Source organism: Pinus tabuliformis, chromosome Q, assembly GCF_031772625.1.
Source record: "Pinus tabuliformis cultivar Carrire ecotype Pingquan chromosome Q, CPIR1, whole genome shotgun sequence".
Classification (NCBI taxonomy): domain Eukaryota; kingdom Viridiplantae; phylum Streptophyta; class Pinopsida; order Pinales; family Pinaceae; genus Pinus; species Pinus tabuliformis.
Genome location: NC_142296.1, coordinates 405,644,787 through 405,716,875, shown reverse-complemented (window position 1 = coordinate 405,716,875; position 72,089 = coordinate 405,644,787). Strand labels below are relative to the sequence as shown.

Sequence of the window (72,089 nt, the reverse complement as noted above, 5' to 3'; positions counted from 1 at the left end):
TAATGATTCCTTTATTCAACCACCTCCCAAGGTCGTCCTTTGGAAATCATCTTACAATATGAATGCGTAAGCTGCCCAAAATTACAATATTGTCGAAGATTTAGCTCAAGCGCCTTCAGCGATGTCTGCCTTGGAAGTTTTCCAGACTTGTCCAATGCAGTAGAAAGAATTACTATGCACTATAGGAGGAAATGACCCTACAGATTCAAGTTTTATTACTTTTTACCTGGAAAATCATGTTCCTCGTCTTCCCCATCATTTTGCATTTTTAATCCAAGTCATTATAAAAGGGAAGACAATTCATCAGACTATGATTAATGAGGGTGCTTCCACCTGCATCATGTATGTTTCATGTTGGAAAGTTATAGGCTCTCCATTTCTCAACTAGTCTCCGAACACCTTAGAAGCCTTTGATGGCAGAGGATCTCCCCCTTACAGTATTCTCACAAGTTTAACCATCATGTTGGAAGGGAAAATTGTTGAATTAGAAGTATAAGTCGTTGATGCAAATTTGAATTATAACTTTCTACTTTGACAAAGTTGGACTCATGTTATGTTTTGTGTGGTTTCTTCTTTGTTCTGCGTGCTTTGTTTTCCTTGTGAAGGTAAAATAGTCACCGTTGATCAGTTAGCCTTTTTCTCTTCTAGTTCTTCGAATGGAAATGTCCCATATGTGGGAAATACCGACATTCCTTATGAGAGCATTAGGGCGAATATTTTTAAATACTCTTCTCTTATGGGAACTTTTTCCCTCCCGCCTCCACACGTCGCTTCTATCAAAATGATCTCTAATTATTTCAATCCTTGGATTGTTCCTTCCCTCGATTAGGTTGATTCGTTTGGTGATGTCATGCCACTAAGCCCAGTAAAACAATATTATTAATATACCTTTCTAGCTTCAGCGGCCAATTCTGAAAGTCATACCACTCTTAGTATGCATCTAGAAGCGTATTCACAATCCCCTTGGCTTGGTTCTTGGGATTATTCGGATCCCTTGAATGAGACATTTCCCACTAACAAGAGTATCATTGAGGCTATGTCTCTTGAGGAAACTCCCTAGAATGATGCTCACATCATTCCTCGTTTTTCTTGAGTCTTGGAGAGATTTCATCGCGTCTAGATACCTTTGTTTCCCGTACACTCACCCATCCACTTCAAATGCCCATTTTGGAACATTACTGCTACCATGCCTATCGAGATTTTTGTTAAACCAGGAATTGTCGAGAACATCCAGGTCGGGGTTTCTTGTTCTCCTGATGAGATCAAGGTTTACACTACCCTTTTTAAGGACTTCCATGATGTATTTGCCTGGTCATATGAAGAAATGTTTGACATAGATCCGAGTATATTTGTGCACGAAATTCCTACCTATCCAAATGCGAAGCCTATTCGTCAGTGACTTCATCCAGTGCACCCTAGAAAGGAAACCGCTATAAAGGGAGAGGTTGAAAAACTTCTAAAGGCTGGTTTTATTTACCCCATTCCATTGACATATTGGGTTTCGAACATTGTCCCTATAACTAAAAAACAAGGGACAATCTGTGTTTGTGTTAATTACTGTGATGTCAATCGAGTGTGTCCCAAAGACAATTTACCAACTCTTTTATCAATCAAATCATTGATGAGTGTGCTAGGAGTGAGATTTTTTCTTTTATGGACAGTTTTTCTGGCTACAACCAGATTAACATTCTTCCCACCGATCAACACAAAACTTCTTTTATCTATCCATGGGGAACCTTTGCCTACAAGAAACTCCCTTTCGGTCTGAAAAATGCTGGTGTTACCTTCCAATGAGCGATGTCTTAATATTTTCTTGACATCAAACACATCATTCAATCGTATCTTGATGACTTACCAACTCATTCTGCTAAGCGCCATGATCATCCTGACCACCTACGAGCAATTTGTTGTCATTGCAGACACTACAATATTCATTGAAATCTACATAAGTGTGTTTTCTGCATTGAATTTGGTCGTCTCTTGGGGTTTGTGGTATCTAAAGAATGAATCCAGATTGAACCCATCAAAGTTGAGACCAATATAAATTTACCCCCTCCGTCATCTTTACATTAGTTGCAGATCTTGCAAGGGAAAGCTAATTTCCTTCGTCATTTTGTACCCAATTATTCTAAAATTGCCAAGGGATTTACTCGTTTACTAAAAAAGGGGATCCCATTTATTTGGGATGAAATGGCTCAAAATTTATTTGATGCATTAAATAACACCCTCATTAGTGCTCCTTTACTGCATCCTCCCAACTATCATTGTGATTACTTCTTGTACTTGGTCACAACCGATAGTACTATTGCCATGGTACTAGTGCAAGGCGACAATGATGGAAACAAACACATGATCTACTATTTAAGCCAAAATATTATCCAATCCGAAACAAGATATGCCCATTTTGAGAAACTTGCTTTAGCAACTATTCACGATGTTCAACGCTTTTGACACTATATTCTTTTGCGGAAAACCACTGTGATATCCAATTGCAACCCCATGACCTACATCTTGACTCGTTAGTTGCTTGGGGAAAATATTCTAAGTTGATAATTATCCTTCAAGAATTTGATTTGGAATTTTCTAGAGCCAAATCAAAGAAATCGTTGGTTTTCATTGAATTAATTTGTGACCTTCCCTTCGCAACCACATCTACGGATTTTGATGAGCTCATTCTTGATGAGACTCTCTTTCTCATCAAAATCCTTGACCCATGGTATGGGGATATTATTGTCTATCTCCAGACCCAAACTTTTCGATCAGAGTTGTCCAATTCTGAACGTCATCACATTCGACATCAGTCCCAACCATATCAAATCATTGGCGATACTTTGTACTATGTTGGTGTCGATTCTATCCTTCGTAGATGTTTGACACTCGAAGAAGCTGAGAGAGTCCTCAATGACTGCCACTCTGGGGCTTGTGGTGGTCATATGTCAAGGTATGCTACTACTCAGAAAATCCTTCGTGCCAATTATTTCTAGCCTTCCATCTTTAAATATTTCATTTTAGCAGTCCAAAAATGTCACGCTTGCCAGATTTACAACCGTAAATAGCGTGCCCCACCCACACCCCTACACCCAGTTGTTACCGTCAGCCCCTTTTCTAAATGGGGTATTGATTTCATGACATGTAACCCTCACTCGGCCGGGGGCATGGTTACATCATCGTCGCCATTGAATATTTCACTAAATGGGCCGAGGCGATGCCAACACGTGATGCTGACGGTAAAAATGTTGTTAGAAAACTTATATATTACAGAGCAATGGAACACATAAAATATGTTGCAGAAATATAAACACAGAAAGCACATAAAAAAAGAGAGACACAGATATACCTGACTCACCCAATTTGGGCTACGTCCACGGAGAAACAACCAGTCCTTAATTTTATATTATTCAACAAAATGAAGAGATACAACCTACAGTAGATCTGTTGTAATTCCCTCTTCGCTCTCACACAATCTCCTCTCTCTTTCTCGCTCAGACTACAGATCTACATAGACGCAATACAATTCCCTCATATATAGTGAGGGTTTGCCTTCTAGGTCAAAAAACCCTAAATTATACATAACTTCTACAATCAGATCTCTGCCTAATGAATGACCCCTAGACCCCCCTTGCAGCGTACATTTTACGAGTAGCATTGCCACCACATTACGAACTAGGGTCTAATGTGGAGATACATCTAAATAAATAAGATAATCAAGCTCCACACCAAACAACTGCTACTCAATTTGTTTTCAACTGTGTCATAGCTTGATTTGGTGTCCCTCAAGCCATTGTTACTAATCATGGATCTCATTTCCGAAATTACATGATGGCAGAGCTTACTGCTTGGTTGGGTTTGCATCACGACAACTCAACTCCTTATTATCCACAGGCCAATGGCCAAGTTGAGGCAGTCAACAAAGTCCTGGTTACTATGCTTCAACGCACCATTGGGATGCATAAATCAAATTGGCATCTTATTCTATTTTCAACTATTTGGGCTTACCAAACTACAGCTAAGACTATGACTAGATTTACACCCTTTCAGTTGGTGTATGGTCTGGAGGCAACTCTTCCAATTGAGTGTGAAATTCCTTCATTGAAACTAGTCGTCAAATTACTCCCTGATACCTCACCTGAAGAGGAACGCTCACTTTATCTCGAAAGGCTCGATGAAACTCACCACTTTGCAACATTAGTAATTGAAGCCCAAAAAAACGAGTTAAAGCTCAATATGAAAGAACTGTTTCTCCTCACGTTTTTGTTGAGGGTGACTTGATCTTGCTTTATGATCAAGCCAATGACAAATTGGGAGCTCAGAAATTCGATCCAATGTGGCATGGGCCTTACATTGTCAAACTAGTTTTAGAAAAAGTGCCTATGAGTTAGTATACTATGAAGGAAATTCTTTGGCTGAGCCCCAAAACAGGCTTTACCTAAAGAAGTATTGCGGGTGATTATCCGTGTAAATATTTATGTACATTAGTGTGCCATATGATTTTGGCATGTTAGTTTTCTTTTGCAAACCTTTTCCTCTGCTTATTGCGTGCTCTACTTGGTTTGCAGATGTCATCCAACCATTACGTCAGTTTCACTAATGGTGCTTGTCATAGTACATGGAATCTATCTTGTGCTGCATGGGTAACCTATGACCCTAATGGTGAGTTAGTGAATTTACAAGGTATATGTTTAGGTCATATGACTAATAACATTGCCGAATACAGTGCGGTCATCGAGATTTTTTCATAAGCTATTTCTCTTGGCATTAGATAGTTAATCATAAAACTTGATTCACAACTCATTGTGCTACAGATTAATGGACAATATTCAGTTAGAAAGCATAAAATTTTGAGAATGTATTTGTGAGTTCTTTTATTGGAATGAGAATTTGATTTTATTACTTATCATCACATTCCAAGACGCATGAACACATTAACAGATGCATTGGCTAACTATGTGTTAGATAGACATTTACGAAACTTGTAAATCATAAAGCATCACATATCAAACATGGTAAATAGGAAAACATGTATATATATATATATATCTATATATATATATATATATATATATATATATATATATAGTGAGTGTTTGAAAAAGAGTTTTCTACGTCAAAATAACAAAATTTGTGTTCCGAGACACATGGATTTATAAGTCTACAATAGTGCAGAAAGTAAATTGGAAATTGGCTATTCACCCACATGGTGCTCATGATAACACGAGACAACCCAAATGATTCGGCCTAGCAACTGACAGAGTCTGGCAGAAACTCCTACTGTGTGCCTCTGGTAGCGTAATGGCACCTCATTGACCGAGGCATATTCTAGAATCCCCCTGGTTAAAACTTCCAGGTTACGCTCTACCTCAATGATAGGATCTGCTCCCTCCATGTATGGAGGAGCCTCCTCAATTCGGGTGCCACTCGATTGAATATTGGAGAAACCCTTGGAGGTGTCTCCAGTACAACATCTGCACAACATTATAAGTTAAATATTAGTACACATATATAAAAAACATATAAAAACTTCCAAAACTTTAAAAACAGTTTTTTACCTGAATCGGTCCACTGTGCCCCTGGAGGGAGTGGAAGATTTGGATCTCCTCGGAAATCTATGCCCACATATGCCCAATCATTGACTATGATTAGCTCCTAATGCAACCATCCAAAAAATGCTAGACGAAATAACATCTGTTGACCACCTCCATGTCGAGGCATCAACTCTCCCCATCTAAGTAATCGTGGATCTCTGTGTGCTTGTGGATCCACTTGCAACCACTGATAGTGCAAAAATGGTACACCTTTTATGATGAACATCACCAGAATAGATCTGAAACCAAATTGATTCAGGTTCTCTGACTTGAACTTGGTAAGTTAGTGCTTCATGCACACCAACAAACCTTCACACCAATTAAAAATCGTGGGATTTAGGCGCTCGATCGCATACTGGAAATGAGACTTTGTTGCGTCATTCAACGCTTGTGCCCCAGCTATTCAGGCCATAGTGTGTAGAACTGTTTGCAGTGGAAGGTTAGTAATGGTTTTTATGTCATTTTTTCCGCTGTGAGTCTTCTTGGCCCCCGGATAATGACTCGCAATGAGCATATTCATGATCTCTCCTCCAAGGCATGATCTTGACAATTGTACCCATTGTCCCTTTCTGGACAACCCAGTGATAAAATAAATGTCGTCAACCTCTATTTCAAGCTCTTGATCCCTGAACATGAGAAATTGCAATCAACATCCCACCAACTGATTAGATGTTGCAATTACTAAGGTTGTGATTTGATCCCGGGAATTATGAAGAACTTGAGCAATTCACATGCTCGTAGGGCATCAATATAATCTGGATCCTGCATAGCCTAATGGTCTTCGGCTTCATGACCCCTCTCTTTCCATTCAATCACCATTTTGGACTGGTTATCTTGCAAAAAATCAACAAACCAACATTTCATGAGCATCGATGGAGAAAAAATCCAAGATTAACTATTTTACATGGAATATTTCACTTTAAATTTTTTACCTCGGCACCAGCACGAGGGCCTAACTGATCTTAGGGTGAGCAACGCGAGTCTAATGGGTGAAACTCGCACTGGTCACCCACAATATAATTTTTTTGTAAATATTCCTTGTTGCCCACCCACTAGTACAGAATGGCTAATTAGTTACTAAAACAACGACTAAAATTTGCATATAAATGATTATTTTTCACTCAGTGACCAGTAGTATCTAATTTACAATATCTTATAATGCAACCAACTTTTAGTCGTTTTTAGCTTAGTCATTAATTGATTGTCTCAATTTTATCATCTAGAAGTATATTTAGTCATAAATTTGGCCATTAATTTAGTTATTGATTTAGTCATTAATTGCCACAATTAATGACCAAATATACAACAAAATATATTACTATATGATCATCTGAGAAAAACAATTAATGACTAAAGAAATATGACCAAAATGTTGGTCGTGTTATAAGATACTGTAAATTAGCTACTAATAGTCATATATATGCAAATTTTAGTCGTCATTTGAAACCAACTAATGACCAAAGAAATATGACTAAATGTTTGTTGTGTTATAAGATATTGTAGGTTAGCTACTAATAGTTGTATATATGCAAAAATTAGTTGTCATTTGTAATGAAAAATTAATCATTTGCAGTAGTCATTTATACTTTTTTGGTAGTTTCATATTCATTATATAAACGACTAATTTAGTAGTTTATATTCATTTCATTTATTTTCATTAATAATCATTATAAACAATGAATTTAGTTGTATATTCAATTTATTTGTGTTCATCATTAATCAATATAACCTATTAATTTAGTAGTTTCAGATTGATTTTATGTGTTCATTATTAATCAACATAGATTAATTAGTATGATTTTACGACTAAATTAAAAAAACATCATACAATGTGAATTGGTTCATCTAATATGAAAATTCAAAATTACATATGTTAGTTAAAATACTAAACAATATCAAGTACAACTATAAATAATTTCAACCGCAGAAATTATATTATATGAAATATCGAGTATTACAATATGAATTTCCAACTTAACATTGGTTGGACTACAATTTACACATGAAATGTTGCTTCATCACTATAAAACATTATCATTGTGTTGTTAAGTCATTGCAGGTGAATTCACCAACTATGAAGACTTGAACATTAGTCTCTATGTGTGTGTCTTATGCGGGATATTGGCTTTAAGGGTACCACTAGACCGGTTCTCTTCTCTCTCTTTTTGCATTTGTTGCTCTAGTGTTAGTGTTCTCCTCTTTCTTCAAATCCTGCTTCTTACCACAAATACTGAGTTCCTTTTTTGAAAACAAAATAACCTAGAATGCAAAGTGTAAGACATGAAAGACAATGAACACTATAATATAAATGAAAGTAGACTATAAAGGATTTATATTACATATACCTCAACATCAACAATGTTAAAGCCATTCTTCCCCATAAGAGCAAGAAACTCAAACAAGTTTTCTTCAGTTGAGCAATAATGGCCACTATGTGGCCAGATGACCTGTATAAACAAATTAAAGTCACCATAGAAAATAACACCTTAACTGTAACTTAATATTCAACCTTCAGGGAAAGCTTAGGCACAATCATGCCAACTAAGTTACATGCTAAAAAGCTCAAGATGTAAATAACTTGTTAAAACAAATAATCTGAGGTGTGATGTCTAATCCTTGTCATTTTATTCACAACAACAATTGGTTGTCTAATGCATGAACTTGGTCAAGTATATAAACAACATGTTCTCAGAGAACAACATGAAATTAAACTTTTCTAATAATCATTAAAATATTTCAATACAAAACAGTTAAAAGGATTTCAATCAATATCATGTAATATTAATTTCATCTTCAATCTTTGGTTGTTGTTTAAACAGAGATAATACCAAGTACTTTCAATTTCATATTTAAAATACAAAGAAAAATTGAAATAAACGTTCAAAATACAATCAAACAATAAAGAGAGGATATCATGGAATGTACATTACAATTATAAAAAAATTGTTTCCTTATCCATTGATATCTTATCACACATTCCTAAAACATTTTCTTGCCCAAAATAACCATGAGGTGAAGGAATCACAACATTAAAAACCATAGGAATCCTTACTAGAAACATTTCCAAAGTCGATGGCTAAAGTGCCTGAAGGATCCCTAACAACAAATGAATCATATCCAAGACATGATCTCTATATTGTATCCCCATCCTTTTTCCAATCACATTTCATGTAACCTGCCCACACTAGAGTCAAGTAACAATCAAATGAAGAAATTGACATTTGTTTTTATCTTTTATATGTATAAACTTTGAATATAATTTGTTTTGGTAACATATTAATTCGTATTTAAAGCATTCCTGTCATGATAATGTATCAATCAAGTAGAACATCAGAAAAATTGTCCTCAATGAGGTCCTCTAAAAATTTCTACAGTATCAATATTTGTCTTGCTGTGATATCTTGGATAGAAAAAACAACACATCTGCAAAGGAAAAAGCCATATATTACTTATGTTCAAACTATGTATATGGTGTATTCTTAGGTAAATTTTTAAGATGTCCCTCTACCTTTACCAAAGTGGATTGTAGATTGGTTAAACTCTTTATCCTTCATTCAAAATCAATTTCTGCAAGATAAATGTCACACATTATTCTTTCCCATTTCTCAACATGCTAGATATGATAAATTGAAAGTCACATAAAAGAAAGAGAAAACCATTTTCTAACCAAAACAAATAAAAAAACAATGCCTCTAATAAAACTTCACACCTCAGAAATTACTCTGCCACGTGCTCAGACTAAAGGTGATATTCTTTGAATCGTCTTTAGGTCATATTGAATGGGATATTCGTATTTTTACCATGATTCCAATTTGGTGCTAAAAGAAATATATAAATCCAGGTTATTATCAGTGAACTTCAAGTATAATTCAAAAAAATAATGTCATTATAAGGTATGGAGAGAGAAACATCTTCATAACGAAGATTCTCTATTTTAGTTTTGTTTGAGTTGAGTTGGTATTTGAATATATAGTTTTCTATAAAGAAGTAAAATAGAAATATGAGAATCGAAATAACCCTGTGAATTTTTAATTAATTCATATTATATATCTCTAAAACAGCCAGGTCATCCTTCTCTGCTATTCAGAATAATAATGAATTAACTATCAAACACAACGATGCAATATATTAACCAAGGAAAGAAAAATGACATGGCTTTGGTATTTGTGTGCTCGAAGGAAATCCAACAATGGTTGTGTTCTTTCTTTATCATGAAATAGTATTGAAGACAAATGTTGGTTCAGAAATTAAACTCCGTTACCAATAGGATATGGTTGTGTTGGGTAAGGAAAGGATGAAATGAAGGGCTCAAGGTCTAGTTCCAATACATAGTTATCCTTGTCACTATAAAATACAAAGTTGTCATCATTTTCTTATCCAGGTAAAAAGAAAAGTGAGTTTGTATTTGTGCACTTGTGATAGTATATGAAAAAGTGAGCACTAGTGGAAATCAAAGTGTGTTTTCCCATCATTCAACGTAACAAAAAACTTATATATTCAGTTGTTGACTATAATGGAAATCAAATGTAAAACCCACTCAACTTGATCTTTACATGACATAGTTGTAATGTACAATAGAAGCATGCTAACTCATAAACAAGAGATGATAAAAAAGAATAATGGAACATTATTTTCCGCCACATAATTGGCATGAATAAACTATCCATAGAATTCATCCAAAAAATGAGAAGAACTTATGGCAAAAGAACATATCATTAGTGTTTTGTACCCTCTTTAACACATGTAGCCTAGGGAAGTAGAGGAGGCCAAATGTAGCAGGATTCCAATTGTGTGGGATATAAAAATAGAAATGTGGAAAAACACGCATGCCAATTCACAAAATCTCACTCTAAATAATAGAATGCGTTGAGCATAGTAATGATGAAAATAGATCATGTATTAAGATCAAGCCCCTTATTGGTCATCAATTAGCAAGGCGGCTGGTAATTTTTACTTGTATAAAAAAAATATCATAATTAGTGTAATGACTGTGTGGATCTTTTTGTGAATTTTTTTACATTTATATTATGGCGTCCTTGCAGGAGAGAGTGATGAAAGTTCTCCAGGTTTGGTCAGACTGGTTTCTCTTTTCATATGCTTATGTGAATGGATGGAGAGCTACCTTTATTCGGTTTGGAAATTCAGGTGTCCCTCCCTTTCATTCAATATGTGGAGATGCCCCACCATTGAAGGACCTTGATAGTTCTGAATCCAATCTTACGGATATAACAGATGGATCTGGTCCAAATCAAGATGTTTCTATGGTGATTGGAGAGGGAGAAACAACTCGAGAATTGTTTAGTATTCCTCTTGTGGAGCTTGAAATATAATGTAGGAAAAATGGTTTATCTATTTGTGGTGGTAGGGACGTAATGTTTTTCCGATTGCTTAGCTTAGAAGAAGAAGAAAAGCATAAGAACCAAGATCAAGACAAGGATTTCAGGTATGGGTATAAATTTACAATCAGAGGGAAGCATGCAAGAGAAACTGATGCTTATATACAATTGGGAGGGGGAAGGTGGAGCACGGGTGAAGAAAGAAAATCCATACTTTATGATGATAAGGACTATATATCATTATCATCATCTAGGAAAAATGTTGAGGAAGAATCATCTTTACGGTCACGGGTTGAGGAACGTGAATCAATGGATGCCTCTTGCAGTGGAACTTTACCAAAAAAATTTGGTGTTGTGATGGTAGTGTCACATGATGTGCCCCCAAAAGTTCAAAATATTCTAGGCAATGTCAAGGAAAATTTCTTTCTCTACTCCTTAACTCATATTTCGCCCCATCCATGTTTTGATAGACCAATTATCAAGATCATAGAATGATCTTTTCTTTAATGAAGGAGTCCAAGGGCTAACAATTTAAGGATATGATCATTTTTTTTTTTTTTAAATGGACAGTCTTGTCTGACTTGCAAGGACTTGGGTGTCAAACTTGCTGTCGAGCCAATGTTATTCACATGTCAAAATTTTGAGTATGACTTGGGGTTGAGTTTGAATGAGAGGATTTTTCTTAATATTGTTTAGTTAAGGAAAAGAACCAAATTCAGAGTCCATTTGAATTATGATTCATGAAGCATAGTAACAAAGTTGGTGAGCTTAATAGGGCTCATCCTTGTCGTGATGTGTTACATTCGAATGACATGAATGCATGAATTTCAAAAGGCTGAGATATGATATAAATCTTGGGAAATTTTGACCAAATAAATAACCCAAACCTGACACTTGAGATATGATATAAATCTTGGGAAATTTTAACCAAATACATAAGCCAAACCTTAAACCTAGTAGTGGGAAACCCATTGTTTGAAGTGTGGCTACTGAAAACAAATTTCTTGAATACTTTTAAAAATTAACATACAAATAATTTATAAAAGCATAGAATTTCATTGTTAATCAAATGTCAAACCATATAACAATTAAAGTGATAACCCGCAATGACAATCCAAAATCGACAAGGCATATTGGACAAATGTTCAAAACTTTTTGGGAACATCCTAATCCTACATTCTGCACATCTAAAGCAACCGAAGATGTTACCTTGCATGGGAAACATGGAATGTTAATGATATAAATGACAAAAAGATAAATAATTAAAACTGACTATTAGAACTAGTGCAAATAACGAATGATAAACAAAATGAAAATGGGGCAATATGTAGTCAACAAAAAAAGAAAATGGGGCAATATGTCGCATACCCACTCCATGAGACTGCCATCCGCTTCCATACTCAATTTTTCCCAAGACCAAGGAGGTCATTCCACTGGTGTCCACATCCTCGTATCCACATACAACTTGCATTGGTCATACCCTTTCGTAAAGAAAAAAATAAAAGAAACTGAAGCCCGAAAGCCTTTTTACTGGTCAACGATTTAAATATTTTGAAGCATGCATTTAAAAAGAAGATTCTCATACCAATATCCTTGCTTTATTTGAAAATATATTCAAATACATCACTTCCTCCAAAAAATTTACATATCGTGGATCATCATAATTCAAGTCATTAATTAAACGAAGTTCTATCATCTCTAGAGTAGGGGTGCTCTGAAGAAAGTAACCTAATACACTGATTTCCCTATCATGAAATTCAGTTATGTCTACATAAACATGTATATACGGAGATGAGAGAGTGGGGATCTGAGGCGTCGAGGTATGGCATATTTTGAAAGTTCCTGCATTGCATTTCAAAACTAGAATAATCCAACTCTGCACTCATTTATGAGGTAAAAGACATAAATATTCATTATGAACATCATGGAAAAAACCATGGAAGAATTTTATGGTCTTTTCACATCTTATAGCAAGTTAACTTTTTTAATTTAGGTACTGTAGATTTTCATTAATGAATAGATATGAAACAAGGTCGTTACTTGGTTTTGTTTCATTTCTATTGGATATATTGAATCTGCAAACTGGACATAATAATGAACCAAAACATAATAGTCAACCTAAGCTACATCAATATATGCTTTGTATAAATTTTTTTTATGCTATAACTGACAACTAAGTAGCAAATTCAAACATTCTTAAACATTGAAACATGTTGTTCGTTGCACATGTAAAAGAAAAGCAGAAATTTTGTTTTTACCAAGATAAAGTTGTCACCCTGTTACACTAAAATTTGTCACCATGACTATTTGCAGTCAGTATGGCTCCATCAATTGTCATACTGTCCTCCTTGGCAAGTCTTATACCTCTGCTCCTCATGTCAAACTCCAAGAAAGAGAGAAAGTCTTTAAAAAGTCAATATAACTCTGGTTACGTAGTTTCTCTTACCCTTACCTGCGTGTACGCACCTCAAGTTCATAATACCTGCGTACTTGTACGCTCTGTCTGTAAAGGGGTGGGTGCGTACTCCTGTAAAAGTCAAAAGGCGCAAGTTTTACTTCAAAAAAGTTACTTGTGGTCGAATCTAGAGCATTCTAGAAGATGGTTTGACGTGGATTGAGCGCCTCCAGATGGTTCATGCATCCCAATGAAAGAGGAACTTATCCCATGAAGAGGGGAGCTACCCCTTTGAAATAGGAGCTTATCCCATTGATGGTGGACCTGATTAACTTCCTCCAAAGCACTATAAATACAGGCATTGGGCCAGAGGGAGGGGAGGTTGAAAGCTGAACATTCCTAAGGGTAGATGCTGCTGAAATTAGGACTCCCTTATAGAGCTTGAGAGGAGAGATTCCCATCCTTTCTTAGCTTCATTTGGAAGTGGGTGAGCTGATCAAAGTAAAGGAGAACTCTTGCTGGACCCTGGGAGGGACCTGCACAACACCAAGGCACTGGTTGTAATGGTTTCTCTTGTTTCCAATTAATACAATTAAGTTCATTTTTCTCAACAAGTTGTTATATATAATTTGTTTCATAAACTCCTTGGTCTTTATGATGAATATGTTTTATTATATGAGTTATTCAGGTGCTATTTAATCGTTTGCTTGTTAGTGAATGCAGGCTTCAAGGAGAAGGAGGAGCTCATCTGGATCGGAGAGGCTTGGCTGCTACAAAACAGCGTTGGACTAAAGGTATGCCTTAAACACCTGGTTGCTTTTATTTTAAATGCATATTTAGGGAAAGATAGTGCTTGATTGTTTTGTTTGCCACTAGAAAGCCTTAGCTTCTAGGGAGGTCGGTTTTGTCCGCAAAATTGACTCTTTCCGCATGACAAAATGGCGACTCCGCTGGGGAATAATCCATGGATTTGATTGATTGATACTTTGATTTGAGAAAAGTTGATTTCTTTCTGGTTTTTGACTGATTGACTGTGAATTTGGGTGGAATAGCTTAGGATTGAGTTAGTTTTTTATTTTTCTTGTTTTTGAGAGCAGTACGCACCCTCTGCGTTAAGCACAGTGCGTACCTGTACACACTTCTGCTTTGTACACAGAGCGTGGCCGCACCTGTGCAAACAGGCTGCCTGCGTACCCTGTCAAAAGTTTAGAAATTTTCCATTTTTTCCTTTTTACCCTTTAGATTTTGTTTATAGTTTATTTTTTGCTGCCCAGATCCATTGGTTACCTGTCAAAAGTTTTCATCTAAGCTTGTTTCATTAGCATCAAGGGTTTTAGTGAAGTTCATAAAAATTCTAGCCCTAGGTTTGATTTTTGTATTGGTCTTGTAGTGACTTTGGCTTTAGAAGTTGTAAAAACCTTGGATATCCCTGGTCTTTTCAGTCTTCTTAGGAGTCGGACCTTTCGTAAAATCACCTTTGTTTGAGAAACCTACCGTTGTGTTGTCTCTTTGCGAAATTTCGAGAAGGCTTGTTGGTTAAGCTGTGAATTTCATTCTTAAGAAAAAGAACAAAAGATTTTGATTTTTGTTTTTGACTAGTTTATGATTCTGCATGAATTAGCCCTTGGTTGAATTTTAACCGAGTAAAACATCCTGGAATTATATTTTGTAGGCTTTTACCTCATTAGATTTGCTTTTAGGTAAATTTCTCTTAGATTTTCATAGATCTTAAAATTGATTTTTGTTAAAGTAGTTTTACATGCTTTGTTAAAATAGGAAAAATACAAAATCTCTTTTGAAGAAAAGTTTGTTTTAGTAGCATTTGAAGTCTTTGAAAAGAGAAAGGAAGTTTTCGTGAAATAATTAGTGGTCATGTGTTGTGTGCTTTGGAAAAGATAAAGAGATTGTTTCTTTGATTTTCATTGCCAAGAAAGTTGTCTTTATAAATTTTGCATTCTCCAACTCTCTTAGCTAGGGAATTCATTGAAAAGGAAAGATAGTTTAAATCATCTTAGGTGCATCTTTTTAGTGGATTTGAGTCGAGTCTACACATCATCAGTTTCATCTCCGCTACCTTTTGTCCTAAAGAAAAGCCATAAAAATTAACGCTTAAAGTAAAATTCACTTAGTAATTTTTTCTTTACTAGGGCTCTGATACACCAATATAGATCAAGCTAGTGTCTTGGAGTATGAGAGTAATTAACTCTCCAAGACAGTAAAAACAAACCAGTAACTTATCTTGCGGTAGGATAAATCCAACTGTTACATTTATGCTCTGGGAAAGCTCCTCTTAAAGGAGAAGCATGAGATCGTGTCTGAACCAGTGAGGGGATCAATCCTCCTTCATTGGGAACGATGCCAGATATGCACGTACTACAAACGGTAAACCTCGGATTAACCATTGTCAAGGAGCCTGGGGTCACTTGTCGGTAAACCTTGGATTATTGTCAAGGAGCCGGCAAGGGGATTGAGCTTGCTACTCTGCCCTTGCGTGTGTATCGGATCGTAGACTGTTCCCCCAGGTATATTTGTTGCTATTGGTGACCTTAGTGACTATTATCTTTAGGGTTCTACCCAAGGTGACGGTGGAGGGAAGATCCCACTGTACCTGGAGCAGACGTCGGCTAGACTCACTTGGATTTTCTGGGGGGTTCACTTCACTCGAGACGGTTAAAGTGGAGGAACTTGTGCCAGTCTATTCATTAAGCAGGCTGCCGGGGTAACTGTTCCACCCGCCGCTTCTGTACTGAATTCTGCGATGTTGGATTTCATCACCAACTAGTGTTTTCGGTCTGGAAGGTTACTGTTTGTGTGTGGTTTGACGCCCTAGATTCTTTAGGCGTGTGATTCGAATTTGTTTGGTTCTTTAGAGACTTTAGGCGGTTTGCTTTGAGATTTTACTTTGTTTGCGTGTGCAGTAGTTAAAAGTTTTAACTGTGGCTGAATTACCGAGACAATCCCGTAGACTTTGGGGCCAGTCTCCTGAGATTGTAACCGTGGCCGATTTGTTGAGGAAGTCACGTAGACTTCAGGGCCAACCTCTTGAAGACGTCCCGGGTCATTACGAAGGTTTGAAAGTCCTCGTAACTCCTAGTGGCAGTAAAGTAGGGTCACCTGAAGAAGGAGAGTCTTCGTTGGTTGTTCGTCCTGATTACCAAACTCTAGAAACAGGTTATAATCCTGAAGCTATTTCGGTTTCTGAACTTGCTGGTAGTTTTTCATCTACTAGTGATATAGGCGAAGAACCTGAGATATCTGAACCTGTTACTCCAACATCGGGGTTAGTCTCTCCAACTTCTAGTGCTCATAATTCACCTAGGGTAGAAAGAGTCATCACCGAAAATCTTCCTTCTGGCTTGATAGTTATTGAAGAACTTGCTCCAGAAGAAGAAATAGGCATCCCTATCCCTGAAAATCAACCTACTATTGATCTAAGGGAGCGTGAATCCATTTTTTACAGTCCACCTAGAAGTACTACTTGGTATCTTTCTTTAACTAATTATTTGGACAACTCAGGGTTAAGTTTTTCTCCACCTCGTGCTCCTTATCCACCTAGGGGTATTTATACTCCCGTAATGTCAGGTCAGTCATCCATGTTTACTCAATTGCCTGAATCCTTTTTGTACGACGGTCCTTCTGTTCCCTCTGGGTATCAGTCACTTTCTGGTACTTTTGCAGGAGCATCTCCTCAACCCATTGAACATGGGTTATTAACTGGAAACAATGGTAATAAACCGTTGAGCGTAGGAGACATTTTCATGATGTCGGGTTCTATTCCCAGTTCTCAACCTCAAGGTGGCCAGTTACCGCCTGGGGGGCAACCTCAAGGTACACAAATTGTGTCTGGGGGGCAACCTCAAGGACAGTATGTACCCATGGTGCAGTACTTTCCTCAAGGTCAAACCCAGCCTCAATATGTACCCCAAGGTCAACCTCAGTATCAATTTATACCTCAAGTTCAACCCCAGTATCAGTACATGCCTCAAGGGTATCTACCCCAAGGTCAGTACTCGAACCAAGGTTTCCAACCACCCCAAGGTCAATCTTATGTTCAAGGAACGGGAAATGTACCTTTCAATTATCAATCCTACCCTCAATCCGGTTATGGATCTCAATATCCTCAACCTGTTATGGGTCAATACCCTGGAATGAACATAGTGTGGGATCCATCGCAAAATCAACAGGTGTTGCAGCTAAGTGTACAATTGTCATCTCAAACTGGACAACCCTTAGTTTCTGGTTCACCCCAGCAACCAATCCAGTCTAATATTCAAACTTTTGTACCTTCGGTAGTTTCTCAGTCTGGGCCTATTTCGCCTCGTACTCCATCTCAAACGACTGCTGCAACTGCCACAACATCTGTTCAATCTACCCCACTTACTTTTGGAGTATCGACAGCTCTGGTTTCTACTGTTCCTGTATCTACTCCTCAGACATCTTTACCATCGTCTGGATCCACGATTCAAACTACGGTTCAGATGCCTGTAGGACAACCTGGTTTAAGTACGGTTGTCACAAGTCAACCACAATTCACTTATCAACCGTACCAGTGACAGTACCAATTCGGTCCTGCTGTCCAGCAGCCAGTTTATCAGTATCAACCGTATCATGGGTACACTTATCAACAACCTTAACAACCCCAGTACGGTCCGGTTAATCCTGGTTTTCCAGGAGGATACAATATCCCGAACGCGATTCCCATTCCTAGTTATCCCAGATATCCTCCTCCTGGGGCTGGTCTCGTGACCCAGAGTTTTAGGGATCCTAATCGGTAGTTACCGTTTATCGTAACTTTGGATTTACCAGACTTGTCACGCCTAACGAACGATCCAATTAATTATCTTCCGTTTTGGCCGCCAATGCCGAATAAGTTGCCCAGTGACATTCCCAAGTTCGAAGGTAAGTCTGGAGAGGACCCGTCAAATCATGTGATGACTTACCACCTCTGGTGTGCCTCTAATTCCATATCGGATGATTCGATCCGCTTACGTCTTTTCCAGTGTACTCTCATTGGTCTCGCGGCCAAGTGGTATATTGAATTACCACGGGCCTCTTTTTATAATTTTAGTCAGTTAGCTACCTCATTCTAACTCATTTTCAGTTGCCGGTCAGATATGATAATGGCACGAAGTTACTAACTTCGTTAAAGCAATCGACGTCCACTTATATTTCCGATCATATTCATGAATGGAGACGTCGAAGGCGGTTAGTGAAAGTTTTTATCCCAGACCAGATCTTAGCTGAATGGTTTGTTAAATCATTGTTACCGAAGATTACTGAAGATGTAGCTAAGGCCAGAGTAGTTACTAAGGAGCAAGTGATTGCTCAAGCGCAGTACCTTGACTTAGTTTATACTTAGTCAGGTACGTTACACGAAAAGATCCCAGATCTTCCTAAGTCAAATCAAATCGCTGCAGCTCCTTCGGGATCTCATGCCGCTGATGGTATGATTGGTACGGTGAACACTAAAAGCAAGAAGAAATCCTCCAAGAATTCTTCTCCTATCATAACCTTGCCTGATTCCCCGACAGGAGATTCTTCTGCTGAGGTTTCCGCCGATATTCACACTGTAGAGTCATCTACGGCTAAATCAAAATCCGGTGGAAAGAAGAAAGGGAAGAAGAAGAATAAAGCAGACAAAACTCCAAAGGAGAAAACTGAAAAGTCGGAAACCAATGACGAAAAGTGCAAGCCTCGTTATCCATGTCTTATTTGTGAAGAGGAACACTTTACAAGAGACTGCCCTCATCGAGCAGAGATTGCGAAGATCGTCAAAAGTTCCCAAACTCCTGCTGTTTTGAAGGATCCATTTCCAAAGCAGGATAGTAAGATGATAGGTTCTTCCTCGAGTGCCAGTGAAGAACCCATATTGATGATGTCTCATGTAAGGATTGCGACTCGATCGCAAGATTTTGGTAGTAAAAGTCCTGTTGATGGCAAAGAAGCAGAATCTTCTCATTCTAATCCATCAACCTCAGCTCCCGGCTCCGATCCACTACAGATCGAGAAGCCTAACCCAGACTTAGTAATCAAACCGCCCGCCAAGGGTGTACTTCGAAGGTCTGCTTTCAATCCACATGCGAGAGCGGCCCAGAATTACAACATTGTTGAGGACTTAGTTGTTTCACCCTCAGCAATGTCGGCTTTGGAAGTGCTGCAATCATGCCTAGCACAACGCAAATTACTTTTGTCGGCTATAGGAGCTGTTGATGTTCAGGACCCGAACCTAATAATCTTTGATCTAGAAAATAGTACACCGCGTTTACCTCATCAAATGGCTTTCCAGATTCCAGTGATAGTCAAAAACAGGCCTATTCATCGGACTGTAATTGATGAGGGAGCTTCCACGTGTATTATGTCGATACAGTGTTGGAGATCGCTTGGTTCTCCTTCACTAAATCAATCCCCGACAATTCTTAAGGCCTTTGATGGCCGTGGGTTTCATCCTTTTGGCATTCTACAGGATTTGCCTATAGGGGTTGAAGGAAAAACCGTTAGTCTAGATGTGGAGGTGGTTGATGCCCCTCTAGACTACAACCTTCTCTTGGGTCGAAGTTGGTCTTACGCTATGACAGCGGTCGTTTCATCGGTCTTCCAAGTAATAAAGTTTCCACATAATGGAAAGATCGTGACAATAGACCAGCTGGCTTACTTTTCATCCGACCCAGCCTCTTCAGAGAGTATTCAGCATGTCGGTAAAACGACTATCCCATATAAGGATGTTGGAGTAGGATTAGTTAAAGATGTCGGTTTACTGGGAACTTTTCCTTTTCCTCCAATCAATGCATTGTCTTCGTTTGCATCCATTCATATGATTACATCAGACACCATTGTTTATGACGATCCTTGGATCGTTCCTTCTGAATCTGAGATAGACTCATTTGGTGATGCTATGCCTTTGAGTCCATATGAAATTGCCTATGAAGCCGTGCAGTCTTTTACCGACCCGTGTTCAACCAAAATCGACCAAATGAATGTGGTCCGTGAGGAATCACTTTTCACATCAACCTCGGAGTTAATAGCGTTTCCCGAAGTTGTTTCATCTGATGAGAAACTTCGTGAAGTCATGTGTGTAGACGATTTGCCATGGGAAGATCTCCATCACAGATCTTCGTTTTTACCTGAGGATGATCATTTTGAAAATGATTTCTCATCAATCTTTACAGCTGAATATGTAAAAAAAGCTCAGAATCCAATGAAACATCCTGATTCAGAGCTAAATTTGGGAAACATCTCTCGAACTATTCCCATTGACATTTTAGTCAAGCCTGGAATTGTTGAGAACATTCATATAGGTGCCTCGTGTACAGATGACGAAATTCAAACATACAAGGCCCTATTTCAAGAATTCCGCGACGTGTTTGCCTGGTCCTATGAGGAAATGCCAAGAATTGATCCCGCGATTGTTGTTCATGAGATCAAGACTTACCCGGATGCTAAACCCATCTGGCAACATTTGCGTCAGATTCACCCACGAAAAGCGGCTGCAATTAAAGCAAAAGTTGAAAAACTGTTGAAAGCAGGTTTCATTTATCCGATCCCGTTAACGGATTGGGTATCGAATATTGTTCCGGTTAACAAAAAACAGGGAACAATAAGAATATGCATCGATTATAGGGACATTAATCGAGCTTGTCCAAAGGACAACTACCCAACACCCTATATAGATCAAATCATTGATGAATGTGCCGGCAGTGAAATATTTTCCTTTATGGACGGTTTTTCCGGTTACAATCAAATCAATATTCTACCTGCCGATCAACCAAAAACGACTTTCATTTGTCCATGGGGGACATTTGCTTATTGCAAATTACCTTTTGGGCTTAAGAATTCCGGAGCCACTTTTCAAAGGGCGATGTCTTATGCGTTTCATGACATCAAACACATTGTGCAACCGTATTTCGATGATTTTCCTGCTCATTCGTTACATCGAGCTAATCACCTTGTCCATTTACGAGCAATTTTCATGAGGTGTAGGCATTATCATATTCGGTTGAACCCACACAAATGTGTCTTTTGTATAGAAGTGGGTCAATTGCTTGGATTTGTAGTTTCGAAAGCCGGTATTCGCGTCGATCCCTCGAAGGTAGAAGCTATCATCAAATTGCCTCCTCCTTCGAGTCTTCGCCAACTCCAAAGTTTGCAGGGGAAAGCAAACTTTTTACGACGATTCATTCCTAACTACGCCGAGGTTACAAAGGGTTTTACACGGTTGTTGAAACAGAACGCTCAATTCTCTTGGGATGAGATAGCTCAGAAATCTTTTGATGCACTCAAGCACGCGTTGACCCATGCACCGTTGCTGCATCCTCCCAATTACAACCAGGATTACTTTTTGTATCTCGCCGCCTCCCATTCCACCATTGGGATGGTCTTAGTTCAGGAAGACGAATTCGGAATGGAACATGTGATATATTACCTTAGTCGGACGTTAAATCCAACTGAGCTAAAATACTCACATGTGGAGAAATTGGCATTGGCAGCCGTTCAAGCTATCCAACGTTTTCGTCACTACATTTTACTTCGTAAAACTACAGTCATTTCGGATTGCAACCCTATGATCTACATTTTGACCAAACAATTGCTAGGGGGCAAGTACTCCAAATGGATTGTTATCCTGCAGGAGTTCGACTTGGAGTTTGAGAAATCTAAGTCTAAGAAATCTTTAGTTTTTGCAGAGCTAATGTGTGACTTCCCGCGTGCTGAAATGGAAACTGTGGCAGAGGAGCCCATTGCGAACAAATCTTTGTTTCTAATTAGCACTTTAGATCCGTGGTATGGGGATATCATCGTCTATCTCCAGACCCAATCCTTTCGGCCCGAAGTTTCAAAGACGGAACGTCGGAAAATTCGATTCCAGTCCCAACAGTACAAAATTATTGGAGATACTCTTTATCGCCATGGGGCGAACTTGGTTTTTCGACGTTGCTTAACTCACGAAGAAGCTGAAAGGGTTCTGAATGACTGTCACTCTAGAGCGTGTGGCAGTCATATGTCTGGGTATGCCACAACCCAAAAGATATTGTGCGCTGGCTACTTCTGGTCATCCTTGTTTAAAGATTGTATTACTGCGGTCCGAAAATGCCACAACTGTCAAGTGTTTGATCAAAATATGCGCGCTCCACCTGCTCCTCTCCACCCTATAATTTCCGTTGGTCCTTTTGCCAAATGGGGTATCGATTTTATTACATGTAACCCTCACTCGGCCGGGGGGCATGCGTATATCATCCTTGCGGTAGATTATTTTAATAAGTGGGCCGAGGCGATGCCTACATTCGAGGCAGAATGCAAGACAGCTGCAATTTTCGTGTTCAATCACATAATTGCTAGGTTTGGTGTCCCACAAGCAATAATCACTGACCATGGGCGCCATTTTTGAAACATTATGATGACAGAACTTACAGGCCAGCTTGGTTTGCGTCACGATAGCTCAACTCCTTATTATCCACAAGCGAATGGTCTGGTTGAGTCCATCAACAAAGTTTTAGTTATCATGATCCGACGAATCATTGGTATTCATCGGTCGAATTGGCACAACATGTTATTTTCAGCGCTTTGGGCGTACCGAACCTCAGTGAAAACATCAACAGGGTTCACTCCTTTCCAACTAGTTTATGGTTTGGAAGCTGTGCTACCCATTGAATGCGAAATCCCGTCACTACAAATGGCCATCGAGTTACTTCCAGCTACGTCCAAAGAGGAAAAGCGTTTATTATACTTAGCTCAATTAGATGAGAATTGACGTGATGCCGCATTGGCGATCGAGACTCACGCAAAACGTATGAAAGCTCAGTATGATCAAAATGTGACCCCTCGAAATTTTTCGGAAGGAGACCTAGTGTTATTGTATGATCAAGCTAATGATAAATTAGGTGCTGGAAAATTTGTTCCTATGTGGCATGGGCCCTATATTGTCAAGCGAAAGCTAGCAAAAGGGGCCTATGAGCTGGTAGACTTTGATGGGGACTCTTTGGGTAAACCCAGAAATGGACTTTACCTAAAGAGGTATTATGCTTAAAATATGGGTATGGAGATTTTTAGTTAGGTTAGTTTTTCTTTCTAGCTGGTGTGTTTGTTAGTTTAGACAGTGTGCTTAGCCTAGAGAGTGTGTTTTTTCGTCATTATTCTAGCTTATCTTGGTTTTACTCTTGATATTGCAGATGTCGATGCCTCTCGAAACATACATTGGTTTCGCTGATGGTGCTTGTCGTAGTACACGGAATATCTCTTCCGCAGTTTGGGTTATCTATTCGCCCTCTAACGAGTTAGTTTCTATGCATGGGGTGAGCCTCGGTCAAACAACAAACAACATTGCAGAATACAGTGCAGTGATTGAGTTATTGTCTGAATCTATTTCATTTGGGATTCAGAGTTTGATAGTGAGGTTACATTCTGAACTCATTGTATTACAACTTAATAGAGTGTATGCCATTAGAAATCCAGTGTTATTAAGGTTATTTTTGAGAGTGCGTCCCTTGGAACGTGAGTTTGATTACATTGAATATCAGCATATTCCAAGGTCTTTAAATACATTAGCAGATGCAATTGCTTCTCGAATGTTAAATAGACATTTGCAATAATCATACATGTAAATTTAAAAACATTTCATCACACATGTTTAACAAGATAAGCCGGTAATAATGATATATATATAGATAGGAGTGTGTAAAAAAATACATCGTCTTCGATCATAGGTTGAAAAACACCTTATGATCGGCAAAAATGATAAGTACAAAAAACCAAAATGTCACATGTGTCTACAAAGACGACCATCCAATCACTGGTGATGATCTCTATATGACACCACTGCACGGGCCACCCTACACAAGAACCTCCTAAAAAGTCCTGGGACCCCGACTACATAGCGCTGAAGCCTGATAGGAATATCATCTATGGTAGTCTCCAGTATATCTGCTGTAAGACGCTCTAGGTCACTTTCCAACTCAGCTAAAGTCTCTGTGGCCTCGTTCTATGGGGCCGGTGCCGTTGCAACTGGTAGTCTCCTCTCGAAAGGCCGAAGATTGGCTGGACATCGTGGGCCTACATCTGCATTTTGAAAATTATTACTATCAGTTTTGATACGATATAAAAAATAAAAAAATAGATAGTTTAAAAACTTGTGGAAAATGAATTACCTGTATCATCCCATTGTTCTCCCGGTGGAAGAACCATGTCCGGATCTCCACGAAAATCAACTCCGGCATAAGGAAAATCCTGTATAGAAAAGACCTGGTCTTCTAACCAGTGAAAGTACTCCGGAGTAAATCGGACAATCTTCGTTCCCTCATCAGGATGACGGGCCATAACTGCAACCCATCGCATCAATTTGGGCTCTCTGGGAAGCCCATCCTCAACAGTGAGCTGCTGTGGGATCAGCATTGGAACCCTCTCTAAGCCAAAACTCACAACTAAAGGCCCATAACCAAAAGTCTTCAGCTGTCCGTTTTTGGCTCTAGTCAGTTGGCCTTTTACATTGGCCAACACAGCATCACACCAGTTGAAAATGGTACCTCGATAGCAATCAATTGCCATCCGCATCTGGGATCCAGTGGCAATGTGTAAAGCGGCAGCCCCGCAAAGTCTGGTAACTGTAAAGGCAATCACCATAAGCTCAGGACGGGATATAGTTTTGATCTCTATCCCCTTCTCCCGAGTCTGAGTGTTACACCACTCTAGTCGGAGACTAGCGATGGACTGGCCACCCGGCCTAGTCCCGAACAGAGTCAAGTGTTCGCCTCTCTTGGGCAAACCAGTGAGAAAGTATATATCTGCGGACTCCATCTCGAGCTGGTGCCCTCCAATATAAAAACACTGGTCCTGAACATTCCATCTTTCTACCAGCCACTCTAGAAATCTCACTTGGGCCCTCATGCCAGGTATGGCCCAGTATTTATAAAGGCCGCATGCCTTCAAAGCATCAATTAACGGTTGATGATTAATGGCGGCCAAATCAACATCTTTGTGCTCTCTCTCGTGCCAATCAAGCATGGTGAACAATCTACACACCAGAAAACATCCATTAGAGTTCATAAAATCAAAAAAATTTGGTCCATTTTGGAGAATTTGGGGTTTGAAAACTCGTTGCGCGGAGTACGCACCCCGCCTTTAGGAACAGAGCGTGGGTACGCAGGGTCCCTGAAGGTAAGGTGCGTACCCCCGACATTTTTCCAACTGAGAAAATGTCGGGGTACGCAGGTCCCTAGTGTGGTGCCTGCGTACGCCGAGAGGCGGTCTTTGAAACCCCAAAACCTCCAAAAAATGAAATCTAGGGCCTAAAAAAGAATTCTAAACGGATGAAATTGAAGAGGAGGATGTTCAAAATTACCTGGAAGAGACAGCGTTCGGTTTCGACGGTCGGATTCTCCGCAGTGTCCATGAGAAGTTTCTTGCCAAAAGCCCTTTTTCTCTCCTCAACAGTAAAATGGTAAAAATGAATTGGTAAAAGCCCTTTTTATAGGTTTTTTGGGTAAATAAATGGTAAATTTGTTTATTTTTCACCATGAAAAGGTATTTTTCAAAGTATTTTTATCTATCTTCAATAGGTATGAGTAATGTGTTGGTTTTTGTGCAGGATAAAGGATTTTCAGGGAAAATTGTCATTTTTTACAAACAAAAACATCAGAGTCATCTTTAAGCCCTTTTCTGACTCCTAAAACATGAAAAGATTGCCGAGCGTTTCTTTTACACTCGTTAAAACAGAATTAAAAGACGGTCCTCTTACAGCCCTTTTCTGACCGTAAAAACACGAAAAGATTGCCGGATTTTTGTCGTTTCAAATTCGATATTGGAAATAAAACGACGTGTCCTTGATCGCTTTTTACTTTTCAGATCAGAGACACTAATCATGAAAGTACTCCTTGGTCGTAAAGATCAAGTAGTTCTCTCAAGTATTATTTTATACTTTTTCGGGCTTGGGAGACACAAATTTACGAAAAAGGTCAACCCTGGAGTCTTCTTAAGTTTTTCAGACTCTATAAAATTGAAAAACACCGAGTTTCTCCTATACTAGACTCGTTAAAATTTCACAGTAAAGGACCTGTTCGATTACAAACAGGAACGGACCACTCCTTCTTAGGGTTCAAATCTAAACTAAGTTGGACTCATCCGAAGGATGAGCTTATAATCAAGCAAATGTTATCCTCCTCAAGCTTGTAAAAAAAATAAAGAGGTACTTGCCAGAAATGGTGGGGGAAAAGAGAGAAAAATGAGCCTATTTGTTATCCTTTGTCTCAGAAAAACCTTATTACCACTCTTGAACACGACACTTTTCATTCACCTGGGTTGGGAGATCCTTTGCCTAACAGTTGATCAAACAACATTGAAAGTCTTCAGCCGGTTTCTGGGTATTAACTTTGGGTCAATTGTCACCAAGCCATCTATTGTGTCGTTATGTGTTCAAGAGGTCACTGCAAATAAACCATTCATCTGCAAAATATCTGTCATCCATCTTGACCATCCCTGAGTCAGTCCTTACAGCTACATTTCTTCAACTTGATTTATGATTTCGTGTTGTGGGCTTGCCTGCAACGGGTCGCTTTCTATCGACATCAGCACATTATCTAGAAAGATGATCTAGAAATCGTCAGTACCTTGAAATCTGCATGCCTCAATGGCAGGTTTCTCGCCTTTGACGACAGTTTACATCATTGACTTTCGATCGAAGGATTTTGTGACATGTTCGACATCAACACATTCATTCACATCTCACGGATTGTACTGGGTACTTTGAGAACCATTGACATCACTGGTGGTCTCTCTCACACTTGTTAACAGTTTACATCATCGACTGGTAATCAAGTGGTTTCTACCATGTTCGACTTCAACTCATTTATTCGCATGGATAGAATCGTACTATTTCGGGAAGTAGAAATGAAGACCCTGGATCTAGTTTCCGCCATCCAGGCTGCGAGGAGTTTTGTATTCATTATATAGTAGACTAATTATAAACAGATGGTTGCGTCCATACTGTGTCTACATGAGCCTATGATTATGATGTACTGCGAAATCATTCCTATATCAGAGCAGTAGATAGTTTGTTAGTTAAAGTTTTTGATCTGAGTATGGGAATGCCTACCTCAGTGATATGATCTCATATATGTATTTTGTGTTGAATATTTGCAGGTTCCGACTGGGCTCTCCACAAGATAATCCTCGAAATGATAAAGTGCTTCACCCTTCCTAGATGATATAAAACCCTAATCTACTACAGGCTTCGCACTTTAGGGGGAAATCTGTTACACTAAAATTTGTCACCATGACTATTTGCAGTCAGTATGGCTCCATCAATTGTCATACTGTCCTCCTTGGCAAGTCTTATACCTCTGCTCCTCATGTCAAACTCCAAGAAAGAGAGAAAGTCTTTAAAAAGTCAATATAACTCTGGTTACGCAGTTTCTCTTACCCTTACCTGTGTGTACGCACCTCAAGTTCATAATACCTGCGTACTTGTACGCTCTGTCTGTAAAGGGGTGGGTGCGTACTCCTGTAAAGGTCAAAAGGCGAAAGTTTTACTTCAAAAAAGTTACTTGTGGTCGAATCTAGAGCATTCTAGAAGATGGTTTGACGTGGATTGAGCGCCTCCAGATGGTTCATGCATCCCAATGAAAGAGGAACTTATCCCATGAAGAGGGGAGCTACCCCTTTGAAAGAGGAGCTTATCCCATTGATGGTGGACCTGATTAACTTCCTCCAAAGCACTATAAATACAAGCATTGGGCTAGAGGGAGGGGAGGTTGAAAGCTGAACATTCCTAAGGGTAGATGCTGCTGAAATTAGGACTCCCTTATAGAGCTTGAGAGGAGAGATTCCCATCCTTTCTTAGCTTCATTTGGAAGTGGGTGAGCTGATCAAAGTAAAGGAGAACTCTTGCTGGACCCTGGGAGGGACCTGCACAACACCAAGGCACTGGTTGTAATGGTTTCTCTTGTTTCCAATTAATACAATTAAGTTCATTTTTCTCAACAAGTTGTTATATATAATTTGTTTCATAAAATCCTTGGTCTTTATGATGAATATGTTTTATTATATGAGTTATTCAAGTGCTATGTAATCGTTTGCTTGTTAGTGAATGCAGGCTTCAAGGAGAAGGAGGAGCTCATCTGGATCGGAGAGGCTTGGCTGCTACAAACAGCGTTGGACTAAAGGTATGCCTTAAACACCTGGTTGCTTTTATTTTAAATGCATATTTAGGGAAAGATAGTGCTTGATTGTTTTGTTTTTCACTAGAAAGCCTTAGCTTCTAGGGAGGTCGATTTTGTCCGCAAAATTGACTCTTTCCGCATGACACACCCATTAACAAACATTGGAGATTAGGAAGCCTCTCGAACAACAAATTGAGAAGACACATATTTCTTTAAGCAAAGGCACAACACATATGACCAGCTCCTTTAATGATTTAAAGCTCCCCATCATCTCAATCAATATGTCCACAAAGAAATTGTATGCATTATCGGGATATGAGTCCATTTCCAGTATGGTCAAATTACTTTCACTTTGCATATTGAGTCTCAAGATAGAGAATGAAATCTCTTGAAACAGTATCCCATTCACTCTCAAATATTTTATCATGTATGCCCATGCATACACATACAAGACAACCTGTGTTTATAGTGGTTTATATTTTATCCACATACAACCTGCATTTACACTGGTTTCATTGTAAAGCGTTGAAAGTAATAGTAAAATCCAAACTTACATGGTTGTAGTTTGAAGCAATGCGATTGAAGACGTTTTTTCCATATCTAGCAGCTGTTTGACGCAAATTCAATGATTCATCTACTGAGGACCACAAACACAAGGAGTGCACCGAAGGTCGAATACTGACGATCAAATACTCTTTATGGTTTGGCTAGTCGATTGGGGCATCTGAACAAATTGGATGAGTATACAGCTAAGCTTCAAAAGGGATCCTATGCAAGTTCTTTTAAATGATATTGGAAGCTTCAACATAGTAATTAGTATCATCATACAAAGGACCACCCAAAAACAGACCATCTGATCCTATTGATGTTTGAAGAACCAAGTCACCCTTTTTCAGAAGACCATTGCTACTGTCATTTTGAGCAATTATTTTAATGTCAACACCTGGGATTGCTGGAAGCACTGACCCTGAATGTACTTTCCTAGGCACCCCAAAAAAGAAGGAATAGCAGGTTGGCACCCATAAGTTTTAATAGCAACGTGCCGACTTCTTGGATAAAACAAGACCTTTTCAAAACTTTTTTTGCACTAGCATTCCTTTTATCTCTCATAACAAAGACCATTTCATCTTCAAGATTGGCCTAGTGAGTGTACTGATATACAACAATGTTTCTTGGTCCATTAGCACTTGAAACAAGTTTGACATTATTGATCATATCTATAAATGCACCCTCCTTTTTCCATATGTCTACAATAATGCTTCGAGACAACTCATTTGCTTTGGGATAAGAACTTGAATCAACATGTATTTCACCACTCAGTAGATATTTTTCACTAGTCAAATATATAGGCTTATGGTTCAATACATTGAATTCTAATGAAGACATTCCAAAGAAAATGCATGAGTTCAAGAAATGAAGCATGTGCACACAAGAAGCTTCTAAGCAGATTTTCTACCATCCTTTCTTAATCAACAAATTCATTGGTTCTTTGTTTGGTTGTACGATGTAAGAAGCCACATGATGAGTAGACATAATACGAAACCAATAGCCTTTTTGGATAAACACTATCTCTAAATGATCAGAAACACCAACATTGACATTAATAACATTTCTTTCCCAACACCAGTCATCATCCCAATCTAACAAATCAGATAAAGGTCCATGTTTTACCTCAAGATGCAATGCACCAGGTAGGACTTTCTCAAATATGAATTCACTTCTCTCATTTGTTAAACTTAAAGAGTTAATATTCTCTAAACCCAGAGTTCAACAGCCAGAGAAGTAAGTGATATAGAAATCGAAGAGTCACATCCTTCCTTGCATATCACCGATCCACGGATATCAACAAGGGCCTTTATAAATTCAATGCCAAACATTGGTCTAGTTACTGTCACATCAATATGTGATGGTGAAAATTGAAAACCAGAATCATGTTCTTTTGTTGTGGTCAGTGGGGATATTCAATATTACCATGGTTGAACCTCGAAGTAGAAGTTTCCCATATCATCAATCCTCTTTATTTGAGGCTTAACATTGTCTGGCCCATTTGTCAAACCAACTTGACGCTTGCCATAATAGCCATTTGTCATTAATTTTAGGGAACCACAAATATTATAATGTGTTGCTTCTATCTTTGGGATTGAAGCCATGTTTGGCACAACCATGAAATTATCCAAACTGCTAAACTCAAAGTGATCCTTCTCAGCCTTGATTGTATAGCATGTTGATGTTGCATGATCAAGTTTGTAATATCCCTAGACATCTGTTGTAGATCTTTCTCTTCCATCAACTAATATATTAACACCTTCAAAACAGACTCCTTCAAAAGTCACCACAAGTCCTCCAACTGAGAAACCTATGACCTGAAATGGCTGAGATATATTAACATGACTGTGCTCAATAAGAACCTCTATAGATTGAAGTGAAACATCAAATATTGTATTCTCACCCTTGTAGAATAGCAACAACCTTTATTTTCCACATGGAATAAAATTAAAAGTGAATTACCCATATGCATCAGATATTGCATGACAAAGCGCTTGATTTGGCGAAGGAGCTTCTTTGGGGACACTTCACCTCTCGGACATCATCTGAATAAATGTATACATGAACACCTAAAGTAGGGTTACCCTGAGAAACAACTAAGCCATCCATATCATAACTTGGGACATATAATATGTCATCTACTACAAGATTTCCAATGCCCAACTCCATCTCTGGAGACGCTCTTTGGACAATTGTTAAGAGAACATGAGAATCACGTATTTGAAAGAGAATATTATAGAAAATATACTCTATAAACCTCAATCATTGTACCTCATGCATAGCGCCATCCTAGCTAGGATTGACATTAGGTATTACCTTGTATCTTCTTCCTTTGTTTAAAAATTGGCTCACAGAGCCCGCTCTTTCCACTTCTTCACGTTTGATTTCATGGAGGGCTATTGTGTCCTCTGGACACTCATCCTTAGGGAATCTCCAAACCTATTCTACGTATCAAATGAAGGCAAAGTGAGAAAAATATCATGGCCTTTCCTTTTTGAAAAAAAAATGTAGTGGGATTTGATATGACCTGATATTTGTATACTACTCGAGGATTGACGAAGTTTATGTATTCATGATGGGAAGCAACTAGCTTATATTTCCTTGGAGTAATATTTGTAAACATTTAAATGCCTCGCTGAGACGTAAACACATCATTAATGAGATCATTGCTGGTGGAAATGAGTTCAACGTTCACATTGGCACGACCTCCATTTATATCTGGACAACTTTATTCTCCAATAGCCCCCATCACTCTCCCAGAAATAGTGAACCCAGTGAAGTGAAAATTGATGTCGACCATTACAACCATTGTGATCCACTTATACATATTCACCCATTTAATATATATTCACCAATTCGGGGAATATGAATATTTCTGATGTAATTTTTCCACTCCATAATCTTAACATCAAATCTGAAACCGTCTCATTCATCTTCACAGAGCTCTTGAAACAATTTTTCAAAATTGTATCGAATCTACACAAATATATTAAAAAATGTATTAATGCACGTTGCTTGATTACCAATCAAAATGTTTAAAACAATACAACACCAACAAATTTGTATTTCATCTCCATTGCACATAATTCACCTTCCTTCGTAGAATGCATATGGCTCGTATATCTTTTTCAGGTGCTTCAATTGTTGTAACATATATTTTGTAGATGATCTTGATAACCCCGCTATTTGCAATATGACTATTAGTTTGCAATGATTCATTTTATGTTTTCTTTTTTTAATTATGGTGAATCAATAATCCTTTATTAAATAAAGAATCTACTCCTTGAACAAAGATTATATGCAAAATAAAATTTACATGAGTATATTTTTAACTTTTCAATAATTGTTGCCCATAATTCTCCATAGTATTAATGTAGGTCAATTGCTTCAACAATTTTACTAGGCTTCCTTTGCGATCAATGTAGGGATTACATTTAAAATGTTCAAATATTATTTTTAAAATTTTTTGAATTGTTATGGGATTTACCACCGAAGAAGAAACCTGATTAATCTTCATACCATGCTTTCCTACATGTTTGGGCAACCATGTCTGTCGATATCTGCAATTTGAATTCAACCAAAAAAAATAACACATTTAAGAGAAAAAGGATAATGGTTTTTTGGGTCGAAGTTTTGAAGACATATATGGAAGATCTGATCTCCCAAGAGAAATAAATAATGTAGAGAAGCTCCAGAAAAATCAAATAAATATGATTTAAATAATTAAAAATGTCAAATCTAAGTTTGGAACCATCCACTATCATCTTCCAGATATAAATGAAAAATGTAATCTAATAAAATAAAAAAATTAATATGGAAATACTCCAGAAAATATAAAATTAATTACGAAATGTTTTTTCACACTTTGTTAAGAGTTACTCACCAGATCTAGCACAATATCTGGATCGGCCAAGAAGCAAGATAGTTGACCTTTTCCATAGTGCGTAACGATTGGATCAATCATTCTGCAAGCTGAATATTTGATTTAGCTCAACAACAATGTGAGAGTAATCGAGCATCGGATCTAAAGGTTTCCTCAACTTTGTCAAAGACCGACTTTCAATGAAACCTCGACATCCATTGATCCGTCGGCAACAATTTGAACTGCCAGACATGTAACCAACATCTGAAGCACCCACCATGTCTCCATTACAAGGAACTTCAAATCTAAAAACCTACTAGTTTTTTTCCAGATTTCACCGGCTCACTACATCTCTCTTTCTCTAGTTCCCAACTAGTTGTCACTAGTGCCAGACATGTAACCAACATCTGAAGCACCCACCATGTCTCCATTACAAGGAACTTCAAATATAAAAACCTACTAGTGTTTTTCCAGGTTTCACCAGCTCACTGCATCTCTCTTTCTCTAGTTCCCAACTAGTTGTCACTGGTGCTAGACATGTAACCAACATCTGAACCACCCATCATGTCCCCATTACAAGGAAATTCAAATCTAAAAACCTACTAGTTTTTTTCTAGGTTTCACCACCTCACTACATCTCTCTTTCTCTAGTTCCCAACTAGTTGTCACTAGTTCAATACCGATAGAATCTAAAATCACTCTGATGGTTGAGATGTCGATTTTCAAGGTCACCAAACACATGGATCGACTGAAAATCCAGTCGCACAATCTGGATCAGTTTTATCCTCCCAGAGATTTGGATAGGTGTTACCCTGGTAGAAACAGTGCCAGATGTAAAACAATGCCTTTACATTGCCAATTATCAAGGCAAGATGATCTATAACCCCTACAGTTTAGGGAAAAATCATACAAAACCCAAACTTACAACAGTTTAAATTATTAAATTATTAAGTTATTTGTAATTCAAAGTTTAAATAAAATAATTACAAATCTCTTTACTCTCTTTCAAAATAGAAAGCAACTTTTCATTCAAATAATATTATTTTAACTTTCAATTAATTGAAATTTATTTTATTTTAATTAATATAAAATTATTTTTGGTTATTTATATGTATTTTTTAAAGTTATTTGTAATTTCAGATTAAAAATAAAATAATTATTGCACCCATGGGGTAGATATTGCGTAAAAACATAAACATGTAAACTTAAATGTAAATGTAAACATAAACATAAATGTAAAAGTTAATATTTAACATTTAACATTGTTAATCTAATGTCAGCCCTATTTAAAAATCAATCTAATTATTATTATGTATAAACACAACATAAATTTAAAATATAAAGAGGTTTATGAATAGTAAAAAAAAGAGCTATGGTAAATAAATAAAAATATAAATAAACCAGAAGTATGGTAAATAAATAAGACTCTTTTTTTATATATTTACTCCAAAGGTATGGTAAATAAATAAAACCTCTTTTTATCTTTACTCCATTAACCTCTTTATATTTATGAAAACTCAAAAAATAGGTTTTATTTAGGTGGATCCCGCCGGACACATAATTATTAATACCATGGGCCAATTACCATATTTATAAAAGAGGTATGATAAATAAATAAATATAAAAGAGGTATAAAGATGTATGGTAAATAAATAAAAACATATCAAATAAGATTATAAATCAACATCTAATTATATACCAAGCCTATGAGCCAAATACCATTGTAAATAAAAGAAATATGATAAATAAATAAAAATATAAATAAACAAGAGGTATGGTAAATAAATAAAAGCTATTTTTAAATTTTCTCCATAAACCTCTTTACACTTATTAAAACTCAAAAACTAGGTTTTATTTAGGTGAAGCCTATGGGAAAAATACCATGGGCCAAATTATTATTAATACCATGCAAAAGATACTATTAACCAAAATATTATTATTATTATGATTATTAAATCTAATATTCATATTAATATATCATAATATTGATATTATTAAATATAATAACTTTGTTTTAATCCAATATTAAATTTTTTATATTATAATATATATTAATATATCATGATATATATTAACTCTATATATATGGGAGGTAAGAACAAAGACATAAAGTTATAGAGGTGGAGAGATAGGGCGAGTGAAAAGGGAGAGATGGAGGTAAACTAAAGGAGAGGGGAGAGGAGGAATAAAAAGAGAGAGGTAGAGAAGGGTAAAAGAGGGAGAGGGAGACACAAAGATGGAGGGGGAAGAGAGAGGAGAGTGGGAGGGAGATAGTGAGAGGATTGGAGGGTAGAGAGAGAGAGAGAGAGAGAGAGAGAGAGAGATGGGGGAAGAGAGATAAATGTAGGAGAGAAAAGGCGAGAGAGGAAGGATGAGAGAGAGGAGGAGAGAGGGAGGGATAGAGATATGGAGTTGGAGGGGGGGGAGGGAGGGAAGAATAAAGACATAGAGAATGAGAAGTGGAGAGAGAGAGGGACTGGCAAGGGAGAGATGGAGAGAAAGAGTGTATGTTTAGGGGTGAGATAAAGAGATAAATAAGGAGACATGGAGAGAAGGAGACAGAGGGAGAGAGGGAGGGATATAGTAACATGGGTAGAGAGAGAGAGAGAGAGAGATGGAGGAAGAGATAGGATTGGATGGAAAAGAGAGAGAGAGAGAGATGGAGGAAGAGATAGGATTGGAGGGAAAAGAGAGAGAGGGAGAGAGATAGAGAGGGTAGAGAGAGATAGATAGAGTGAGAGAGTGAGAGAGAGGAAGAATGAGACATAATACTTGAGAGAGAGAAGGAAAGTGATGGGGTAAGAGAGAGAGAGAGAGAGAGAGAGAGAGATTCGGGAAGAGAGAGGGAGGTAGAAGAGAAAGGGAGAAAGAGAAAGTATGAGAGAGAAGATTTAAGAGAAAGGAGGAGAGAGGGATGGATAGGGAGATATAGTTGGAGGGTGAGAAGTGGAGAGAGAGAGAGGGAGTAACAATGGAGAGATGGAGAGAGAGTGTGTATGTTTAGGGTTAAGATAAAGACAAAGAAGGAGAGATGGAGAGAATGGGGGAGAGAAGGAGAGAGGGAGGGATATGGTGATAGAGTTGTAGGTTGAAGAGTAAGAGAGAGAGAGAAAGAGAAAGAGAGGAAGGAAGAGAGGGAGGATGTGAGAGAGTGGAGTGAGGGAGGGAAAGAGAGATGGAGTTGGAGGGGGAGAGAGAGAGAGAGAGAGGTAAGAAGAAAGAAATATAGAGAGAAAGGTGGAGAGAGAGAGAGAGGGAGTGATAAAGAGGATTGAGAGAGAGGGAAAGAGGAAATAAGTAGGGAAGAGAGATAGAAGCAGGGAAGAGGGAAAGAAGGGGAAGAGAGAGAGAGAGAGAGAGAGGGAGAAGAGGGAGATATAGGTAGATAGATTGAAGAAATAGAGTGTATGTTTTGGTGGTGATATAGAGAGGCAAATGCAGATAGAGATATAGATGGAAAGTGAAGAGAGGAAAGAATAGAGAGATGGAGAGAGGGAGGGAGGGACAAAGAGATTGATATATATAAAGTGAAATAGCATGTGTTAGGACTCAGAATTGACCTATTTTGACCTCATATTTTTGCCTTAATATTATCCTTTTCAGTCCTAAGTTGTAAGCTTTGATTACATAATGACTTAATCACCCCAAGGTACGAAGTGACTTTCCGCATATCTATATGTTTAATTGTTCATTGCATATTCGTGAGTATCTTTATATTTATCTTGGAAAAGCTGATTAAATTGTCAAGTAATTGTCTTAAGCCTGCAGGAATTATAATTTATAGTTGCTATGACACCAGAAACAGCAACTACGCAGTTGCTGCAACACCAAAAGTAGCAACTACGCAGTTGCTACAGTCAGCAACAACAACCATCTAAAACAGGCTATTTTGCAACAGCTGGAAATAACAACCGGCTACTATCTGAAGAACGCTGACGCGGCACGATCTGCAGCTATCTAAAGTGGGTAGAACACAGTTACCATTGCTTAAATCAGGAACAGCTTGGGGAAACGGCAAAGAAATGTGAAGATCCCAAGAAGATGGTCGAAGACAGTTACCAGTTGTGTAACAGCCAGAACTTAAGAAAAGAATATGTTGTTATACTGTTATAACAGCGGTCTGTAACTCTTATTTTTGATCAAATGGGTTAACTGAATGAACTGTAATAATCTATTGTAATAGATGTCTCCTTTATAAAGAGGAGACATCTACATTAGAAGGGGTTAATGCGTAATCTGTAAAGAGAGATTTTGAGAGACATCAGCAAGTCTGAACTTTATTGTACTTGAATCTTTTGGCAGATGAATAGAAGATTATTCTGAGCACTTAATCTAGCCTTCGTGTTCTGGGGAATCTTGTGAGAGGGACTAGGCCCGCCTTCCTCACAAGATTCACCCATTTACTTTTCTGCTAAAGTGTGCAAGTGTGTGATAGTTTCTTTCCGCTGGTACTCTGTTTTGATTCTGTAGCATTACCTCTGGTATTTCCGCTTTGCTAGTACTCTGTTTCATTCATTGCTTGAAGTTGTGCAAGGATATTTCACCGGTGAATTAGAGTGCAGTGTGTGTTAGCAATCTGGTTACAGAGGCAGGTGCTGAACATCCTCACCTGGAGGATAGGGTCCTGATCCTCTGCCAACAGAGCATCCATCATTTCGCTTTTCAGATTTGTAATCTTAATTAATTACTTTCATTTTATCAGTACAGTGATAACTTAGCGTAAGGATTACGTATACTACAACTTTTTAATGCTTTTAGGAGTAAGTACATACAGTACGTGGTAGCCTTTGCAATAAAAAGACTTTCCCAGGTTGACAATTAATGTGGTACTTGAATGTTTAATCAATAAACAATTCAACTAGCCAACATTTTGGCGCCGTTGCCGGGGAAGGCAACTAGAGATTTCTAAAGGCATTAATGATTTCTTTTTGAGAATAACAGATGCATGAGAGGACGCAAGAAACCTAATTTCACAGGCAGCAAAGGAGGAAGAAAAACTTATATTGACGAAATCATCTCAAAGGCTGAAACATCACAAAGGACAAGTTCCCGGAGACCTCAGATCCAGTATTCCTCACAAACAGACCGTCAAACGGAGGAAGTAATAGGACCTGAAAGGAAGCTGGAAGTACCAGAATACACTGAGGAACCGGTAGAAGAACCTGAAGAAATAGAAGACATAGAAGATAAAGCAAGGGATTCAGGAAAAAGACCAATGGAAGATAACAGAACAGAAGGAAGAGGGGAAAACTCGCTCTCTACCCTGGAATTCCCTATTGGGGAGCTCACAAGAGGAACAACCCCCATGAAAAACATTCCACTCTCGGCATTACCCAACTTTCATGGGTTATCCTCTGAAGACCCGGATGAATTCCTCTTTGAATTCGACATACTATGTAGAAGTTATGATTATATAAGTCCTAATCAGAAGCTAAAACTGTTTCCAGCAACACTAAAAGGGAATGCGTTGAGGTGGTTTATGAGCTTAGGAGCTCAGGCAATCACCACCTGGGACCATATGAAAGAGGGATTTCTGGCCAAGTATCAAGACTACTGCCGGACAAGAGAAAGGAAGGAAGAATTGTTTAAAATGGTTCAGAAAGAGGAAGAGAATTTGGAAGATTTTGTGGAAAGATTACAGTATAATCTGCAGTGGTCTGATCATCCTAATATGAGTAAAGATATTTTGAAAACCATATTGCTGAAAGGAGTAAGAGATGACTGCCTGGACATGTTGAACATGCTTGGAAAAGGGGACGTTTCCAAAGAACCCTTTGATGAAATTATTAATCTCTGCATGAGATGTTCAAGGGGAGCAGCAGGCAGATCAAAAAGTAGAGATAATGTGTATTCAAGAGTTCAGAAGTCAGCCAGCGGAGGAGCAACAAGAGCTGAAATAGGTAACTTATTGGAAGAATTTAAAACTGAGATGCTAAGTTCTTTTGCTTCACAAATTGATGCTCTGCAGGTTAAGAAGAAACAGGCGGAAGCAGAAGCTGCTCTACCTATTTTTTGTTCCAAATGCAGAGAAAAACACCCACTCAGAGAATGCCCACTGGATAAGATACCTATCTGCACAATCTGCGAGAAGGACCATGAAACACAGCAATGCCCCTCTCTGCCTGGAATCAAAGCAGCACTGCAGTCAACCGAAGAAGAGGCTGAAGCAGTGTACCTGATGACACAGAGGAGGCAATGGCCACAAAGACAAGGTATGAGCTCTAACACAACGTTCAATCGTTGGAATAATAACTCTCCTTTTCAAACAAACTACCCACCCATGAACCAAATGCAGTACCCACCCTTTAATACAATGAATTTTCCACTTATGCAGCAACCAAATCTTCCTTTTCCTGATCCTACTATATGGAATCCTTGGGCTCCGCAGCAACCGTACTTTAATCAATGGAATCCAAACTGGGCAGCCCAACAGATACCATTTCCTCAACAACAACAGTCTCTTTCCTTACCATCCAATACTCCTCCGAATAACCAGGCAATGAGACCACAGCTGCCTGTGCAACCTAACCCCAATCCAAATAATAAAGCCCTGCAAGTTATTGACATTCAAAATCAGCCTGTCTCTCCCCTGCAATGTAATGATATTCATCTTCGCTCAGGGAGAATTGTTGAACCCATTATAGATGATATTACTGACTCTGACAAAGAAGAAGCTAGAAAAGAGAAACCAGCTAACAATAATGCTGAAACAGCAGAATCAGCACCTAATAATAATGATCAAACAATAGATCCGCCATTCCCTGAACGGCTGGCTCTCACTAAAACACCTGAACAACCTACCTTTAACCTTTTAGGAGAGCTACAGAACTTGTATGTTAAAATCCCATTATTGCAAGCATTAAGGGATGTTCCTATTTATGCTAGAACTATTAGAGACATTTGTATAAAAAAAGCCTGGAAGTAAGGCTAAGGATCCCCTCACAGTTCATGTGATGGGGGAATTAACTGCTTTAATGACCGAAAAAGATTATCCTGTGAAGTATGGTGACCCTGGTCACCCTACAGTAATAGTCCAGGTCGGAAAAACCTTTATCTCTAAAGTCCTAGTAGATTTAGGAGCTGCAATAAATATTATGACACTCGAAACAGCACAATTGCTCCAGTTAAAAAACTTTATCAGGGAAACTCCAACTATCTTAGAGTTGGCTGACCGTTCTACGATTAAACCTGAAGGGGTCATTGAAGACCTTATAATCTCTGTAGAATCCTGGAATTACCCGGTTGACTTTGTGGTGTTACAAACTAAAACAAAGTTGGGGGGTCATCCGTTGATTCTAGGGAGACCTTGGTTGGCTACAGCAGATGCTTTCATCAGCTGTAGATCTGGATCAATGACCATCTCTAATGGACAGGAAACCAAACAGCTTACCCTCTATCCTCATGCTACACCCATGATTAATAATGACAATTCTGTATGGGTAGACTATGAGGATGAGGAGACCCAACCTATATTAACTATTGGACAAGCTTTGACTTTTAAGGACTCCACCGAAGATGAATTAATCAGCAGCTTTATTTCTGAACCCTCTTCGGTCAGCCCTGAAACATATAATCACTTCACTACAATCTTAGAATCTGAATCCCAGCAGAACATGAAAGATGAAAACTTATTTCAGACAGTAGTAGGCAGCCCTCCCAAAAGTACAACAATTGAAATTGAACCTGGCAAAACATTAAATATAAATCCTGATTTGACTGATAATGAAAAACAGAAATTAATAAAGTTACTCCAAGAAAATAAAGAGGCATTTGCATGGGACTACACAGACATGAAAGGGATCTCCCCTGAACTATGCACTCACCGTATTTATATTAAGGAGGGATCCCGGCCAGTCTGCCAACCCCAGTGAAGAATGAACCCGAACCTTAGAGAAATTGTCAAGGAGGAACTTCAAAAACTCTTGAATGCAGGATTTATATACCCCATATCTGATAGTGAGTGGGTTTCTCCACTTGTAATTGTACCCAAGGAAAATGGGAAATGGAGAGTATGTGTGGATTACAGAGCATTGAATAAAGCCACCCAAAAAGACCATTTCCCTTTACCATTTATCGATCAGGTATTGGATAATTTAGCAGGTAAGAAATTCTTTTCATTCTTGGATGGGTTTAGTGGATATAATCAGATTAAGATTGCACCCCAGGATCAGGACAAAACCACATTTAGTAGCCCATGGGGGACCTTTTCTTACAGAGTACTTCCATTTGGGCTGTGTAACGCTCCAGCAACATTTCAAAGAGCGGTAATAGGGATCTTTTCTGATATGTTAAATGATTCATTGGAAATATTTATGGATGACTTTACTCCCTATGGAGTGACCTTTGAGGATGCACTGCAAAATCTTGAAAAAGTACTTAAGCGGTGTATAGAAGCACACCTTGCTTTAAGCACTGAAAAGTGCCATATGATGATGAATCAAGGTATTGTATTGGGTCACTTTGTTTCATTTTTAGGAATTCAAGTCGATCCAGCTAAAATACAGGTAATTCAAAACCTCCCTATCCCCAAAACACAAACTGATGTAAGAAGCTTTCTAGGACATGCCGGATATTATAGAAGATTCATTAAGGATTTTTCCAAAATAGCTTCTCCTCTATTTGTGTTGTTAATGAAAAATGCTGAATTTAAGTGGACTGATGACTGTGAAAATGCATTCAATAAACTTAAACATCAGTTGTCCGCAACTCCCATTTTGAGAGGACCTGATTGGGCATTACCCTTTCATATCTCCTCTGATGCCTCAGACACGGCAATTGGAGCTGTCCTGGGTCAGGAAGAAAACAGTCTCCCCTATGCCATCTATTTTATCAGCAAGAACATGACACCAGCTGAGCTAAATTACACAGTTACTGAGAAGGAATTTCTAGCAGTTATTTATGCTATCAACAAATTTAGACATTATATTACTGGCTACACTACCTTTGTGCATACTGATCACTCGGCCATTAAGTATTTAATGAATAAATCAGTTACAAATGCCCGAGTCACCAGATGGTTATTACTGTTGCAGGAATTTGACATCACAATTGTAGATAGGCCAGGTAAAGAAAATGTAGTTGCTGATTTCCTTTCTCGTTTAAAAACTGATGAAAATGCTCCAGTAGATGATTCTTTTCCTGATGAGTATCTATTTGCAGTATCTGCTCACTCACCTTGGTATGCAAATATTGCCAATTATCTAGTTGCAGGAAAATTACCATCACACCTATCACACAGGGAAATAAGAAAGATCATCCAGCAAAGTGCTAGGTACAGCTGGATAAGCGGGTGTCTGTTCCACACAGGGATAGATCAAGAAATCCGGAGATGCATTGGGGAAGACGACATTTATGATATACTGAAAGATTGTCACGATGGCCCTTGTGGAGGACATTTTGCAGACAAAAGAACAACACACAAGGTACTTAGAATGGGTTATTATTGGCCATCACTTTTTAAAGATGCTAGAAAATATGTGAAGGCTTGTGACAGCTGTCAAAGAATGGGCCAGCCTAACCATAGGGATGAAATGCCACTTAATCCCCAGGTAACTCTTGAACCTTTTGAGAAATGGGCATTAGATTTCATAGGTCCCATTAATCCTCCATCTAATCAAAGAGTCTATATTTTAGTATGCACAGATTACATGACTAAATGGGTAGAGGCCAAAGCACTCATTAAAGCTAATGAAGAAGCGGTACTAACATTCTTATTTGAAGAAATCTTTGTTAGATTTGGACTACCCAGAGAATTAGTCACTGATGGAGGACCTCCTTTCAATTCTCATGGCTTCAAAGATACGCTCCAAAAATATCATATCAAGCATAAAATGACCACACCATACCACCCCCAAGCAAATGGGCAGGTGGAAAGTACCAACAAGGTCATAGAAGCCATCTTAACAAAAACGATAAAGGAGAATAGAAGGGATTGGTTTCAGAGGTTGCCCGAGGCTCTATGGGCCTATAGAACCACTTGGAGGAATACAACAGGCTTTTCACCCTATGAATTAGTTTTTGGAAAGAATGCTATTTTTCCTGTAGAGTTTGAGATTAAAACCTTAAGAACTGCTTTAGCTGTTAACCTTGATTTAACTGATGCACAGACAGCCAGGTTGCAGCAGCTGCAGGAATTGGATGAGAAAAGACTGGATGCCGTCCATCAAACAACTATGATACAGCAACAAAGAAGCAGATGGCATGACAGAACCATCAAGCAAAAGCAGTTCCAGAAAGGTAACTGGGCTCTACTTTATGATTCACATTTCGAGAATTTTCAAGGGAAGCTAAGAACAAGGTGGTTAGGCCCGTATGAAGTGGATGTTGTTTTTCCAAATGGAACAGTTAGACTTTTAACAATTGATGGAAGCAGATCACCACTGTTAGTGAATGGCTACCGACTTTGGTTATATCAGCGGCCGGTTTCCAAAGAGGATTTTAAAGCCACTTGCATGGCAATAAAACAGTATTCTTTTCCAGGGGAACTTGTTATCCCTCAAAACACTTGAGTTTCTATTATTTATGTAATTTTTTTTAGGTTAGATATTCTTTCTTTTAAGAAACTAATAAATCCTGCCAAGGATTGCGATATTACATTTCAGTATTTTGCAGATTTTGGCCCGGGAAGTAGCTGAGAACAAAAGTTTCAAAGGAATTATTTTGCGGACTCGGAACTCCTGTTGCTGCAACACCATTTCCCTGTTGCTGCAACACCATTTCCCTGTTGCTGCAACACCACTCCCGTTGCTGCAACACCATTCCCTGTTACTGCAATACCATTTCCCGTTGCTGCAACACCATTCCCCGTTGCTGCAACACCACTCCCGTTGCTGCAACACCATTCTCTGTTGCTGCAACACCATTCCTATTGCTCCAGCACAATTCCCGTTTTTACAAACGTCTCACATCATTTCCTGTTGCCACATCAGCAATTTTCCGTGGCTGCAACACCAATCCCGGTGCTACAACATCACTTCCCGATCACGGAATATCTTTCCCAGCAGATTACTTCATGTACGAAAACGCCAGTCTTACCACTTCAGCCCCAAGGAACAAATTTTGATAAAATATACCACTTCTTGTGATGATTACAGCACCCTACTATCACTTCCCGTCATTATCATTACAAATCACCGGTATTCCCATGCTTGTAGATCCGCGGTAATCATTATGATCTAGCACAAGACAAGACAAGACTTTTTGACGCAGCAATCAAAAAGGTAAAATACGAAGGTACGCATGATTATGTATGGACATTAAATAATAGATAATGCGGAGAAGTTGATAGGACTATCAAATCATTGTACTTCCAATCATATCGTTGACACGTAGGGGGGGGGATTACCAAAGCAACTCTCATAATGACATACCACGCCAACTACCGCCACCCTTAACTCTCCCGGTAATATGTAAAAGCCACCCTATCACAGCATGTTACCATTTGCGACGTTCTACTCTGAACTGAAATTGGAAGCTCGACTCTGAACTCTGAAAGTTACTGAAACAACAGCTATGGGAGGAACCCTCATTACACATGAGCCTGGCTCGACATCAGTCCTTGAACTCTTTCCGGAGATTTATCAAATTTTCTTGCAAGCGGGATGGATAGAGTACTTCAGGAGACTTCCGGACTTTGACGAGCAGCAAGTCCTTGAATTCGCATGCAATTTAACAGAAGGATTCTCTGTCATCCAGGGAATTCAAGTTCCAGTCACGGAGGAAATCATAGCCGAAGTTACCGGGTTACCAGCTAATGGCACACGATGGTTCAGCAGGAAGCACCTGATTCTTAATGCGCAGCAGGATTTTCTCTGACCAGGCGAGCACGTAGAGACCAAAGGCAGAGGCATAGCACTTCAGTCGTTACCTCAACCGTGGCCGAAAGTCGCTGAATTTGTCAAGCAATATCTGACATGCGAAGGCCGCTACCAGGTAATTTACTAGCACGATTTCGTCCTGTTAAATCATTTGAGAAATGGTCAGTTAATAAACATGCCATATTATCTATTGGGTTGTCTCCAAAATATGTCACGTTATGCCGTGAAAGCGAAGCATCCACTAGTTTCCTTAAAACACCACCGCTTAGCCTAATTGCTGATTAATAGAGCCCTCGCCCTAAATAACCCTCCACCCCCCATTAATCCCCATCAGGAGGCACAAATTCCACAGCCGGAACATGAAATTCCTCACCAAGAAGAGGAAATTCTTCACCAAGCCGAGGACATACCTCAGCAAGATGAAGAACTTCCTCAGCAAACGGAGGATATGCCTGAACAAATCCCTCTGGAAAACCCTCAGCAAGCAGAGCAAGTTCCTGAACAAATCCAGCAAACACCCCCGCAAGTTGCTGAGAATGCCACAAGGACAACCCCATCTCCCAAAGGAATCAATCCTTCCATTCCCATACTGGGTATTTCTACTGATGACTCCGATGACAATATCCCCATTACCCTGCTTAAACGAAAAAGGCAGCAGGAAAAGAAAACCCCATCGAAAAGAAGGAGAACCAGGTTTCAGCTAAGGCACGTGCTACTCCGGCTACTGTCCCCATCCTAAAGAAAGCTAGCCTAAAGAGAAAAATGCCTGAATTCCCTGCTTCTCTACCAAAGAGAAGAACTCGGACATCAATAGCAGCTAAATCTCCTAATTCCCCCAGTTCACCGCCCATCACTATAAAGATCCGTACTCCCACCAGTCCTCAAAACTCCTCTCCTTCACCCTCGGAAGCAGAGATGCAGAGCGTTCATTGCTTCGTGAAATCATACTTTAAGGCAGCTGAAACACAAGAACCAGCTGCCGACACCCAAGATAATAGTGACCAAGTGGCTGCAACACAAGAAACAGCCACTACCCTAGGTGACACACAAGAACCACCTGTGGGGAATACTGATCAGAATGATGAAACACAACCTCTGCCTCCATTGGAATCTACTGCTCCGCAGGACCAGCCTACCATACCTGCCCTACAGGAAGAAATTGAATTCCTGAAATCTCAGATTTAGGACTATCAGGAGGAAATAATAAGGGTTAAGGAAGCATATCAGAATGAATTCAACCTGCATGTTTTAGCACGAGTAGCATCTGCAGCAAAGAAAAGTAAGGATAATGAATATGTGTGTACCAATTGTGGTGAAATATACACTCAGGCAGGATATAAGGTAGTGGCAGAGCCAATGAAGGAAGCATCTGATGTTGTTGATGAAACGAAAGAGCCTGCTATTACACAGACGGAAATGCCGCAATCCTCTGCTGAAATAAAGGAACCTGTTGTCACACAAGAACCAACAGGTACTCCAGAAGAAGTGCAGACAGAAGAACCTGTTGTCACACAAGAACCAACAGGCTCTTCAGAGAAGATGCAGGACCAAACTGAAGGACTTACTGACACACAAGAACCAGTAAGTTCCCCAGAAACTGCACAAGACCAAGCTGAAGGGCTTACTGACACACAAGAACCAGTAAGTTCCCCAGAAACTGCACAAGACCAAGCTGAAGGGCTTACTGACACACAAGAACCAGTAAGTTCCCCAGAAACTGCACAAGTCCGAACAAAAGAACTTACTGCTACACAAGAACCAGTAAGTTCTCCAGAGATTGCGCAAGAACAAGCAGAAGGGCTTGCTGACACACAAGAACCAGCAAGTTCCCCAGAAACTATGCAGGAAGAAACAAGGAATGAGAAAGAGGAGAATACAGACTCACCCCGGCCTACCCAAATTACTATGGAAGAAGTAGTTGCACAAGAATCAGGAAATGCAGAAGAAAACACAGACTCATCGCGGCCCACTCAAAGTGTCATGGAACGAGAGGAAGAAATAGAAGAAAATCAGGAAAAAGGTATAGACTCACCCCGGCCTACCCAAACTGTTATGGAGGAAAAATAAATAGTTTCAGGAGGAAATGAAGAAAAATTGGACTCACCCAGCTCTATTCAAATTGCCAAGGAAGCAGAAAAAGAAGAAAATCAGGAAAAAGAAGAAGAAGAGGAAAATCAGGAAAAAGAAGAAGAAGAAGAAAATCAGGAAAAAGAAGAAGAAGAAGGAAATGAGGAAAAAGGCACAGACTCACCCCAGCCCACCCAAATCACCATGGAACAAAATGAATCAGTACAACAAGAAGAAGAGACACTAGCCAGAAATGAAGAAAAAGATGTTGGATCATCCCAGACTATTCCTACAGAGCAGGTTATCCTTATGGATGCCTTTACACAGACAAAGCTTCCCTCCGTTACTGATGTATGCACAGAAACAGATAGCTTTGAAGCATTAAAGGGACAGTGGTGGAGGGAATATGAGCAGTCGCAAGGCAAGGCATTCCAACAGCAAAAAGGGATCTGGTTTAGTCACGCATAGAAGAACTGGGAAGCACTTGAGCAGTGCAGAGCCCAGTATAAAGAAATCAAGGAACTTAAAGCCAGATTGACCCAGATGTTTGAATTGTTTCAAAGACTACTTGCTACAAGGAAACCCTCTTTTAATTATGCAACATTTTTAAGGGAAAGACTCACATTTTTGCAGATAAAGGCTGTCAAAGAAGGTAGACCTCATCAGGTAGTTACGTCAGAGCAGTTTATGCAAACCTTTGCAGAGGTACCTAAAAACGATCAAAATTTGTTATGCGAGCTCTATCTCCATAATGAAGCCATGTCCGAAGAAAGAAATATGAATATGATACCTGTAGTCGGTGACATACAGCTGAGAGCCTTTATCTCCTTTTTAGCTAATCAACTTACATGGCAGAACGCCTTTGCTTCAGCTCAGCATAATGAACAGAATTGTCTTCTATGGATTAGAGCTGAACCGCAGAACGCAGCCACCTTTATTGCACAACACCTGAGAATGGTAAGTGATCCTGAAATGAAGGACCATGTTAAGCAACTGCAAGCAATGGTCCTGAAAGACTGTCAGCATTATGTAAAGACTAAGGCATCCTTGCTGTCAAGGCAAACAAACTGTTTTGGGAAAACTGCCCCAAGGAGAGGCAGGAATATGACCCTTATAATCCACCTAATTTGCAGGTGGCACTCTCAAGGGTACCTCATTATGTTAATTGCATGCAGCACTGTGCTGAAAATTGGATGGGTTACAGATTTAGATTTCCACTTTTATGGTTGTCTGGTGAACAATATAAAGGACAGTTTGGATTGTCCAGCAGGGAAGAAGCAGCAGCATGGAGGCAAATACAGACTGCCTGTGGATTCAGAAAGAAGTTTGATGCCACTTCCTATAACTATTGTCTCAGTAATCTACATTGTTCATCCCAGTACTCCGACTCAGACTCAGAGTAGCCATTGCATAGGGACATGCAATCTCTTCAGTTGGGGGGGATGTTAGGACTCAGAATTGACCTATTTTGACCTCATATTTTTGCCTTAATATTATCCTTTTCAGTCATAAGTTGTAAGCTTTGATTACATAATGACTTAATCACCCCAAGGTACGAAGTGACTTTCCGCATATCTATATGTTTAATTGTTCATTGCATATTCGTGAGTATCTTTATATTTATCTTGGAAAAGCTGATTAAATTGTCAAGTAATTGTCTTAAGCCTGCAGGAATTATAATTTATAGTTGCTGTGACACCAAAAATAGCAACTACGCAGTTGCTGCAACACCAAAAGCAGCAACTACGCAGTTGCTACAGTCAGCAACAGCAACCATCTAAAACAGGCTATTTTGCAACAGCTGGAAATAACAACCGGCTACTATCTGAAGAACGCTGACGCGGCACGATCTGCAGCTATCTAAAGCGGGTAGAACACAGTTACCATTTCTTAAATCAGGAACAGCTTGGGGAAACGACAAAGAAATGTGAAGATCCCAAGAAGATGGTCGAAGACAGTTACCAGCTGTGTAACAGCCAGAACTTAAGAAAAGAATATGTTGTTATACTGTTATAACAGCGGTCTGTAACTCTTATTTTTTATCAAATTGGTTAACTGAATGAACTGTAATAATCTATTGTAATAGATGTCTCCTCTATAAAGAGGAGACATCTACATTATCTGAAGGGGTTAATGCGTAATCTGTAAAGAGAGATTTTGAGAGACATCAGCAAGTCTGAACTTTATTGTACTTGAATCTTTTGGCAGATGAATAGAAGATTATTCTGAGCACTTAATCTAGCCTTCGTGTTCTGGGGAATCTTGTGAGAGGGACTGGGCCCGCCTTCCTCACAAGATTCACCCATTTACTTTTCTGCTAAAGTGTGTAAGTGTGTGATAGTTTCTTTCCGCTGGTACTCTGTTTGGATTCTGTAGCATTACCTCTGGTATTTCCGCTTTGCTAGTACTCTGTTTCATTCATTGCTTGAAGTTGTGCAAGGATATTTCACCGGTGAATTAGAGTGCAGTGTGTGTTAGCAATCTGGTTACAGAGGCAGGTGCTGAACGTCCTCACCTGGAGGATAGGGTCCTGATCCTCTGCCAACAGAGCATCCATCATTTCGCTTTTCAGATTTGTAATCTTAATTAATTACTTTCATTTTATCAGTACAGTGATAACTTAGCGTAAGGATTACGTATACTACAGCTTTTTAATGCTTTTAGGATTAAGTACATACAGTACGCGGTAGCCTTTGCAATAAAAAGACTTTCCCAGGTTGACAATTAATGTGGTACTTGAATGTTTAATCAATAAACAATTCAACTAGCCAACAACATGTGTGTTTGGGGGGTTGAGATAGAGTGGAAAATAAGGAGAGATGGAGGGAGATATAGATATATATGTGGGGGGGGGGGGAGAGGGAAGAATATTTCTTGCACTAGATACATTGATTTCAGTGTAGACGGTGATTTCTAATCCAATTTGATTTCTTGCACTAGATGCATTGATTTTAGTGTAGATGTTGATTTCTAATGATATTTGATTGCTTTCACTAGATGCATTAATTTCAATGTAGATGATTTCTAATACTATTTGATTGCTTGCACTAAATGCATTGATTTCAATGTAGATGGTGATTTCTATTCCTATTTGATTGCTTGCACTAGATGCATTGATTTCAATGTAGATGTTGATTTCTAATAATGTTTGATTGCTTGCACTAGATGCATTGATTTCAGTGTAGATGGTGATTTCTAATATTATTTGATTGCTTGCACTAAATGCATTGATTTCAATGTAGATAATGATTTCTAATCCTACTTGATTGCTTGCAGTAGATGCATTTATTTCAGTGTAGATGTTTCTTTATAATCCTATTTGCTTACTTGCACTAGGTGCATTAATTTTAGTGTAGATTTTGGTTTATAATCCAGTTTTATTACGTGCACTAGATGAATTGATTTGAGTGTAAATGTTGATTTCTAATCTTATTTGATTTCTTTCATTAGATTCAGTGATTTTAGTGTAAATGTTATTTTCTAATCTTATTTAATTGCTTGCATTAGTTTCATTAATTTCAGTGTAAATTTTGATTTCTGTTTTGACGTAATTGGATGTATGATGGTACATTAATTTTAAAGTTATTGGATTAACATTGTGCATTGATTTCAGTGTAAGCACAAAAAATTATTGACAATGTACATTGATTTTTGTGTTATAGTAATTCAACCTATTAATAATGGAGAGAAGGAGAGACAAGGAATGATGTTTACTACAATAGGTTGAGCTAAAGATTTAAATGGTTTATGGTTTAACCTGTCCTTTTCATATAATCATTATGAAAATATGACAATCAATATGAAAAGATGACAAAAGTAAAAAGGGTGACAATAAGAATAATAGAAGAAAATAGTTTTAGATTAACCACAATGAAGACTATTTGTAATTGACTATATTATTATTATTCACATTTTCTATCATTCAACACTATTACATTGTCCCTTTACATTCAAAATTTATATTTCATAATTTTTCATCATTAAGGTTATTATCATCACAACAAACTGAGGTAACTAAGAAAATTTAAAATTAAAATATACAAATTAATCTGAGACATATTAGCATATTTAAAATTATTATATTAATATTAGATGAATTTACGTATTATTGATAAAATTAATCATATGTTCGTTAGATTTTCTTTGGTCACACATGACTGAAACCAACCTAGATCCATCTTAACTCTGGATCTATCAAGCACCGAGAAGGATCAAATCTCTCTAGGTACAAACATTTCCTCAAGTTTTGCACTCAAAAAAGAGGTTTGCACCTCAAAAGATGTGATCCCTCCCATTGCTTGATAGATCTGGAGTGAAGATGGAACTAGGTTGGCTTTATTTTAAAATTAAGGAAATTACAAATATTTTTGAAGGTAACATTTCATTAAAATAATAATTCTTTACCTTCAATTACATAAATTGATATATAACTAGCTTGGATCTATCTTAATTTTGGATTTACCAAGGGCAGAGGGGATCAAATCTCTTTTCACTTTAAAAAAGGTTTGTATATGAAGAGATTTTATGCCTCTGGCACTTGGTAAATTAGGAGTAATATGATTGAATTATTAATTATAATTATTAATTTTATATTTCACTTTACTTATTTTTATTTTTATAATTTACCCCAACTTTATTTTGCTTAACATTTTTCACATTAAATTTTATTTTACAGAGTTTCCTCAAATTAGATGTTAAAATTGATTTTCAAATAAAATAAATTGGCTATATTTTTTAATATTAAAAGTTATTTTTAATTTTCCCCATGGTGTAGATTAGTTGATGATAGAATGGGTTGTTAAGGCATTTCTTATGATGTTATTGTTTTAAACTTCGATTAGTTCAGTGTGCCACATGTGAGGCAATGTGGGTACACTTGGAGGTGATTGTGGTAGTGGATAGAATCGATCCTTAAGTACAAACATTAGTTGTCTATTCTCTAATATACAAAATAATAATAATAATAAGAATAATAATCTTATTTTTTTAAATTTTATTGAATTAATTATTTATCAAAATTAGATTTTATTAAAAGCACATGATTTTATTGGAAGTAGTTTAGGTGATGGAAATAAAGGAAACTAATTTTCTTGTAAGCATTTTCTAAATTGTATCTCCACTCAAACACTCTCATAGAAAAAAAAAGTCTTGACCCCACCCATCAAGCAAGCCACCCAATGTCACCTTCGTGGCCTTCTCTCACTCTTTAGACTACAAGAAGGATATCCTTATCTAGGGGGGAATCCTTAAATATCGAGCTAAGCTAGGTCATTGAGTAATGAAATGAAGTTCCTTAATGAATAATAGTGATTTGACACTACTCACTCTCAAAGTAAAAGGTCAGGGATAAGTGTGTGAATAGTCAAACAAACAATGAATTATTAACAAATTTTGAATGATTTTAATTACACAACTATGTTTATTCATGCAACCAAATCATACTTGAAAAATGAAAGATAAAGCTTGCTCAATTAACCATATAGCATGAGATGCTAGTGAAGCATATATACAATGGAACAATAAAAATAGAAAATGAATCATAAATTGTCTATACAAGTAAGACATCAGATCATTCATTCAATGTATTCATGAGCATTGGAGATTGAGAATTCGTTATCATCATCAAGATACCATTCCATAATTAAGATATCATACACCAACAATATTAACTATGTTTGGGACAACAAAGAGTTAGGTGTTTGCGATGATAAATAAAGGAATATTCAAACTTCTCATTGTTACTAAGGACAATGAAGACAACAAAGTTGAATGTAGACTACTTACACGTTTGTAACAGTCAAATGTCATCCATTTATCATCATGCAAGTTGCGTGAAGGAAATTTGGTAGTGGTACTAAGTGAACATTCTTTGATCAAAGTTCATACCCTCTCCTTAGCATTACCACTTTGCAAGACGAAGAAGAAATGTGAAATATATGCAAAACCAACTAAATAAGTTGGAAAGGTTGTTGCAACATATATAAGTGGTCATGTTGTTTTGCAAAAGGAGGTGTTGGCCCACTCCCCTTTTCAATAATTTGTCAACCTTTGAATTTGATTCCCTGTGAATGTGATCAAATGATATGACCCTAAAGATTATAATAAGCTCCATAATTTTAATCATCCTTTGATCCAATAAACAAGTGTACAAGGAAGTATAACCTTTCACCCAATCTAAAACAACCTTTGAATCCCCTATGACTTGTAAGTTTAGATTGTTGAAGTGATGCAATTAAAATGACTATCATAAATGACTAATTCATATTATTTTAGATTTTGTTAGGTAGTCATATTTTTTTTCCTAGACTAAATTAGTCATTTATGTTAATCATTTTTAGTAGTATTACTTATTAGCTAGTCGTATATTTTAATTGGTGACTAAAACAGTCATTTATGTTAGTCGTTTTTAGTTGGGTCTCTTAATATTGCTAATTTTTGGTAGTATTTCACTTTGAAAAGTTGTGGTGACTAACTTTTTTAGTCACCTAGTCACTAATTTCACCATTTTCTACTAGTGACCCTATGGATGAAAATGCATAAAATGACTACCGAAATGAAGTGAAGGGACAGATCTCTTACCTACAACAAGTGACTCGACGAATGGTGTCTCGGATTGATCGTGCTCCTTGCCTGAAAATCAAGGTAAAATGAGGTAAAAATGGTCTTGCAATTGCAAATTAGTAAAATGGTAAAAATAAATTACTTTTTTTTCCCTATTTATAAGTTCTAAATAATATTTTTACCAAATTACAACATATTTCACTCATTTTTTAATATTTTTCCTTGAAATCGGTAATGTGTGTTTCCTTGTGCAGCGACAGGTCATATGTTCTTGGTGACGATGATTTATCTTGACTGATTCAATGAGTTTTATTTTATCACTTTTTCGGACTCGTAAAAAATAAACGAAAAAGCGACCCTTGGAGTCATCTTTAAGCTCTTTTATGACTCTCGAAAAATGAAAAGATTGTCGAGTACTTATCATTTCGAACTCATAAAAGTAAATGAAGTGATGTCTACTCAGTATAATTTTAAGCCTTTTCCACACCGAGATAGACGATTGTACGAAAAATGAATATCTTAGTCAAACATGGCTAATTGGTTCTCTTGGATATTGTTTTCTACCTTTTCGGGTTCAAGAGACGATTTACGAAAATGGATCTTTGGAGGTTTTTTTTCACTTCTTTTTCAAACTCTCTAAACATGAAAAAGATGTCAAGTTTCACCTCCATCAAACTTATAAAACTTAAACAACACAGGACTTGTCACCATGACGAGACTGAGTTCCTCTTTCCTAGAGCTCGTAAAACTTACTAGGATGGATTCATCTGAAGGGTGAACTTATCTAGCAAGCATATGATATCCCCTTCAATCTTATGATTAAAAATATATGGGGTACTCGCCAGAAATAGTGCGGGAAAAAGTGACAGTGATCATCTCTTGTATTTTGCAAAGGCAGCATGTCGCTCTTTGACATGCCACTCATCTGTTACTCATGTCAGGTTTGGGACATCCTCACTTGGTCACTTGCCTTCCTGGGTTTGGGGAATCCATTTTTCCTCTCATCTGATTATACCATTTCATCATCGTGACCTCTGGTCATATGTTGAGTCAAATTCTGCCAAACTCCAAAGTCGTGTCGCCGATATGTTCAAGAGAAGTCATATCTAAAGTTCTTTACTGCTTATACATTATCTAACTTTCTGCCACAGTCTTGGATCACACTTGTCTAATCTACTACATCCTTTTGTTTCATATCAATGATGTGGGATTGATTATGGCCCTCATTCGACATATCACTTCCTGTCGACTTCATCTCATTATCCAGGAAGATGATCTAGAAACTCCCTTCCAGTACCTTAGAGCTTGCATGCCTCAATGGCAAGTTATTTGCATTTGACAACAAGTTTACATCATTGACCTTCGATCGGATGATTCCATGGGTGTTCGACATCAAATTCATTATTCACATTTGTGGATTGTGCTGATTGTACCTTGAGAGCCATTGTCATTATTGGTGGTTTCTCTCATGCATGTTAATGGTTTACATCATTGACCGTAATCAGGTGGTTTTCTATCATGTTCGACTTCGACACATCTATTCACATGATTAGAATTCGTACATTGATCAGGTCGAGACAGGAGCACAAGACACTGGATTTTGTCTAATAAAGTCCAGGTTGCATGGAGTTATAAGACATTCATGATTGTACACATGTTTCCTTTGTTCGAATCGTTGGTCATCAGTGATGTAAAATATGTAAATGTATATGTATATGCTTGATTTTCAAGTCTCCTAACGGTGTCGTTCTCATCCTTGCATTGGCTTGTAAAGAATCTCAACCATCACTCCTTGTTTTTCCTTCATGCTTTAGGGGGCATCTGTTACACAATATTTTTTCATACCTCCTGTTCACTTCTTGTTCCATATCCTGAAGTACTAAAACATTGACTACTGTGTAACATATTCATCATGATATATAGATCAAAACCTCCCTAAAGAATCAAAGGAAAATGCCCTGAATCCATTCTGGAGAAGGTTGCCTAAAAACCTAATTTTTGGGATCAATGCAATTTGCTCCACTACCTGCCTGTGTTGATGGCAGGTTGCTCAGTAATACACTCGCGCTACTAGCGTGAATTTTCATAGGAAAACTCGCGTTGAACCTCTTCTACCAGGTTTTCCCAAACTAGAGGAGAAGCTTCACTCACTACAACCTTCGGGAACAACAAGATGGATATTGGTTTTTGTTGATATGGTCGATCTCTCTCATTTAGGCCTCTTGATATTATCATCATGGGCTTTCCCCTTGAGATGTGGACCTTCCTCCCTCTTTTGTGGATCCCTAGCTCCCTCTCCCTTCCTATAAATTGTTAGGAAACCAACTCACAAAAAGATAGAAAGGATAAATCAACGCCTTAGAATTCAGCCTCTTCGAGGGGGCAACCTCCTTTACATTACACAAATGAACACTTCTTCAATGATACAAATGACTAAACCTCCCTTCTATATATAGGAGTCTAAGGGGTCACAATATAATCAAGCTGACATAACAGTAATAACATAAGGGCACAAAAATAACAATAATGGGTTTCTATGGGGCATACTAATAACAATAGGGGCACAATAATAACAATAAGCGATACAATGACAATAGTAATGGGGGAATAACTAGTATTATAAGGGCCTAACATGGCCCTCTCCTTCCGAAAAGCATTGTCCTCAATGCTTGAGTAGTTATGGATGCTTCTGTATCAAATTCTCATCCTCCCATGTGGAATCTTCAACGAATAAGTTCTTCCACTTGATGAGATACTCCGAAATTGATCGATTTTGTAGCTATCAAGTTCTTGTTTATGTGACTACTTCCGGTTCCAATATGATTTTTCCTTCCTCATCAAGTTCTGGCAATATTTGTTTGAACTAGGAACTTGTCACCTATAACCTTCTTTAAACATGAGACATGGAAAACTGGGTGCACTTGAGAAGCTGCAGGAAGCTCCAATTTGTATGCCATAGTGCCAATCTTTTGCAACACCTTGTATGGACCATAATACTTTGGTGATAATTTATTATCCTTCTTAGCTTGCTTGAGGGACATTTGTTTATATGATTGTAGTTGTAGGAATACCCAATCACCTACATCAAAACTTCTTTCGCTGCGATGTTGATCTGCCTATTGTTTCATTCTATTCTACGCCAACATGAGGTTATCCATTAAGAGTTGGAGAACTTGTTGTTGATGCTCGATGTGATGTTCCACTGCTTGAACCTTAGAATTTTCTCTTAAATATGATGTGATGGATGGTGGATGATATCCATAAAGTGCCATAAATGGGGTCATTTTTGCTGCAATATGGAAGGAAGTGTTATACCACCATTTAGCTAGAGGCAACCATTTGACCCATTATGTCTTTTTATCAGATACAAAGCAACGAAGATATCCTTCCAAACATTTGTTTACTATCTCAGTTTCCCATCAGATTGAGGATGATAAGATGAGCTATGAGCTAACTGAGTACTGAGACAAGAAAATAATTTTGTCCAAAAATTTCCAGTGAAAATGGGATCTCTGTCGCTTACAATTATATTTGGGTTTCCATGTAGCTTTTGAATTGTTTCCATAAATGCAGTAGAAATTGTGTTGGCTTTAAATGGATGTGATAATGCACAAAAGTGTGCATACTTGGTAAGTCTATCAACTACCACCATGATGACACTCTTTCCTTCAGACTTGGGTAAACCTGTGATAAAATCCATTGAAACCTCCTCCCAACATTGGCTTGGAAAGGATAAAGGTTGTAATACACCCGGGGTCTTAATTGTTTCAACTTTATTTTGTTGGCAAACCAAACATTCCGCCACAAACTTTTGAATATCCGATTTAAGGCTATCCCAAAAAAATTCCTTCTTAACCCTGTGGTAAGTTTTTAAAAATCTTGAGTGCCCTCCTAAGGGATAAGTGTGCAATTCCATAAGAATCTTTTGTTTGAGTTGGGAATTCTTACATAGGTATAAACGATCTTTGTACCATAACGAATCATTTTTCCAGCTAAATGTATCAGATGTACTGGGATCTTGTTGTAACTTTCGAATGAGTGCCCACACTTCTTCATCATTCTTCCATTCCTCCCTTTCTTCGTTTATCCAATCTGGTTGGATAATAGAAATGGTGCACAACAATGCTTCCACATCCTTATCCTTTCTTGAGAGTGCATCTACCACAACATTTTGCTTCCCTTTTTTGTAGATGATTTCAAAGTCATAACCCAACATCTTTGTGACCCATTTTTTTTGCTCTTAAAAGGATAATCATTGTTCTAAAAAGTATTTAAGAGTATCATGATCCGTTTTTACCTTGAAGTGTATTCCCATTAGGTAGGGTCGCCATTTCTTAAGTGCATGTAGTATTGCCAACATTTCTTTCTCTTAAATAGCTTTATGTAAATACTTTCCCTTGATTAGACGACTTTCAAAAGCAATGGGTCTTTCATCTTGCATTAAAACAACACCAATTCCATTTCCTGAAGCATCACATTCCACAATAAAGGTTTTTTTGAAGTCCGTCGTAGCTAAGATCGATGCTTGGCACATTGCCTCTTTAAGATGTTCGAAGGCCTTTGTTTCTTTTCGAGTCCATGAAAATGCATCTTTCTTCAATAATGTTGTTAGAGGTGCTGGTATTCTCCCATAATTCTTAACGAACTTGCGATAATACCTTGTCAACCCGAGAAATCCTCTCATATGCTTTATGGATGTGGGGATTTTCCATTCCTTAATGGCTTTAATTTTGCTAGGGTCTACCTTAACTCCTTCATGAGATACAATATGACCCAGATATTCCACCTCTTGTACTCCAAAGAAACATTTGGAGCTTTTTGCATATAATTGTTTCTCCTCCAATAGTTTGAGCACCCTGTCAACATGTTCAACATGATCCTTCCAAGACTTGTTGTAGATTAGTATATCATAAAAAAATACTAACACAAATTTTCTAAGGGTTTGAAAATGGAATTCATCAAACCTTGAAATGTAGAAGTTGCATTGGTAAGGCCAAAAGGCATGACCAAAAATTCATAATGACCCTCATGAGTTCTAAATTTTGTTTTTGAAATGTCTTTAGTCTTTATTCTGATTTGATGATATCCTGAACGAAGATCCAACTTGGTGAAGTAAATTGATCCATGCAATTCATCCAATAATTCATCAATGATAGGAATGGGAAATTTATCTTTAATAGTGAGATTGTTGAGCTCCCAATAATCCAGACACATGCGCCATGATCCATCCTTCTTGTGCACCAATACTACTAGAGCAGAGAAAGAACTTTGACTAGGTTGAATTATACAAACCTCTAGCATTTCTGCAACCATATGTTCAATTTCACTCTTTTGGACATAGGGATATCTGTACGACTTGAGGTTTGGAGGAACACTTCTTGGAATCAAATGAATAGCATGATCATGATCACGAATAGGTGGGAGACCTTTGGGAGTCTCAAATACCTTGGAATGATTGTTCAAGACCTCTTGGAGATCCGGAGAAATAGATGATTTCGATGTGGGAGCCTCTAATGAACATAATTGTGCAAATACACCTTGTTGTTCCTTCTTTAGAAGCTTTGTCATACCATTAGAGCTAATTATCTTTCCCAGTTTCCCTGCAATACCCCTTAATTCAACTTCCTTTCCTTCCACACAAAATTTCATGAAAAGTTCTTGAAGATTAAAAGTTATTGTACCCAGGGATTGTAGCCATTGGACTCCTAGTACAACATCAGCACCACCCATTGGAATGGAAAGCATTGGGCTATTCAATACATATTCTCCCATGGATAGCCTGATATTATGGCACTTTCTCGAGCAATTTATGGTTCCTCCACTTGCAACCATCACTTGACACTCTAGTGCTGGATATATGAAGCAATTCAATTCCTTTGCTATCTTACAATGAATAAAATTATGGGTACTTCCCAAATCAATCAACACTATTACCTTTTTCTTCTTGATATGTCCTTCTATCTTGATAGTTTGAGGAGTGGTAATTCCAACTAATGCATTACAAGATATGGTTGGATTCATTTCTTCTTTTTCTAGGGTTTTTTCCTGGAGTATATCCTCTTCTTTTGACATTTATTGTTCCTTTTCTTCCTCCTCTTCACAATTATGTAGAGTGATTTCTTCTCAGCACACTGATGACCTTTAGTGTATTTGCTATCACAATTGTAACAAAGCCCTTTTGCCCTTTTTTCTTCCAATTGTTGTGGTGTCAAACTTGTAGGTTATGGAAGGCTAGGGGCAACAACACTTCCATCTTTATAGTTGTGAGTGGTAGGCTTCCTAGTTGCTATAATTTTGCTTTCCATTTTTCTTGCTAACCTGAATGCCTTCTCTAATGAATCAAGTTCCCAAAGGCGAACCTCATGTTGGATATTATCTTTTAAAGTTCCTATGAACACATCAATCCTATTCTCCTCTGGAATATCTTTTACCCTTATGTTCAATTTTTGGAAGTCCTCAATATGCTCCCTCATTGAACCCTTTTGTTTGAGATTTATCAATTGGCTAAAAAAGGTGTTGCTTTTTGTATCCTCATAATGTGTTGTCATTTCTTCTGTAAAAATTGCCCAAGTGACAATTTGTTTACAAGATCAAAGCCATCAATAGCATACAAACTGATTTGGTTCCAAATATAAAGTTGCAACTTTTGTGTGTTTTGCACATTATGGAGATCGAAAAATTGCTCCATTTGTAGTATCCATGTTCCAGGATCCTTGCCATCAAACTTCCTCATATCAATTTTTGGAACATGGTGGGTCTTCAATCCAACATTAGAGTCTATGAAATCATGATTAACATTTCTTTTGTTCTCATCGTGAGTTTCCTTTACTACCCTTTCACTATTAGTGACTATTTATTGTAGCAACTTATTCAAATTCATCTTCAACTCTTCCATCTTATCGTCCATGCCATTCATCTTAGCATCCATGCCATTCATCTTAGCTTCCATGCCATCCATATTAACTTGCATTCCATTCATCTTAGCTTCCACGCCATTCATCTTGGCTTCATTTATCTTTAGTGAGAGTGAAATTTGTTGTACTTGGTCTTGTAATTTTGATATATCATGTTGCATTTATTGCTCTTCTTCACGAGTCATGTTAGAGCTTTCAGGTTTCTTTCTAGGTGTTTCCATTTTCTTTCTTCAGGGCATTAATTAATGCTAATAATTCTTCAGTATTCCCTTTGAATTCCTTCAAACTAATTTTTCAAACCAATCTTATGCAAAATTTAAAAAAAACTACACACTTTTTTTATCACTTTGTACTCGATATTGAATCTGTTGTATCTTTGTAATTGTAGATCTCGAATATCTAAAATCTAGTCCTGTGGTAACGCTTTGAGTCCTCTTTCTAACCCCACAATTCTAATCAAGATTGGATTCTCCAAGGAAGAGTTATGCCAAACTGCCCATGGTGACCTGATTATAGACTAGTTCAGTAGAGAGAATTTGTACGATGTGCCACGTGTCACTGTTTCGACCTTAGTAATTGAAGCTGATACACAGAAAACTACAAGTCATCCGCTTTCTGAAACTTCTTATGAAATTTCAATCTGATGCTCAAAACAATAGTTATGATGATTTTCCCTAGGTCACCTGTTTGGAATGTAATTCTGGAGTCTGCAAAAACCCTAACTTCCTCAAATCATATCTCCGCAAATATAGCAAGACAAGATCTAAATTTTGGACCCGAAGTTTAGAACTATTTCAGTTCAAATGGGTTCTTTTTGTAGGTTCTGAAACATCACAGAAAAAATTTATAGCGAAAATGCCATGATGCCCTGTTTGGAGCAGCGAAATCCTAGAATCCAAAGCTTTGATACCAAATGTTAGGAAACTAGCTCACAAAAAGATAGAAAAGATAGATCAACGCCTTATAATTTAGCCTCTTTGAGGGGGAAACCTCCTTTACATTACACAAATGAACACTTCTTCGATGATACAAATGACTAAACCTCCCTTCTATATATAGGAGTCTAAGGGGTCACAATATAATCAAGCTGACATAACAGTAATAACATAACGGCACAAAAATAATAATAGTGGGTTTCTATGGGGCATACTAATAACAATATGGGGACAATATGGGCACAATAATAACAATAAGGGATACAATGACAATAGTAATGGGGGAATCACTAGTATTATAGGGGCCTAACATAAATTCACTCCCTTCCATTCCCAATTGGTTGGTCATTGATTTCTGCATCCCTATGCTGAGATTATGCTTACATGCTACCCATTCTAGCTTGGAGAAGGAATGCTTGAAGATTCTTTGTTTGGACTTGGACATCCACCAAAAGGAGGTCTCCAACATCAAGGTATAGGTTATATGCTTCCATTTTTAGTTCATTAATATATACATCTAATGTTCACTTTCCATAATTGTGTAAATGTTTATGCTATTAGCTTAATGTTCCTTGATATGTTAAGTAGTTTATGTTTGATGTATGCCCTATATTATCTCATATCTTGCATAGTACTTTGATCTCCCTTGCAGGTACTCAGACGTGAAGAATAACTAAGGAGCAAGGCTTGGAGCGAAAGATTCAAAGCCATCTCCAAGGATCAAACGATTAACATTAGAAAAAGGGAGGTTTCTACTTCTCTCGGCATTTGTTAAACATAAACTAGGAAAGTGTATGTTAGTTTGTTAAATTTATTGATAGACCCACTCATTGGGCTAGAGGGATCACGTCTGTCTACAGAGGGGATTTTCCTTCACAACACTACCACGTTCCACCCGACCATAGAATGGCTTAGCCAAATCTCTCTTCATCCATTCACCCCATGCCAAATTCCAAGCATGAATGTGGGACTCAAACCAAAAGAATCAACCAGGGCATCCCGAGGCTAAACCACCTCACCCTCATCAATAGAAACCAAGCTTTACTGTAATCAATCCCGGATCACTAGGAAAACACAATAAACATGTAATAACATTTTTTACCATGATCTACATGTGATCACTAGGCCAAACAAGCATGAATGCCACCAGATTTCTCCACCTACACCATAAGGAATTTTCCTGTCTCCTAGCCTCTCAAGATTTAAAGCAATCCACACTAGATCACTAGGCCCTAAACTAAGACCCACTCTCTAGGCTTTACCACATATCCAAACCCAAGATTACTAGGCCCAACGGAGGACAATCCAGCCCTTGTCTTTACTATATATCTTGCCATTTACCGACAAGGATTCCTATGCCCACCGAGGCAACACAAAATCCAGCTTTAATGTAACCCACAATACGTTTCAAGGGTTAATAGGTCATGTTTTCTATCATTCAAAGATCCACCTCACTCAACTTTCAAATCCATTTGGTAATCTAGCTCAACCAAAACATGAGAATCCCATCACACCATGGCTATTTGGAAATGGCAAGGCTAGGCTAAAATCACTATCACACTTGAAAAAACCCATGCCATAACAAAAAAAGAACAACATGCAATACCATGCATTACAAATAGTAAGGAAAATACACATGCAAATCGATACCTGCAAAGAATACTCTTGTAGCTGCTTGATCTTGCTCTTCCTTGCTTTCTCCTTCCTTCCTCTTGCTTTCTTTGCCTTTCTTGATCCAATATTGCCAAAGTGCTCCAAGAAAACTCGAAGTGTCCAAGAGAGAGAGAGAGAGAGAATAATGAGAGAGCTCCAAAACTGAACTGAAAAAAGGTTATAGACTAATCCTCAAAAGCCTTTTTATCAATTAGGCCTTTATTTTCTTCATTTTCCATTATTTTCCTTCAATTTCCTCCTCACATGCAACCTGTGACCTTTCACCTTCCTTTTCTCCTAATTTCCATTATTTTCATAAATAAATGTGCCAAAAATTCCATTTTTCCTTTCCAAAGCCTTAGCCATTTCCTTTGCAAATTTCCTTAGCCATAATAAACCGAATGAACACCCACACTAGGATGTTTTTCCCAAAATTCAGCTTGGAATAAGTGTCCCATCAACCATGGTTTTAATTTTTTCCTTTATTAACTTTTATTACATGAAATTTTCACTAGGGATGTTACAGAACCCTCCCGCTTTGGGGACACCATCATTGGTGTTCAACCACACCTATACCTCAACAAAACCGCTTAAAAGAAAGCATAATGCCCATGGAGCTTTATAACATAGCTCGATGCAGTATTTACAATGATCACCCTTCAGAGAAGAAAATCAATATAACAACATAATAGCATGACAACTATAGAGACATGACACCCATACCGCTTATTGGAGCTTTATAACATAGCTCATGGCAGTATTTACATCCATATACATATGTACATATACCAACACATCACCAAACATGTACCAAAACATAAACCAAAACACCATACCAAAACTGCTTTTCCTCAACTAGAAAATAATGAAAGATACATAGCCTGCATCTGATCTGCCATCTCCCATGTAGCTCCATTGGGCCCAAAATGCTTCCACTGCACTTTAACATTCTCTATTGCTTAGTTATGGATCATGAGCACCTTTTTCTGCAATATATACGAAGGCTCTGACTAGAATTCTCCATCTGGTTCCACCTGCAATACAAACCAGTCAATCACATGACCAACATCTTTAACATACTTCTTAAGAAATGACACATAGAAAATGTTATGGTGTTTCACTGTCGGAGGCAATGCAAGTCAATAGTCTACTAGTCCGATCCTCTCAATAATCCTTAAAGGTCCACAAAATCGTGGTGCCAACTTGGCACATGATCCAATCTGTAAGGATCTCTTCTTTGATTTGATGTGCAAATACACCTATTCCCCAACCTGGAACTCCTTGAACAACCTATTCCGATCAAGATAGCTCTTCTTCCTATCCTGTGCTACCTTTAGATTCTTCTTTGTAACCTGCATTTCATGTTCCATGCCCACCAACATGTTTGGTCCAATCAACGCCCTGTTGATTAGATCAATCCAACTGATGGGAGTATTGCAATTACGCCCATACAATGCCTCAAACAGACTCATCTTCAAGGATTCGTGATACCCATTGTTGTAAATGAATTCTCCCAGTGGAAGATACTCTTCCCACTTTCGTTGTTGATGCATCACGTACATCCTCAACATGTCCTCCAATATCCTATTGACCCTCTCAGTTTGTCCATCTTTCTACGGATGATAAGTTGTACTGAAGGCCAACTCTGTGCCCAAACCTGCAAACAACTCTTTTCAAAACTTAGAAGTAAAATTTGCATCCATGTCTAACACAATCTTCTTTGGAACACCATGCAATTTGACCACATCTATGATGAATACCTGTGCTACATCTCTAGCTAATAATGTAGACTTCACAGGAATGAAGTGCACAAATTTTGTCAACCTGTCCATGACAACGATGATGGAATCATGTTGTCTCACTATCCTTGGAAAACTTGTGATAAAGTCCATGGAAATCGCCTCCCATTTCCATTCTGGAATCAAAATCGGTTGTAGAAGTCCACCTGGATGCTTACACTCTGTCTTCACACACTGACAATCAAAACACCTAGCCACAAACTCTTGTACATCCTTCTTCACATTCAATCAATAATAAAATTTCTTCACTACAGTCAATGTCTTCTAGTGGCTTGGGTGAACTGAATATGGTTTCACATGAAACTCTCTCAAGATCACCTTCTTGAGCTCATTGTTGTCCGACACATACATCCTGTCTCTATATCTGACCAATCCATCTGCTGTAAGACAATAGTCTACATCCTCTGCACCTGCACCTATACTACTACTTGTACCTACACCTTTACTACTACATGTACATGTACTACTACTTGTACATGTACCTGTACTCTATTGTAATCTGCCTGAAAGATCTTATCCTGTAAATCTATCCCATAGGAACTCATAGCTCCTATATGATTTACCTGTATCCACCTGTTAAGAGAATCTGTAACCCTGTTCTCCTTTCCTTTGATATACCTGATCTCAAAGTCAAACTCACTGATCGTGGCCAACCATATAGCTTGATTAACATTCAGATTCACTTGATCAAACAAGTACCTCAACCCAAAGTGATCACTCATCAGAACAAACCTCCTGCTAAGAAGATAATTCCTCCAAATATTCAATGCATGTGTGATCGCTGCTAACTCAAGATCATGTGTCGAGTAGTTCTTCTCGTGTTTATTTAGTTTTCGTGACTAATAGAATACCACCTATCCTTCCTACATAAGGACTCCACCAAGTCCTCTCTTGCAAGCATTTGTACATACTACAACCCCTTTGCCCGGATCTGCAATCTGTAACACTGGTGCATGTGTCAACAACTGCTTAAGCCACTCAAAACTAGTCTCACACTCCTCTATCAATTAAAACTTCTTACCTTTCCTCTGTAATGATGTAACAGGATAAGAAATCTGCGAGAAGTTCCTAATGAACCTATTGTAATAGCCTGCCAACCCCATGAACGATCTCACCGCATCCACATTTCTAGGAGCTACCCACTCCATGATGGCCCTTATCTTTTATGGATCTACTGTAATGCCCTCCTTGGAGACAACATGTCCCAAGTAATGTACCTCAGTCTAGAATAAACTACACTTGTTGAGTTTAACATACAACTGATGCTCTCTCAACAACCTCAACACTGCTGCTAAATGCTCGGCATGCTCTTCCTCATTTTTAGAATATACCAATATGTCATCAATGAACACAATAAAAAACTTATCCAAATACAGACATAACACACTATTTATAAAGCACATAGATTTAACTGGAGCATTAGTCAAACCAAATGGAACTACAACAAACTCATAATTACCATACTTGGTCGGGAAAGTTGTCTTGTAAATGTCCTCCTCTTTGATGTGTACTTGGTGGTATCCAAATCTCATATCAATCTTCGAGAACATTGTTGTTCCATTCAACTGATCAAACAAGTCATCAATCCTCGGTAACGGATACCTATTCTTGATAGTCACTTTGTTCAATTGCTTATAGTCAATGCATAATCTAAGAGTACCATCCTCCTTCACAAAAAATACCAGTGCGCCCCAAGGTGATACACTTGACATAATGTATCCCTTGTCAAAAATTTTCTTCAACTGCAACTTCAACTCTATCAATCCAGATGTGCTCATCTTGTAAGGTGCTTGATGTTAGAGCTTCCCCTAACACTAACTAAATAGAAAATTCTACTTCCCTGTGAGGTTGAAACTTTGAAATCTCTTTGGAAAACACATCCTGATTGTTGTAGAACTAGGTACCTTCTCAAAACATCTGCATCCTCAACTTCCTTTCCTTTGTCATTAGAAATGTGCACTGCAAATAACACACACCCTTTTCTGCGACTATGTTTTGCCTGTGTAATTGTCACCATCCTAACTAATGTGGCTTTCTTCTTTTCTTGTAAGACTCTTGGTTCCCATTATCATCCACACACTCAATGAATTTATCATAACAATCCACCTTGGTCCTATGAAGGTACAACCAATCCATGCCCAACAACATACTATATGATCCCAACAGTAATACATTCAAATGTGTTGCGATAAGCATACCATTCAAATCAAATGCACAAGCTCTTACCCAATGATGAACTCACTTCTTTGTACCTATAGCCAACTGCACTAACCAAGATTCTACGTGCAATTCCTTACTCAAACCACACTTATCCACCAATTCAAGACTAACATAGCTATAATTAGATCTAGGGTCAATCAAAATAGAAATAACTTGATCACAAATCTTACCATCAATCTCAATCATAAATGCCTAATGGTCTACCTGTATGTTATCCAATGCTACATAAATACAAGTAGCACCCTAACTAACATCCCCAACAATCTGTGCCTCCTGCACACTATATATCTAAGGTCTACCACCCTGATTATGTGGAAAATCTCTCTTAGGGTGCTCGTTACTACATGTCCAACACTCCAACCAAACAATACCCTCACCTTTATGCTGCTACTATGACCCATGTCCCTGTTTAGCTACATTGAACCTATTTTTTGGTGCCACATTCTCTTTCTCATCTACATTCTGAGGCCTTGCTATTTTCGGTTGTCATTTACATTTACCTTTATCCTTTCCTTTCCATCCTTGCTGAGATTCATTATTATGCTTTGACTATTCATAGCAATGCTTTAATTTCCCAATGACTTCCTCAAGTGATCGAGGCTCATCATACTCATTCCATTCTCTAAATGCTAATGGAAATCCACTGACAAATCGTTGAACTTTAGCCTTCTCATATTTAAGATACGGTACATACCTCAATAGCTCCAGGAACTTAGTCGTGTACTCTTCATCTATCATTGATCCCATCTTTAGGTCATAAAATTCTTTGGCCTTACTGTCGTGGTACCTTTCTGACAAGTATTTCTTCTTGAAAATCCTCTTGAACTCATACCAAGTCAAGTCATCTATCCTGATGTCTTTGACCCGCTTCACATCTTCCCACCAAATGTCTGCTTTACCTCTCAGATTGAAGATAATTATTCCAACCTTCATATTATTTGTTTACTCATGCAACTCAAAGAACTTCTTCATACCAAGTATCCAAGCCTCTACATCTTCTAGATTCTTCACATATCCATCAAAATTAGGTGGATTTTCTTTCTTAAAAAAATCTGGAAAGTATCCCCTATCACTCCTCCTGTAAGGATGATAACAATGATGATCATGATGCCTATTAGAACCAGAACTTGAATAGTGCATTTATCCCTCACCTCTCCTATCTAGAGTATCCAACAATCTGCCATCTCTAACTGTGTCATCTCTATCCAACCTATGACCACCATGAGACCTACTGCCACATGCCCCATTAGTTCTGTCCTCCTGTCCATGGCTGATCCGAAGTGTCCCTTTTCATTGCAATTATGACAAACTTTGAAGGCGTATAGCATTAAAGTTTTCTTATTTCTCTTGTGCCTACATGATTTTTTCATTGTCTGCCTTACATCTCCTTATTTCTTCCTTAAAGCTTCTCAACGTGTCTGCAAAGTCAAAAGAGTGCCCAACATGTTGCTCATCTTATTCATAGGGAGAGTCTTTGTAGTCTATCATCTTGCTAGTCATTTTGATCTCTTTCCTGCAAGGCATACTATGTCAGTTAAACAAAATTACAAAAACGAACGTACCTTAGCATAATTTAGGGAGGATATCTCATCTGCAAGATAAACCAATCAACATAGTACATGTATAACATAATCATAACATCATATAGACATATAACACATAAGCATGTAACCATGTAACCATAATTATAGTTAGAGTCCAATCATCAATGCATGACCATATCAACTACACATACCATGACAACAACAACCATACCAATGTATACTAAAAATACGCAAGCATAAACACATGTAACCAATCATACACTCATGATGACATACTTCATAAAAACAACATCCTCTTTCACATGATGACATCACTACAACCATGACTGAAACCATGCATATGCAACAAGCACATAGGCCACAAGGATGCTTAACACACATGAAAATGACATGAATGCATGACCAACACACTGCCCATCCAGTCTGAGGGGTGAACCATGCTCTGATACCATTTTATAATACACTCCTCCCACATCTACCCAAGTAACTTACCAACTGGGGTAAACATGTGACGAGAGGCTGTTGGAAATAATACTGAGAGGGGGGGTGAATCAGTATTATCAGATTAATAAAACCTTTTCAATTTCCTACTCAGAAACATATACGCGACTTCTGTTAAGTGAACCAGCGTGTACACGCGACTGTGTCTAAAGCAACTAGCGTATATGCAGATATCTTATGATTCAGTTAATCTTATCTTCAGTAAATGCATCAGAACATTATTAAGCAATTTAGGAGTAAACAGGTGCAGTATAACAGAACAGAATCATCACACAAGAGCCACACACATGAACACCATGATATAAGGTGGAAACCCAATGTGGGTGAAAACCACCTGCTGCAATTCGTCTCTTTCTTTCTTTAATGAGAAGCTTCTTTTACAATATACTGGTGCAGTCCTTTACCAGTATGCAGGCTACAACCTGCAGAGGGCTACAACCCTCTCTTTCGTTTTCCAACTACTTTTGGAAGGGAGCTACAACCCCCTCAGCTCTTGTACTAGCTGATCCATTTACTAGTACGTAGGTGCTGACCCTACAACCTTCAGGGACCACGTTTCATCAATTTTCAGACTGGATCCAAGAGTACAAAGCAAACATTACCGCAATACAATCATCAACTTATACTTGCATCATAATTCATTAAACAACCCAATACCGAATCACTGAAACCCTGTCATCAAGAACACAGAACCCAAACCAGAATCTAGAACTCTGCAACAACCACCAGAATCAGCAACAACCTGAAATATCAACCCTTATCATGCATACGCTACTTCACTGTACCAAAACCGCGTGTATACGCGCTTTCTCCAAAGGCAACCCGCGTGCAGATCTAGAAATGATTACTTCTGCCTTTGCTGTCAGATCCGACCCTTACCAAGCGTCCCGAACAGATAACCAACAATACCAGATCCTCTCACTGCGTCAGCCACACACAATCCATGCTCCTTTGCCTAGTGATCTTCTCCTTATATAGCTTTAGGCCTTTTTCAATACCAAGAGCCAAAACCATAGAAACACAATACCATCAACTTCAATACTAGGGATCGACACGCCCGTCGAGACACAATGGTCCGAAACCATAGGCACAACTTCCAAGGACTAACCGCCATGGACCAAAGGTACGTTTCCACATACACGCGCTTTTGCTGAAGCCAACCTGCGTGTACACGCTGATTCTCCTTGCTGAACCTGCGTATATCTCTTTCTTGTCCTGCTGTACTGAGATCTGTCTTCTAGTTAAGTTGTCATCACCTGTACCAGTCTCTGAGCACCTGTACCAACCTTCTGAGTGAGTTGCCATCAAGGACAACACTTGAATCATAATGCCAACAATCTCCCCCTTTGGACTTGATGGCAACCACCACACCAAGTCACTCTCCCCCTTTGACATCAAGGGCAAAGGGTGGACCAAGATATTCTCTTCCTTGGTATACCTTCTGCTGACCATACTGCTGTCCATACTCCCCCTGAGTATATGCTGAAATCTCCAAATGTGCTCCCCCTTTGTGTATGCCAAAGTGTACCAATCTATCCATCCTGCTCTTGCTGAAATGTGCTGTTCATGCTCCCCTTGACTGTAGGCAAGATCTGTAAAAGATGTTCTACAAGAAGAACAAAGACTTATACATCATAGAAGACCTTCCTATCACCAAAAGACTCAACATACATTCATCACCCAACCTAGTGGGGATATCCCAATATTGACTCATTCACCTAACCATGTGAAGATACATGATAATACATGAACATTTCATCATTCATCCCAGGCATAGTGGGGAAACCAACATAGGCCGTTACATGACCTTGACATCATAAAAGAGATACATGACATAGTGATGAAATATCTAGACCAAGACTTATGAAAGCCACCAACAGCATCATGATCTGTACCATCAGCCTGCAATACCATTCCTAAACAGTAAGATGTATCATTTAGCTTCATAGACTTTATCAACACCTTCTAACCATAATGCTAACAATGCATTATTCGAAGAATATTCTCCCCCTGAGTGTAAGCCAACCATGTCTGAACCATTTCCTGAGTCTGTTCTGCTCCCCCTGAGCCTGAGCCAACCATGACTGAACCTGGGTCTGTTCTGCTGCCCTTTCTTCATATACGCGACTTTGCAGCCTGTAACTCGCGTATATACGCGACTTGTCTTCAGTCTATCAGCGTATGCAGGATGGAATACTGAATTTCATCACTTTCAGATTCCCCTGTGTCTGTTATGTCAGCTGTCTGAGTTATCCCACACCTTTCTGTCTCTGTCTTCTTCAATTCCTGCAACTGTGATGATGTATGGTCCCCTTGTCTTGAATTTTGAAATCTGCTTCTGCATTCCCTTGCTTTATGCCCATAGTTGTTGCATGTATAGCACCTTATATTTTTCATGTTCCTTCTATCACACTCAAATGCTTTGTGTCCATATGCATTACAGGCAAAGCAATACCCTCTGAAATACCTGGGATGAGATGATCTTTCTTGAACCATTCTACTTCTGCATCTGGCTGCAACATGTCCAAGATTATGACATACATAACATTTAACTTTATTCAGCGGAGGAAATAATCGTCTATCACGTTCATAGTTAGGAGTAAAGGATCTTCCTTGAGGAATTTCTTTTCTTGGTTGTTCCTTGAGCATTTCAGATTTCTCATTAGAGTTTCTTGTCTCACCTTGTGAACTAGATTCACCTTCAACATATTCATGAAAACCAAGACCAGTCTTGATAGCAGGAGATCTTTGACTATTAAGAATATCATCCAAGACTTTAGAACTATCTTGAAATCGTAAAAGCTTATCCTTTTCTTCTAGTTTACCTTTCAAGATATTTACCTCAACTTGATGTTGTTCTTCCTTTTTCAGATACTGCTTCCTTAGGTCTTCTTCAACTTTTCTCCCTTCTTCTACTTGTCGCTTTAGTTTGATCACTTCATGTTCTTGATCTTCAAGATCTTCTTTTAGAGAGAGGATCTTTGATTCAAGTCTCTGAATAGTTGTGCTCTGATCTTTTGCTATATCCTGCAATTTCTCCCTTACCCTGGTTTCCGTTTCCAATAGTTCTTTTAATTTGGCAGCTTCTTCAGTTTCTGCATTCTTCTCTTCATGTGCCATGAGACTTTTAATATCCTCGCTATCATTGGATGAAGCATTCTTCTTCTTGTGCGCCATGAGACTTCTAATATCTTCACTATCATTAAATGAACTTTTAA

The 72,089-nt window shown here is 38.2% G+C and overlaps 1 pseudogene; it reads right to left on the bottom strand.

Moving 5' to 3' along the window:
- Positions 1–29,235: 29,235 nt before the first annotated feature.
- Positions 29,236–45,528, bottom strand: LOC149219895 (uncharacterized; annotated as a pseudogene).
- Positions 45,529–72,089: the final 26,561 nt, after the last annotated feature.